Source organism: Xenopus laevis, chromosome 1S (genome assembly GCF_017654675.1).
Source record: "Xenopus laevis strain J_2021 chromosome 1S, Xenopus_laevis_v10.1, whole genome shotgun sequence".
Lineage (NCBI taxonomy): Eukaryota > Metazoa > Chordata > Amphibia > Anura > Pipidae > Xenopus > Xenopus laevis.
The window spans coordinates 101,297,972-101,358,684 of record NC_054372.1 but is presented as its reverse complement, the minus strand read 5'-3'; the positions used below and the strand labels follow the sequence as shown (position 1 = coordinate 101,358,684).

General features: G+C 40.0%; 2 protein-coding genes across 2 annotated transcripts; one reads left to right on the top strand and one right to left on the bottom strand.

Moving 5' to 3' along the window:
- The first annotated feature begins 19,844 nt into the window (after positions 1-19,844).
- Positions 19,845-22,656, top strand: LOC108703688 (acetylgalactosaminyl-O-glycosyl-glycoprotein beta-1,3-N-acetylglucosaminyltransferase). The gene is made up of 2 exons (XM_041580008.1): positions 19,845-19,967; positions 21,449-22,656. Coding segments are annotated over exons 1-2 (1,155 nt in total). The 5' UTR covers positions 19,845-19,965; the 3' UTR covers positions 22,602-22,656.
- A 7,177-nt stretch (positions 22,657-29,833) lies between these two features.
- LOC108703717 (microtubule-associated protein 1S) lies at positions 29,834-53,441 on the bottom strand. The gene is made up of 7 exons (XM_018239910.2): positions 53,284-53,441; positions 43,594-43,695; positions 41,312-41,394; positions 39,897-40,040; positions 36,700-39,811; positions 35,629-35,861; positions 29,834-32,659 (listed from the first exon to the last, which is right to left on the bottom strand). The coding sequence occupies exons 1-7, from the start codon at positions 53,396-53,398 to the stop codon at positions 32,504-32,506; spliced, it is 3,945 nt and encodes a 1,314-aa protein (XP_018095399.1). The 5' UTR covers positions 53,399-53,441; the 3' UTR covers positions 29,834-32,503.
- Between the last annotated feature and the right edge of the window lie 7,272 nt (positions 53,442-60,713).

The following is a 60,713-nucleotide window of genomic DNA, read 5'->3' as shown; positions in this document are numbered from 1 at the left end:
TTAATTGACACATTTTAAAAAAAATATTTTATACTAAAGTGTTGTTTATTTTAGAGATAGTTTGGTTCATATTTAGGCTACTACTGTGAGGTGACATCTAAAGAAGGAATTACCTTTCCCACGAAGGTTTAGTTCAACAAACATCCTGCAGATTTTGTCACTTGAGGATGTTACTTTGGAATCCAGTCTATTTTATATAAATGTAAACTTTGATGGTCTGACATTACAGTAATTTTATATATAGTAAATATTATCAGTGGACTGAATCATTAAATTATGTATCTAGTATTTGCTAATGTTTTTTCTGTAACTGACTCTTTAATATGTCATAATGCACACAAGAGTGAAAGTGTTTTGATATTGTGTTACAGAGATAAAATACAAAAGAGTCTCCCACAGTCCATTAGAAATAAGTCTACTTTATAGCAATTGTGGCAAATGTGAAGTGGCATGCAATAGTGTCCAATATAAAGCTGCTCACTCGAGCTTAGTAAATCTGCCCCTTGAAGTTTAATGTTCATGTGTCTGATGTTTCAATATGACAGCTCAGTAATTCAGGAGCTGAATCTAAACTGTTACAATTTGTGCTGTCCCAGTAGTTAAAAACTGTTATGTTAAAATGTATATGTCAATGATTAGATGCTTACCCATTAGTGATGTGCGGGTCGGGTAAAATCAGACCCCCACCCGACCCTAACCCACCCTCCCTGAGCCCGCGCCTTACTTCCAGGTTCATTTTATAGACCCGCCCCGCCAATGATGACACAAAAGGGACGGGCGAGCAGGCGCACATCTATAAAAAAGGAAGCCAGAAGTCGGAAGCCAGCTATGCAATGTGGCAGCGGGGAGAGCAGAAAGAAGAGCTCAACCCAGTCCGGTCTGCCACCTGCAAATGGGGGTGCGAGGTTGGCCTGAACTTGCCCGACCTGCAGGTATTGTGCCAGCCCACACATCACTATTTCCCATTATTATGCTGCCACCTAGTGACCAAAGCTATGTAGCATTCTCGTTTAGGGTTGCCACCCGGCCGGTATTTTACCGGCCTAGCCGGTAAAACACCGGCCAAGGCCGGGGCCGGTATTACAAATTTACCGGCAATGCAGTTGCCGATAATTTGTAATATCCTGGCCTCGGCCTGCCCCCATTTGCGCAGAACTTACCTTTTTTTGTAATGTTCTTGACATCGCCGCAATGTTGCTCCGCCCCCTTTTGTGTCACACTGTGTAGCCCCACCCCTTTTTGCATCATGGACCACCCGCCCCCCCACCGGACAGTTATTTTTCTCACTAAAGGTAGTAACCCTATGTGTGATGTCAGTTCCTCCTATCATCCTCTTGTGTTCCTGCCTTTCCATGAGTGAGGAGCTACAGCTCAGAGGTTAGGAAATAAATATTCTTTTTGACCTGCAGCACTTATACATCCACTGCTACATTTGTCCATCCAGCTCAAATAAACCATCTTTGTAAGACATAAGGCCTCAAGCACATGGCCAGATTCGGGGAGATTTAGTCGCCTGGCGACTAATCGCCTCTTCTGCGGAGCGACAATCTCCCCAAACTGCCTTTGCCGTGCCTGCTGCCTGCTATAATGACAAAACGCTAGCGCTAATGCACTAGTGGCGATTCAATTTCCGAAGTCGCCCGAAGTTTCCTCGTGAGGCGGTAAAAAATGTTTTATTTTTATATATGTAATTAGTAAAAAAAAAAAAGTATAAATTGGTTGATAACAACAGGGAGCAAGCAGAGATTCTAAACTGTTATATTTAATTTGCTTTCACAATGAATGAACCAACAACTTATAGCTTCCTTTGTAATAGACCTAGTTATAATTTAACCATTGATGAATGGTCAGGAAGAGGTTTAACCCTTTAAGTGCCACCTCACGTAGAATCTACGTTTTGTGGGAATTGCACTTGAAATGCCACAGAACGTAGATTCTACATTCTGCAGCATTTCAGGGTTAGGGAATGGAGAAGCAGCTTTTCAAGGTGATTGCTCCGTTCCTTTTCATTCCCCAGCCCACAGGCAACGAGCAGGGGCCGGGAACGAGTGGCACCTGAGGCGCGATCACCCAGGGGCCCCAAATGCAGCAGCAGGCACATTCAAACTGCGTGTCCTACTGCTGCTTCCACTTCCTGGACCGAAGCTCCGCTCCCTCACAACGGATCTTCATGGGAGACGCTGCATTTTCTTCCTCCGGCCCTCCTGAACAATCACTTGATTTTAGTGATTTTATACCATTTCACTCGTTTTCTTGTTACTAATCGCCGCTTTTTTCGGGCGACTAATCTCCCTGAATGGCTTTCCCATGTCTCACGCCCGCTAAAATGAAAAGTCGCCAGTGCCTATTCACATGCGGCGCTGCGTTTTTCTAAGTCGCTTGAAAACACCTCACGAGGCAATTTCGAGCGACTTAGAAAAACGCAGTGTCGCATGTGAATAGGCGTCGGCGACTTTTCATTTTAGCGGGGGCGAGACATGGGAAAGCCATTCAGGAAGATTAGTCGCCCAAAAAAAGTCGCCTGGCAACTAATCTCCCTGAATCTTCCCATCTGTCCTTGCCCTTAGATTCGGTAGAATGTGCACTTTCCAAAAATATATGGTTTTGGGGGGTAAACGTCTATTTCTGTGTTTTTACCCCAAAAAAATTCAGTCAATGTGTTGATTTTTCATTAGCTGAAGTTACCCACAGGATTATTTGTATGTGCATACTTCATTTTGGGGCCAGATACTTTGGTAAAACTATAAACAATGGCCACCAAACTGTTTGGAGGACCCCTGGCAATCATATTTAGGGTGCATTTTCTTGGTACGTAATGATGGGTGATATGGTGCTGGGAAGTTGAAGCTTTGCACCTGCCTTTTAAAGGAACGGAAGTGCCTCAGTCCACTCTCCTTACATCCCAGGGGAATTTTTGACATGTTTGACTTTAACTCCCCAAGGGTTTGCAGGTGGGGGTACAATAAGTGGTCTTGCTGGAAGGGGGGCACATTAGATAAAACCACCCTTGTGCCCAATCCTTCTAGGGGTTCTACAGGGACATAACTCCCTCCCACTGTGATACCCACTGTGGGGCCCATCACTTCAGCTGCAGCCTTTATATAAGCCTCTATGCCATGAGTGCTTGACATTAGGCATCTGACCCCATGCTTCCTTGTAAGCTTCTCTACCCCAGCAGTGACTTGGGATTGGTGTTTCCTTGCAGAGCTACAGCTGGGTTTTTCAGGTCCTTTTGTTTTAGAACCAGGAGGTGCTTTTTTTTATAACTTTCCTTTTTATTCCCTCCCATTATTTTACAAAACAACACACAAAAAGAAAGCTTTATACTATTGATCAACAAAAAAGTAAATTTCAAGTTGAGAAGCTGTGGCAGGGAGAGGGTTAATGTGAGCAGGTGCCTGGGAGCAGTGTCGGACTGGGATGCCAGGGGCCCACCAGAAAACCTTAGACCATGGGCCCACTTTCCAAACTATTATTCCTCCTCTACTCACTTAACCTCTTTATTCTCCAAGTCTTTTATATCTACTTATATATTCTATTGTTCCATTATTAAGCCTCTTTTTTCCTAAAAAGAAATAGGGAATAACCATGATATATGCCAAATGATTAGAAGCAAAAGGGCCCACTGACACTTGGGCCCACCGGGAACTTTCCAGGTATCCTGGTGGGCCAGTCCGACACTGCCTGGGAGCTGCACTGCTGCTGCTGGAAACGATTTTATATTTAGACTTATATTAAATCCTTCTCCCTTTAGCTTTCTCTCCTCACAAAACTGAATGCAAAATCAAAATACCCACTCAATCTGTACAAAAAGTAAAAACTTTTTGGTGAAACAAGAGAAAAATGCAAATTAACTGACACCCGGGTGCGGGGGAGGGGTAGGGGATCTAAACAGTGAGTTTGTAGCCCAGAGCAAGTGAAGGGAACTGGGCTAGCAATCACTCACCATCAGGGTCAAAAGAAAAATCGATTTTTAGTAAAGAAAATCAACTCATAACTTCCAAAATTTCACACACCAAGTGGACAACACATTCACACACCAAGTGAAAACAAAAAATCCTGTCTCAAACAGGGATTTGTATGCTTAATTCAGCACAAAACAGAGAGCTTTCTCCTATGTGTTGATTTTTCATTAGCTGAAGTTACCCACAGGACTATTTGTATGCGCTAACTTCATTTTGGGGCCTCTAAATGCCAGATACTTTGGTAAACCTATGAACAATAGGGATGTAGCGAACGTTGGAAAAAAAGTTCGCGAACATATTCGCGAACTTGCGTCAAAAATGCGAACGGTTCGTCGCGAACCCCATAGACTTCAATGGGAAGGCGAATTTTAAAAGCTAAAAAAGACATTTCTGGCCAGAAAAATGATTTTAAAGTTGTTTAAAGGGTGCAACGACCTGGACAGTGGCATGCCAGAGGGGGATCAAGGGCAAAAATGTATCTGAAAAATACATTGTTGACACAGCGCTGCGTTTTGTGCTGTAAAGGGCAGAAATCACACTACATTTCTAAACCTGTGTAATAAACTGCTTTAAAACGTCCGGCGTCTACATGCCAATCAAGTCGCGTAAAGGTTACAGCCTGTTCACACGCAAAGACGAAACGCGTCGCTTACTGCAACGCAAAAAAACGCAAAGAGCTTTAATGAATGATACCGTCAAGTGAGCAAATAATAGTTGTTAATTACTAGTTGAGCTTGTCACCTCCAGGATGTTCGTCCTGTTGGTGGCAATATTTCTGTAGTGGTGTGTTTAGAAGTCACCGTGCTTGTGCGCACGTGCACGGTCAGGCAGAGGTAATTCAATGTACAGTGAAGTGAACCAAAAAACACAGATTCTGCAGTGTGGGCCCAGTTTTGGTCTACTTTATTGATCACCTGCGGTGACCATAAAAGATGCGATTTTGCCACTGTTGCAAAACCCTGAAAAATTAGGCATGTGTACTTTCCTGAAAAATTATGTTTTTTTTGTCGCAGCCACTGAAGCACAGAGGCCAGAAAAAATATGCCATATAAATGCTAACAATATAAATTTTTTTTGTCGCAGCCACTGAAGCACAGAGGCCAGAAAAAATATGCCATATAAATGCTGAAAATATTCATTTTTTTTGTCGCAGCCACTGCAGCACAGTGGCCAGAAAAAATATGCCATATAAATGCTGAAAATATAAAAAAATTTTGTCGCAGCCACTGAAGCACAGAGGCCAGAAAAAATATGCCATATAAATTCTGAAAATATTCTTTTTTTTTTGTCGCAGCCACTGCAGCACAGAGGCCAGAAAAAATATGCCATATAAATGCTGAAAATATAAAAAATTTTTGTCGCAGCCACTGAAGCACAGAGGCCAGAAAAAATATGCCATATAAATGCTGAAAATATTCATTTTTTTTTGTCGCAGCCACTAAAGCACAGAGGCCAGAAAAAATATGCCATATAAATGCTGAAAATATATGTTTTTTTGGTTGCAGCCACTGAAGCACAGAGGCCAGAAAAACTCAGGATTTACCTGGATTCAAATGAAACCAGTAGGGTTTGCACCCTAGTTTGTAACGGTGGCGGAGGGAGGAGGACGCTAAAGGACAGCTGTGTGTGGAGTCATAAGGCGTGCAGAGAAGGACAGCTGCATGGGGAGTCAGAACAAGTCTTCCGGCGTGCAGTAACCCTCCGAGATCCACGCCTCGTTCATTTTAATAAAGGTCAGGTAATCCACACTTTTGTGACCTAGGTGAGTTCTCTTCTTAGTTACAATCCCTCCTGCTGCACTGAAGGTTCTTTCTGAGAGGACACTTGAGGCGGGCAAGACAAGAGGTTCATGGCAAATTGTGACAGCTCTGGCCACAGATCAAGCCTGCGCACCCAGTAGTCCAGGGGTTCATCGCTCCTCAGAGTGTTGATATCTGCAGTTAATGCCAGGTAGTCCGCTACCTGCCGGTCGAGGCGTTCTTTGAGGGTGGATCCAGAAGGGTTCTGGCGCTGCCTTGGACTGAAAAACATTTGCATGTCTGACGTTACAGAGTGGCCAAAGTGCTTTGTCCTTGCAGGTGCGCTCGTGGCAGGATTACTGGCACCTCTGCCCCTGGAATGTTGATGAGTTCCTGAAGTGACATCACCCTTAAAAGCATTGTACAACATGTTTTGCAGGCTGGTTTGTAAATGCAGCATCCTTTCGGACTTGTGGTACGTTGGTAACATTTCTGCCACTTTATGCTTGTACCAAGGGTCTAGTAGTGTTGCGACCCAGTACAGGTCCTTCTCCTTAAGCCTCTTGATACGGGGGTCCTTCAACAGGCATGACAGCATGAAAGACCCCATTCTCACAAGGTTGGATGCAGAGGTATCCATCACCGCTTCCTCGTTATCAAGGACTACATCATCCACGGTCTCCTCCCCCCAGCCACGTACAAGACCAGGGGTCCCCAAAAGGTCACCACAAGCCCCCTGGGAAGCCTGCTCCTGTTGGTCCTCCTCCTCCACAAAGCCACCTTCCTCCTCTGACTCCACTTCTGACACCTCTCCCTGCGTTGCAGCAGGTGCCTGGGCTCGTTCTGGTGATTCTGACCAGAAATCGTGCGCTTCCTGCTCCTCGTCACGCTGGTCTACAGCCTCATCTGTCACTCGTCGCACGGCACGCTCCAGGAAGAAAGCAAAGGGTATTAGGTCGCTGATGGTGCCTTCGGTGCCTTCGGTGCGACTGACCATGTTTGTAACCTCTTCAAAAGGGCGCATGAGCCTGCAGGCATCGCGCATAAGCACCCAGTAACGTGGGAAAAAAATCCCCAGCTCTGCAGATCCAGTCCTACCACCCAGTTCAAACAGGTATTCATTGACGGCTCTTTGTTGTTGCAGCAGACGTTCCAACATGAGGAGTGTTGAATTCCAGCGAGTCTGGCTGTCGCAAATTAAACGCCTGACTGGCATGTTGTACCGCTGCTGAATGTCAGCAAGGCGTGCCATGGCTGTGTAGGAACGTCTGAAATGGGCCGACACCTTCCTGGACTGCCTGAGAATGTCCTGGAATCCTGGGTACTTCGAGACAAAACGTTGGACTATTAAATTCAGAACATGTGCCATGCAGGGCACATGTGTTAAATTGCCCAGTCTCAGTGCTGCCAACAGATTGCTTCCGTTGTCACACACCACTTTTCCGATCTTCAGTTGGTGTGGGGTCAGCCACCGATCGGCCTGTGACTGCAGAGATGACAGGAGTACAGATCCGGTATGGTTTCTGCTTTCCAGGCACGTCATCCCCAAGACAGCATGACAACGGCGTACCTGGCACGTCGAATAGCCTAGGGGGAGCTGGGGGTGCACAGGTGTGGAGGAGGAGGACCCAGCAGCAGAGGAGGAAGAAGAGGAAGAAGACGAGGTAGAGAGCGAAGGAGGAGTAGAGGTGGTGGCAGAACCGCGTGCAATCCGTGGCGGTGACACCAACTCCACTGTTGTTGTTGAGCCACACATTCCCTGCTTCCCAGCCATTACCAAGTTCACCCAGTGGGCAGTGTAGGTGACATACCTGCCCTGACCATGCTTGGAGGACCATGCGTCAGTAGTCATATGGACCTTTGGCCCAACACTAAGTGACAGAGATGCGGTGACTTGGCTCTGCACATGGTGGTACAGGTGTGGTATTCCCTTTTTGAAAAAAAATTGCGGCTGGGTACCTTCCACTGCGGTGTCCCAATTGCTACAAATTTGCGGAAGGCCTCAGAGTCCACCAGCTGGTATGGTAAAAGCTGGCGGGCTAAGAGTGCAGACAAGCCAGCTGTCAGACGCCGGGCAAGGGGGTGACTCGCAGACATTGGCTTCTTACGCTCAAACATGGCCCTCACAGAAACTTGGCTGGGGGCAGATGACTGGGAATGGGAACTGGTGGTCAAGGTGGAAGGCGGAGTGGAGGGTGGTTCAGACGGGTCAAGGACAGCAGAGGTAGAGCAGTAAGATGCTGGACCAGAAGGAGGGTGGCTTTTAGTTTGTCTGTTGCCTTTGAGGTGTTGCTCCCAAAGTGCTTTGTGCTTGCCGTTCATGTGCCTTCGCATAGAAGTTGTACCTATGTGGCTGTTGGGCTTCCCAAGACTCAGTTTCTGACTGCACTCATTGCAAATTACAACGCTTTTGTCAGAGGCACACACATTAAAAAAATCCCACACTGCTGACCTTTTTGAAGCTGGCAATCTGGCGGTAACAGTAGAAGTTGGCGGCGTTGGCGGCAATGGCGGGTGCGTTGGCCGGCTAACCACAGGTGCCGATACATGTTGTTGCCCTACTGTTCCCTGCGAGCTGTCCTCCCTGCTTCTTCTAAGTCTTATTCTCCTCCTGCCTCTCTGACTCTCCGTCTCTCCATCTGAACTATCCTCCTCTTGCTCTCTTCTACTGGGCACCCACAAAACATCAATCTCCTCATCATCATTCTCCTCAGATGCATCAATTTCTTCTAACAGCTCACAGAAGGAAGCAGCAGCGGGGACCTCCTCATCACTCATTATGTCCATCTCTGTTGTGTTCTCTGCCAGAATTAAATCTGGTGTAACGTCCTCATCTCCTTCATCTTCTTCTGCCAATAATGGTTGCGCATCACTCAGTTCAAGAAACTCATGTGAAAATAACTCCTCTGACTCCAGTGAAGAAGGGGCGCCGGTGGTGGAGGAAGTGTTACGTGGGGTGCCCATAGCAGTGGAGGATGAGGATGTTGTGGTAAAGTTAGAAACGGTAGAGGATGGGGTGTGCTGTGTAAGCCAGTCAACTACCTCTTCAGCATTTTGGGAGTTCAGGGTCATTGCCTTTTTAAAACTGGGCAATTTCCTAGGGCCACAGGATAGCATAGCAGCACGGCCCCTAGTGCCTCTGCGTGGCGGCCTGCCTTTGCCTGGCATTATTTTTAAAACAACAACAACAACTCAGGTGGTGTTTCTGGAGACGGTATTATTATTGATATTTAGACAGATTGTGAAAAAGCTCACACAGCTAGATGGCAGTTGTTTGAAAATGAAGAACACACTGGGCAAACAAATTGAAACAATGCCTGCAAGGTCAACGTATACACTACTACAGCAGTGGATACGGAATATATTATTGCTGCTTGAAAAACGTCACTCAGGTGGTGGTTCTGGAGACGGTATTATTATTGATATTTAGACAGAATGTGAACAAGCTCACACAGCTAGGTGGCAGTTGTTTGAAAATGAAGAACACACTGGGCAAACAAATTGAAACAATGCCTGCAAGGTCAACGTATACACTACTACAGCAGTGGATACGGAATATATTATTGCTGCTTGAAAAACGTCACTCAGGTGGTGGTTCTGGAGACGGTATTATTATTGATATTTAGACAGAATGTGAACAAGCTCACACAGCTCGGTGGCAGTTGTTTGAAAATGAAGAACACACTGGGCAAACAAATTGAAACAATGCCTGCAAGGTCAACGTATACACTACAGCAGTGGATACGGAATATATTATTGCTGCTTGAAAAACGTCACTCAGGTGGTGTTTCTGGAGACGGTATTATTATTGATATTTAGACAGAATGTGAAAAAGCTCACACAGCTAGATGGCAGTTGTTTGAAGAACACACTGGGCAAACAATGCCTACAAGGTCAACGTATACACTACTACAGAAGTGGATACGGAATATATTATTGCTGCTTGAAAAACGTCACTCGGGTGGTGGTTCTGGAGACGGTATTATTATTGATATTTAGACAGAATGTGAAAAAGCTCACACAGCTAGATGGCAGTTGTTTGAAGAACACACTGGGCAAACAATGCCTACAAAGTCAACGTATACACTACTACAGCAGTGGATACGGAATATATTATTGCTGCTTGAAAAACGTCACTCAGGTGGTGTTTCTGGAGACGGTATTATTATTGATATTTAGACAGAATGTGAAAAAGCTCACACAGCTAGATGGCAGTTGTTTGAAGAACACACTGGGCAAACAATGCCTACAAGGTCAACGTATACACTACTACAGCAGTGGATACGGAATATATTATTGCTGCTTGAAAAACGTCACTCAGGTGGTGTTTCTGGAGACGGTATTATTATTGATATTTAGACAGAATGTGAAAAAGCTCACACAGCTAGATGGCAGTTGTTTGAAGAACACACTGGGCAAACAATGCCTACAAGGTCAACGTATACACTACTACAGCAGTGGATACGGAATATATTATTGCTGCTTGAAAAACGTCACTCGGGTGGTGTTTCTGGAGACGGTATTATTATTGATATTTAGACAGAATGTGAAAAAGCTCACACAGCTAGATGGCAGTTGTTTGAAGAACACACTGGGCAAACAATGCCTACAAGGTCAACGTATACACTACTACAGCAGTGGATACGGAATATATTATTGCTGCTTGAAAAACGTCACTCGGGTGGTGGTTCTGGAGAAGGTATTATTATTGATATTTAGACAGAATGTGAAAAAGCTCACACAGCTAGATGGCAGTTGTTTGAAGAACACACTTGGCAAATAATGCCTGCAAGTGCACTACTATTGGTGCACTACTATGAAGAACAGCAAACAGCACTGGACACGTTAAAGAACAGTAAGATAATGTAATGGAATCTACTTCTGGTCTTCAAGATGGCGTCCAAGATGGCGTCCAAGATGGCGACCGTCTGCCTCACCACATGGCTCCTGCTGGGCACAGGTCTATGACCTCACCTTGTTCCCACTCCAGGATTGGTCGTCGGCGACGGAACGGACGCCGGCGTCAGAATCGGGCGCCGGCGTCGAGACGTCAACGTGAGGACGCTGGCGTCTGCGTCTGACGCAAGCGCGTCAAAATTTGGCGCCAACTCAGAGACTATTTAAACGTACTTCCCCTGCCAATCCTTGCCCAACTATAGGTTCCTGCTACTGAGTTCCTGGGTGTTATTATCTATTTGATTCCTGTGTACCGATTCCTGCCTGTTCTTCGATTTTGCTTGTCTTCTGCCTGGTCTGACCTTTTGCCTGTATTTTTGACGATTCTTTGGATAAACCCTTTTGTACCTCGAACCTGGTCTGGTCTCCTCTTTGGTCTACACTATTACTGTGCCTTCGAGCCCGTTACAGATAAGTAAAATAAAAAAATATATATATGTATATTAAAAAAAAAAAATTACTCGGGTTGGTGCTGCTGAACTACTAGGAGCAGCACAGTAGCACACCAGTCCCACTCCCCAACACAGCTAGACTAATAGCACTGGGCTCTTATAGTAGCAAAGTAAAAAAACAAAAAAGAAAATAAAAGCAGTCCTTATAAGGACTATTGGGTTATTACAGCAGTCAGCAGATGAGATCAGAAGAGATCAGTGCCCACAGCAGCTACATACAGAGCACTGCAGTAGAAGGTAGATTACTAGCCAGCAAAGCTACCTAACCTAAAATGTCCCTCAAATCCCTGCAGAGTTCTGTCCCTCCAATACAGAGCAGTATCAAGTAGATTACTAGCCAGCAAATTTACTATCAACTGTCCCTCAAATCACTAACAGCTCTCTCCCTACACTAGCTCTTCCAAGCACACACAGGCAGAATGAAAAAACGCTGCAGGGCTTCAGTTTATATATGGAAGGGGAGTGGTCCAGGGGGTGTGGGGGTGGTCCAGGAGGGAGAGCTTCCTGATTGGCTGCCATGTATCTGCTGGTCTGGGGTGAGAGGTCAAAAAAAAGCGCCAGCTAAGGCGAACCCAAAATGGCGAATGTTGCGCGACGTTTGCGAACATTCGGCGAGCGCGAACAGTCGATGTTCGCGCGAACAAGTTCGCCGGCGAACAGTCCGCGACATCCCTAATGAACAATGGGCACCAAACTGTTTGGAGGAACCCTGGCAATCATATTCAGGGTGCTTTTTCATGGTATCTAATATAGTGCGTGATATGCGGAGCAGCAAAATAAAACCTTTGAAGTGATTTTTCACAATTTTGATAAATATTTATAAAAACCATTACGTTCAGACAAGCTTTGATGTTTGGTAGTTAGGAGTAGAGAGACATAGTTACCCATTTTGGAATCAGCAGAATGTGTACTTTCCAAAAATATATGGTTTTCTGGGGTAAACCTAATGTTTCAGGATTTTGTGGCCTTGGAATCTAAAGTATGCCGTTTTCTGCCTTCTGCTTTCAAAATTCGGTAATCTACTGCAGGGAGTTTTTGCTGTACAGATCTCTAAATCTGCCTAAAACTATACATATCTGGTATTGGCACGTTCAAGAGACATGAGGCTTTCCAAATCAGTGGATTTTCATGCGTAAAATAAAATATTTTTTCTGGTATAAGTTCATATATTGTGAAAAATAGGATTTTTTCTTTTTTTTTTGTATTTAGCACTATAAATCTTTTTGCAGAGGTGGAAATACATGAAAACTCAGGCAGATTTAGAAAGCTCAGTTTCTCCCGAAAAAAAAATGTATAGTTTTCCTAGGTAAATAGGGATGTAGCGAACGTCGGAAAAAAAGTTCGTGAACATATTCGCGAACTTGCGTCAAAAATGCGAACGGTTCGCGAACGTCGCAAACCCCATAGACTTCAATGGGAAGGCGAATTTTAAAAGCTAGAAAAGACATTTCTGGCCAGAAAAATGATTTTAAAGTTGTTTAAAGGGTGCAACGACCTGGACAGTGGCATGCCAGAGGGGGATCAAGGGCAAAAATTTATCTGAAAAATACATTGTTGACACAGCGCTGCGTTTTGTGCTGTAAAGGGCAGAAATCACACTACGTCACTCAGGTGATGTTTCTGGACACGGAATGTGAAAAAGCTCACACAGCTAGGTGGCACTTGGTTAAAGACTGGGCAAACAATGCCTGCAAGGGCAACGTATACAGTAGTGGATACGGAATATATTATTGCTGCTGTAAAAACATCACTCAGGTGATGTTTACGGACACGGAATTATTATTGTTATTTAGACAGAATGTGAAAAAGCTCACACAGCTAGGTGGCACTTGCATACCTCCCAACTGTCCCTCTTTTGACCACTCAACCCCCTGTCCCTCTTTTGTACTGGAAAGTCCCTCTTTTCTCTGCACTGAACAGCCAGAAAAAAACCAGTTTCTAACTTAATTGGCTTTTGGCAGAGAGCTCAGAACAGCTAACAGGTGCAAATAAGATACTTTGTAACAATTTTTACTCTGGTTGGTGCTGGTGGTGGTGAACTACTAGGAGGAGCAGCACACCAGTCCCTCTTTTCTCTGCACTGAACAGCCAGAAAAAAAAACAGTTTCTAACTTAATTAGCTTTTGGCAGAGAGCTCAGAACAGCTAACAGGTGCAAATAAGATACTTTGTAACAATTTTGACTCTGGTTGGTGCTGGTAGTGGTGAACTACTAGGAGGAGCAGCACACCAGTCCCACTCCCCAACACAGCTAGACTAATAGCACTGGGCTCTTACAGTAGCAAAGTAAAAAAAACAAAAAAGAAAATAAAAGCAGTTCTTACAAGGACTATTGGGTTACAGGCAGCAGTCAGCAGATGAGAGATCAGCAGCAGGACAGCTGCCCACAGCAGCTACATACAGAGCACTGCAGTAGAAGGTAGATTACTAGTCAGCAAAGCTACCTAACCTAAAATGTCCCTCAAATCCCTGCAGAGTTCTGTCCCTACAATACAGAGCAGTATCAAGTAGATTACTAGCCAGCAAAGTTACTATCAACTGTCCCTCAAATCACTAACAGCTCTCTCCCTACACTAGCTCTTCCAAGCACACACAGGCAGAATGAAAAAACGCTGCAGGGCTTCAGTTTATATATGGAAGGGGAGTGGTCCAGGGGGTGTGGGGGTGGTCCAGGAGGGAGAGCTTCCTGATTGGCTGCCATGTATCTGCTGGTCTGGGGGAGAAATGGCAAAAAAAAACGCCAGCTAAGGCGAACCCAAATTGGCGAACGTCGCGCGACGTTCGCGAACATTCGGCGAACGCGAACAGTCGATGTTCGCGCGAACAAGTTCGCAGGCGAACAGTCCGCGACATCCCTATAGGTAAACTATAGGTTTCCCCTCAGAAAATGCCCCTAAAGTGAGAAAGCACAAAATGTTTCAAAAACGACTGGCATTTCGCCTAACCAAAATGTGAAATTCTGCTGGCACTTATAGGGTTAAAAGAGACTAGATCATATCAGAGTAAACCAGTAAGCTAAGAGAGCTCAGCTCTGTGATTGTCAAACCACTTAAATTAATTTTCACAAAGAGATCCCACTCTCAACAATAGACCTGTTAGTTTGACATGAGTGATATGAAAGCTTTTGCAGGTTGTGGTTGCAGATATGATATTTGAATATGTTGCAAATCACTATGAATTTGTGTCAGCATGCTTTAATGTGAATACATCTTGCCAGACAAATGTATTTGCCTTCTTTGAGGAGATGAGCAGAAATCTGAATACTGAAGAGGCAGTGGATGTGATCAATTTAGATTTTGTTGATACAGCATAGTTGGATACTGGTCTATCCTCAGCATAGTCTGGATCAGAACCGGGTTCCATTTTATTTCAGCAATTTTTGTTCCATCCCTCTTCCAGGTGGTTGCTTGATTATTGAGGTTTGAGTGGTTGCAGCTTAAGACTGGTGTTAAGCTGTATTTCTGCTTGTGCATGACAAGATATTTCCTGGACTTGTTGAGTTGGCAGTGCTCCTGCATATCAGTAAGATTTGACTATGAAGATTTGTTATTACTGTTATCAGCTTGAGCCTTGGAACATACAGCGTATCATTTTTTTCTTTTTAAGTTCCGGAATGCTACACTTTTAAAAATAAGCTTTTAATACTGATTTAGTTTTCATTTCAGTATGCTGTTATCTACATGTTTTCCTCAAGTAGTATTCAAGCACACCTGGGCCTCTATTAGCACTTGTGCTCGGTACAAAAACTCCTGGAGAGAAAGCACTCCCCCAGCAATGTAGCAGGAAACAGGTATCGGCACTCAAGGCAAAAGAAACAGGGAACAAGCCCATTACTGACATGTTTTGAGACAAGATTTTAACTGGTCTCTTTGTGTAACCTACATAGGCCATGCCACATGGGCATTTAATACAATGGATCAGATTCAATTCAGTGAGAAAAAGTTCTCTCTACCTTGTCCCAAATCTTTTTATGTTCATCGTGTTTGTAGCCTGTTTGTAGCCTTTTTGTTATCTTTACCTTCTCCAGGATCTTTTTATGCCCATCCTGTTTGTAGCCTTTTTCCCAGAATTTTTCCATACTTTTTGGAAGATTTCTGCTCAAATAATTCATCAGTAGAGGTAATTTTTCTTGAAGAAATTTCTACAGCTTAAAAAGTTCAAATGAGACACGAGCAACTAAAAAACAGAAGTATAGACATGTAAGGAGGTTAGAAAGACGTGTATTCATTTTACTCTTTTTTTTTTTTGCTATAGAGCAGCAGTATGGATACACAATTGTTTAATTCCACATTTTTTATTTGTGGTCCCACCAATTTATAATGCATTTCAATGGGTGTGTTTCCCTGATTTTAAGTAATGTTTCCTTTATTTTACATAAAAATTTTGTCCTGATGTTCCCGAAAACTGATTTTTTTTTTCTTCTATGAATGTTATTATTTGTAAAATAAAGAGGTTTAATATACTAACCAGATGTATACTTTGCCATAGTTCTGCCTGTAAATAATTCCAATTAGTCTGCACCTCATACAGTTCTGCATCAATTACGTTTTGCTTTAAATTGTGTATGTGACCGACAGAGACCCCCCCATAGTGTAACATTAATGCTGCCATGCTTAACCCTTATTAATACAGTAAACATTGTATCTCAAAGTAAAACTGACTCCTGTGCTTAAATCCTTTCAGTCCTTGATGAAAAAGTTACTTTAACCCATTTCTTTGATTTTTCCCGGTTTTTATATAGTTTTTTTCTGGTCCCCTGAAAAATGTAAAATGGGGTTCTACTGTATATTACTATACATTTGCTATAAAATAAGTGATAAAAAAATATTGCAATACAGTTGAAGAACCATGTTTAAAAAGTATGTTACGGCTTATCAAACTTTAAATCAATGCCAGATTCTTTCAATATTTCTGTCTCTTGCTGTGTAGCTTCTCACACATATTTTAGCTCAAACATTTGCAAACCAAAGCAAACAATAAAATTGATTAAGCCACTGATAACATTGTGTATGTCGGAAGGAATTTAGCAAATTAAACATGTAATTTGATATAAAAAGGATTTTGTAGTAATACAATACCTGTCAATATTTGCTCAATCAATACATTTTTTAAAACACACTCATACTCTCCCACGCACAGAATGACAGAAGAACATGACAGAAGAGTCTGCCACCTTTCTCCAATCTGTTACACTTATACATAGACTGGATGTTCTAATTAGTCACCTAAGAAAAAGATCTATGTACAATCGTAAAGGTTGAGTGCCAATGCACAATGTCACGTAAACTGCTTTCCGTCCAAGTGTGCCAGCTCCATGCCCAGTGCACTTGGTGATAAGTGAGCAATGGCAGTGCAGAAACACACAAATACTCCCTCAGTAACTCTAATCAGTGGCTGGTTCCAAATTTGGTGGAGGGGAAATGTCACTATAAACGTAAAGAAGAATGAAAGTTATTTTAAATATACACTGCCTAATTATAGAGCTAAAGTTCCTCTCCTGAAATGCTGTAGTAATTTCCCCCAAACAGTCTAGCCACCTGAAGTTCTTATGTCTCTGCCATCGTTATGTGCACAACTTAATCTCTAACCCTGTTCCTGACAACTAACAGCATAAATGGACATTTTACTGGAAAGAAACATGCATGGAGATTAATCCTCTGTGTAGTCTTTTTCCCTGCCCTGAGAGATTTTGCCAACCCAATGGAAATGTGCTAATGTTCGATGCCTTAGGGAATCTGGAAGACTACATATTTATAGCATCCATGATATTGAGCTAATATTTATTTATACCTTTCCTTGTCCTTTAAATTAGTTATGGTATTACAGATTTTAAGTGATGTCATGTTCTACAAAGCAGATTGTTAGAGCCAAGGGCACAGGACAAATCCTCAAGAACAATTTTAATAAAGGTATAGGATCTTATTTCTAGAATGCTTGGGAACTGGGGTTTTCTGAATAATGGGTCTTTCTATAATTTGGAAATTTGTTTGCATAACAATGGTGGTATACAAATGTTACATTTATTGGGTAACTAAGATGATATCACATCCCCAGTGCTTATTTATTACAGAGAAAAAGGATATCATTTTAAAAATGAGAATTATTTGCTTATAGTGGGCTGTATGGGAGCCTACCCATAATTCAGAGTTTTCTGATAATGGGTCTCTGGATAAGGGAGGAATCCCATACCTGTATATGTTAAAAGAGGGAAAGAATTGCATGTGTTTCCTGATAGGCACTGGGTCAAGCTCTACCCTAAACACCAGATGTAACAATGCTCTTGAGTATGGTGAGAGGACATAAAGGAAGCAATTGTGAAAGCAGATGATCATGGCAGGCAGTGGTCAACAAAGTATTGCTTGGAGTAATTGCAAATTTTTTAGGCCCTACTGACTAACCTAGATAGTCCCCCCCCCTGCTTCCCCCCACACTAGGGTTGCCACCTTTCTGTATGGCTGAGACCGGGCAGGGGGTGGGGCTGTGACATCAGTGGACGAGGCCATGATGAAGATGGAAGTTGCTGTGACGTCAAGGGGAGGGGCTATTACACGGCAATCAGCGATTGCCCGATCACTGTGTCAATCAAGGGAACCCTGCCCAGTTTTCCTTATTTGGAAAACCGGGGAGGAAGTTTTGACCCAGGCAGCCCTTCAAAATACAGGGCTGTCCGGCTCAAAACCTTACCCCACATACTTCAATAGCAATGAAAATGTCCTTAAAATATTTCTCACCTATCAGTGCAGAGTAAGCGCAGCAGAACTTGTGGGCGCCATCTTTCGGATCGCTGGTCTTCATCTGTGCATTGGAGCAGTCCTCTGGTTCGTACAGACTGCGCATGCACCAAAAGTGCCAGAAATTGCAAAAGAGAAATTGGAAAGTGGCGCCCATGAGCTCTGCTGCGTTTACTCTGCACTGATAGGTGAGAAATATTTTAGGGACATTTTCAGGGCTATTGAAGTATGCAGGGGAGGGGAAGCAGGGAGGGGAGACTATCTAAGTTAGTAGGTAGAGGCTTTTTTTAATTGGGGGGTTTAGTTCTCCTTTAAACTAGCTTTTCTGAAAAAGAAGGCATTTGTTCTATTTTTCAATGTCATAAAGCAAATCAAAGTTCTAAAGCAGGGTTATGAACGTAAAACCTATAATAAAAGATTATGTACATTTAAGTAACTTTCCACTAATTTAAAACATTTAAAAAGTTATTTGTAATTGTATGTCTGACATTATAATCTCTGTTGCAAAAACAGCTGGATAAAGTAGGTAGATCAGACTCCTGTTACATTGTCTTAAGTGTCAGACCCAGGAAATAGAAAGGGATCAACTCTCATTTTCAGTAGTAATTACATTAACAAATAGTTGTAATACCACTCACTTTGTTAATTAGTATGTATCGGAAAATAGCTTAGAAATCATTAACTCGGAGAAATGAGTTGATTAGGGGCAGATTTACAAAGGGTTCAAAGTGAATTCTTGAATTAAAAAACTTTGAATTTTGAAGTATTTTTTGGGTACTTCGACCATCGAATAGACCAAATTTGACTTCGATTTCGATTCGAATAGAAAATACTTCGAATATTCGACCATTCGAAAATCAAAGTACAGTCTCTTTAAAAAACATTGATTTCGACTTAAACCTGCCGAATTGCTATGTTAGCCTATGGGGACCTCCTAGAACCTATGTTTTACAAAGTCGAAGGATTTTTTTGAAAATCGATTGATTAAATCGTTCGAACCGTTCGATTTGAAGGATTTCACCGAATGGTCGAACAATTTTACTACGACCGAAAATGGCCAAAAAAATTCGATGGTCGAATTTCGAAGCTTTTTAACTTCGAAATTCGACCCTTGATAAATCTGCCCCTTAATATATAGTTACTGACATTTACACTGTTTTAAAAAAATCTCCCTATCTCATTTGTGCCATGTAAAAACTTTAAACAAAATCAGTTGGTTGGTTGAGTGGCCACAGCCTGGCAGACATCACCTGCAGATTCATGCCCCTTCAGTGGTCAGTACGGTTTTAAGATGCCCATGAATGACCCCCTGAAGTTGTTTCATGTTACCCTTTATTCCTGCACCACCTGTATAAGAGGGGTTTAGTTACTATGTACTCCTAGTATCTTTATTTTACATACCCTCTCTACACCCACATGTACCTCCTTTAACTCCCAGTACATAACTTTGTTGCAACATTCCCATGTCAAAGGGTATAAAAAGCATATTTCCCATTCTTGCGAGTGCAGAACACATTAATAAACCTTGTTTATCTTTTCACCTTAAGTGGTCTCCAGCTCCTCAATATCCCCAACATTACTGATGGCAAACACACTTAAAACAAACCATCCCAAAATAAACCTACTGTAGATAGGAGCAAAGTAATCTAAACTACTTATAAACAAACAATTGAGATTTGGTTGGTTCCACCATTATGGGTTGTCCAAGGCAATCTCCATTAAAGAGACCCTACTGGATTTAAAACCTCAATCTATAAGCAAATCTATGAGCATTTGAAGAGAACTGTGAAATCACATATTTTAACCTATATGCAACTAGCAAAGAGACAAGATAAGTTCTACCTCCAATCTCTATATTGTCTTGACATTATAAAACTGCTACAAAACATCGCTCACATCCAGCACCTTAAACAGAACCACTGCCACTACTTAGACAAACAGAAAGTGTATTTATGGTGTACAGTACCTATTAATATATTTCCACTTTATTTCCTTTGTGTCTCCTAGATTCAGAACACGACTTTTCCGAGAAAGGATTATAACATTTTTAGTTCACAACATTTGCACACATTTTCATTCAGATTCAGTTTGCTGGCTAATGCTGCCTGAAAGAGAAAATAAAAATGTAAGTATTATTTCTAAGAAGAATGATTATCATTTGTCTAAAAAACATTTTAATGTATTTATCCCCTGCAACTGAAAATTCGGCATAGTGGCCTGCTCTGTTGTCTAAAGACAGAGGTGGTACAATTGAAATGTCAAAAGTATAAATGTCAACAGGGCATAGGCATTTTGGATTTCTAGCTAGCATAAAGTAAATGTATTTTGTTACTCTAGTTTTTTTTATAACCACGGTGTTAAACATGATTCTATGTTATGGAGGCACATGCACAATGCTATGCTACAGCAAACGACAAACCATTGTTGTTGTACCATTTAAATTTTTCAGAGTCCGATTTTGACTCATTCATATACAGTATCATCAGGCCTGACAGTCTATCCCATCTGCTGAGCACTGCTACAGCTCTGCATTTAATCTGATTGTTGGCTCAAGGGCAAAACAAATTATCAATTTAATCTGGAGCCAACAGTGAAAGGGTTGGTTCACCATTAAGTTACTATTTAGTACGTTATTGAATAGCTAATTCTAAGGAACTTTTCAATTGATCTTTTCTGTTTTATAGATTTTGAAATATTTGCCTTTTTCTTCTGACTACAACTACCAACTTTCAAATGAGGGGTCACTGACCCTGTCTGAAAAACGAATGCTCTGTAAGGCTACAAATGTTTTTCAGGCCCTCTCGCTTATTCATATTTCAGTCTCTTATTTAAATAAATGCCTGTTTGCTAGTGTAATTTGGACTCTGGCAACCAGATGGTAAACTGGAGAGCTGCTGAATAAAAAGTAAATTAACTTGAAAAATCACAAATAATAAAAAATTAAAACCAATTATAAATGATTTCAAAAATATCACTGTCTTTATCATACTAAATGTTAATTCAAAGGTGAACAACTCCTTTAAAGAACATCTAAACCAAAAAAATGAATTCATATGGACTTACTCAGGGTGCATCTCTAAGCTCACCTAAAAGTCGCCAAAGCTTTTCTTTGTTCCAAAGGTTAAGGTAAAATGATGGGTTTGAACCCCATTGTGAATTAGGAAACTCATGTGAGGTTTTATTGAAGAAAGCTTGTGTTAAAAATGCACAGGCAATCGTAAATAGGCCCTCCATGTCAATTTTATAATTTACACACAAATTGGGAGAATGTAATAAAAATTGGTAGGAAAAACTATTTCCAGTGTGAAAAATGTATGCCTTTGTGCAAATGTAATATTGCAAACTCAGAAACTTTTAGCAAACACTCCAACAATGGAAGAAAGATTGTGAATGTTATAGTTTGCACCAGTGCACAGTGTATGTAATAAAACTTCTTACTGAAAAAGTTATGTTTCCTCCAAAAGATTATGACAACGTATAAAACTATCATTTGGGACAAATAACGCACATTATGTTATAGTATTATATAGATTATAACATAACAAGTTCGCATTAACACATGTCACCACCATTCATATTTTTACCCTAAAGTTTTTTTCTCTGTAGGAGAATTCTGAAAAAACATTTCTGTAAATTTCTACTTGGATCAATAGCATCTGTCATCACTCTTCATGTTGCTTTGCACTTAAATAGTTTCTATGACCCCAATATAGTTACTGATAAAAAAGAAGAGTTGTTTTTTGCTCATGCTCCTTTGGCAAACCAACCTATCGAGTTACCCCACTCTGAATGCAAGGAAAACAGTTCTGCCCATAGCTTCACCAATTTTGATAAAGAACCTCAGAACATGAAGGATTTTTTGACCTACCAACATTGCAGGAACTTCCCACTACTCCATGACTCCCCCATGAAGTGTGGTGGAGCAGCTAACTCAAAGGAAGTCTTCCTCTTGCTCGCCATCAAATCCTCTCCTGCGAACTATGAGCGCCGGGAAGCTGTGCGAAAGACATGGGGAGTGGAGAAAACCTACAATGGAGTTCAAGTAAAGAGAATTTTCCTCATTGGAATCCCAACACCACAAATAGAGAAGAAGAGGATGATGCAATTGATAAGTACCGAGAGTCAGGTGTATAATGATGTATTACAGTGGGAGTTTTATGACACCTTCTATAATTTAACTCTGAAACAGGTTATATTCCTGAGCTGGTTGGAAGCCAGGTGCCCTGGAGCTCAATATATTTTTAATGGGGATGATGATGTTTTTGTAAACACTATTAATGTGGTATCTTACCTACAGAGCCTAGGCAAAGGCGGAAATAAGCGCCACCTATTTGTAGGGGCTTTGAATGAAGGTATGCCTCCAGTTCGAGAGTCAAACAGCAAGTACTATGTTCCAGAGACACTGTTTAATCGAACTGAATTTGATCCTTACTGCGGAGGTGGAGGTATCCTTATATCGAGTTTCACAGCCAATTGTATACTTAGGGAATCACAGCATATCCCTCTCATCCCCATTGATGATGCCTATCTAGGGATGTGCTTGAAAAGGGCTGGTCTTAAACCCAATAACCATGAGGGAATCAAAACTTTTGGAATCCAATTGGCACGTGTGGATTCATTTGACCCCTGCTATTACAGAAACATTCTGATGGTGCACCGATTTGTGCCTTACGAGATGCTGATTATGTGGAAGGCCCTGCAGATTACAGAGTTGAATTGTTCATGGACATTAACTTTAACCAAAGGACTCAATGTCTAAAAACGTTCAATTTAAGGTGAGACAGCAGAGCATTATTGCAATTATTATACCTAAAGCTATGGTTACTATGTGCATTCATGATTAAAAAAAAATCTACTACTAATGGTTAAGGTATAACTAACGAAAGTTAATTAGGTACACTGAATATCAATGCAAGTGATAATTGCAGAGAGCAGATATTGTATGGTATCAGTTAGAGCTGTAACTGATAAGCCATGTTGATATACCCAAATACAATGAGATAATAACCCAGGGCAGTATTTCTATACTATAAACCATTCAATAAATCACATCCTTTCCACACTGACATGAACACAGGAAACTATATAAATAAATATAGACTAGAAATCTTGAAAACCAAGCTTGGAAACTGAATATCTGTGTGACTGAAAGGAAAAAAAATGTCAGATCAACACGAAAAATTGTGAAATATGACTGTAAGGGTTTGAAAAGGCTGCATAATATGGGGAGGCCCATTTATTAAAGGTCGAATTTTAGAGCTATCTGATTTTTCTCTAATAAATACAACTTTATTCACAATTCGAATGGTATATTATTTATGAAAAAGTTAGAACGTCTAAAATTCGATAAAATAATACCGACCTGAAAAAAACCTTGTTAGATTTTTTTGACTTTGACATTTTTTTTCTCCCATTGGAGTGTATGAGTGTCATTTTCACGGTGAAACCTGGTGAAAAATTTCACTCATCACTAATATCTAACTAACATCTGTGGCTGCGGCGTTCTGCGGCTGCACGCATAAAACCTGAACGCAGGAGAGCGCAGCTTCAAATGCCCGTGAGTAAGGGCCCTTAGTATAGCGAGCATAATTGCAATCTTTGATAAGCAAAAAGCACTAGTATTCAAGGTTAAAATAATGCAACCTTTGGGATGGACTTATGGTGACAGGAGACATGGGGGAGGGGGTCCAAACTGTATGTATCACTTAAGACAAGGTAAAAGGACCCCTGGCTTTAGTATATAAATATTCTGGTATAAATTAAGGTTGTAAAAAAAGCTTTTTAATCGGTCTGAAAGGAGATTAATACCCCCAGAAAACTGATGTAAACTTACTGAAAGTAAACTTACATTCATTATCTATATTTACCATTTTCTAAAATATTAGTACAGGTATAGGATCCCTTATCCGGTAACCCGATATCCAGAAACCCCCGAATAGCTTCCATTTTATCAAAATAATCCAAATTTTTAAAAATGATTTCCTTTTTCTCTGTAATAATAAAACAGTAGCTTGTACTTGATCCCAAATAAGTTATAATTAATCCTTATTGGAGGCAAAACCAGGTTATTGGGGTTATTTAATGTTTAAATTAATTTCTAGTAGACTTAAGGCATGAAGACCCAAATTACGGAAAGATCCGTTATCCGGAAAACCCCAGGTCCCGAGCATTCTGGAAACAGGACCCATACCTGTAATATTAGACTGATAATGCAAGGCTTTTGGCTAAATAGATCTCTTCAAGTCAGATTCATCAATTCTAGGTTTAATTAAATACAAAATGTACATAGAAAATACAGTATATAAACAGTGAGGGTCGCTAACACATGTGTAACACCTATTTGGCTTTATTATTATTATTATTATTAGTCAAATACCCACTAGCAGAGTAGAGCATTGGCTACATGCGACTTACACAACAGGGTCAGAGCCTTCGCCAAGTGGAAGCTATCCCTTTAAGGTGTAGTATAACTACAACACACAGGCAGGTTAAGTGCTATAAAAGATAGAATGGACGCCAGGAGTTTCTTGGTGAAACAAAAGGTGGATGTTTATTATGCCTAAAGCAAATGACCACAGGTTTTACTCACGTATGAGTGGAGGTGATAGTAGTCGATAACACAGCAGGATGGTAATGTACAAGCAGATCACACAGGAACAACAAGATGGTTATCACTCACAGAGAAATCAATAGTCAAGTGTACATCAATTCCCATTTGACCGACATTGCCAGTGAGGGGATCGGGATCAATCAGGTAGGGTACAGGGTCCTCTGCTAACCTAGATACCTATCAACTGAGTTCCCTGCTCTAAAGGCAAACAGGCCTTGTGGGACGCTACTCCCTGCTATCAATCCTCGACGGAGCAACAACTGCTCTTGCTGAGTAATGCTATCGGTCTTACTCTCTCTAGAGAGTCTATAACAAGAACTAGTCTGTGCTGACTTATCCCTCATTCACGGGTTGCCTGGTCCCGACTTAGATCTCCACAGGTCCCTTTGGAGTAAATGACTTTACTGGGGCCTTGGTGATCCCAGACTCAATGGGAACCACCTAGCAGCATAGCACCAGGAGCCAAAGAGGAAGAGGCCACTCCCTGCACAACACTATATAGCAGTGTGGCAGGGGAGTGTCATTGCACTCTTTGACCAATAGATATAGCTGTTACATTTATATGTCATAAGGGCTTGTGCTCAATAACAAAGGCTATAGCTTGATAAAAGGCCACATCGGCCTGAAATGTTGCTGACCAGGTTTGCCATGAAATTGTGAATTAAGGCATTTTTAAACTACAAAGTGCTGTACGAAGAATTTTTATTATGAAACACAAGCACACACAGGGCACTTGATATATATTTTTTTAATTTACCTGTCCAAAATCCAAGGGCAGAATGCTCGGGACCTGGGGCTTTTCAGATAATAGATCCTTCCATAATTTGGATCTTCATACCTTACGTCTGCTAGAAATTCATTTAAACATGAAATAAACCCAATAGGCAGACTTTACTTCCAATAAGGATTAATTATATCTTAGTTCAGATCCAGTACAAGCTACTGTTTTATTACTACAAACAAAAAGGAAATAATTTTTAAAAATTCGATTTTTTTTTGTATAAAATAGAGTATATAGGAGACACGCTTCCTGGATAACGGGTTTCAGGATAAAGGACTGGTTAACTGGCAGACATTGACCCACATCTCTTTTTGAGCTTATTAAAACCTAAATTCTAGCATGGATATTTCCACACATCTGAAGAGCAAGTGAATGAAATATAATTTGCAGAAATCTGATTAAAGGAAAACTATACCCCCCAAACAATGTAGGTCTCTATTAAAAGATACTGAGTAAAACAGCTCATGTGTAAAACCCTGCTTCATGTAAATGAACCATTATCATAATAATATACTTTTTTAGTAGTATGTGCCATTGGGTAATCATAAATAGAAAATTGCCATTTTAAAAAATAAGGGCCGCCCCCTGAGATCGTAAGATTCACTGTGCACACATACAAACCACATGTAAGGTCACATGAGCCAATTAACAGACAGAGTTCTGCCTTTTGCTTCCTCACTTCTTCCTGTTACAGTTAGTGTTGTAGTATTTCTGGTCAGGTGATCTCTGAGGCAGCACAGAGATGTAAAAGGGCAACATTTATGTAAATATATATTCCAGTTTGGTAAGATTCTTTAATATGTCATTCAATTTGATATAAACTATCTGTTGCTTAAGTATTCATTTTGGGGGTATAGTTTTCCTTTAACGGACAGAATAGGGATAGACAATAGGAACAGAATGAGGACAACAAAACAGAAAATTCCGTATTTGCCATTATTTTATTCTATGCATTTTAAAACAATAAGCAAATATACTGTGTGAAAGAAACAGAATAAAATGTTTTGTGTGACTTTATATTTAATCTTTGTATCAAAATTGATAACAGCATAACACTGATCAGGCTGCACTGATCAGATTGGATCTCTTTAAATCAATTCTGACTTCAGATTCTTTTTTTTCCACTAGAAATTGTTTGAAAAAGTAACATTTTTATAGGTTTTCGAGGTATTCATATTTTTTAGAGCATCTTTCAGCATTTTTTTCCATTCATACTTTTTATATTCGGATCTTTTAATAAATTCAATGACAATCGTAGCTTTAGGGCTCTTACATTCCGTTTTTTGGCGTTCAGCCGCAGGGGAGCGCAGGAATAGACGCAAGTCATTATTTGAAATGGGGCTGTACTCACTCAGGCGCCGAACGCAGGTTCAGACGCAACATGCTGCGTTTTTCCTGCGTTCGGCGCCTACACGCGCCTGAGTGAGTACAGCCCCATTTCAAATAATGACTTGCGTCTATTCCTGCGCTCCCCTGCGGCTGAACGCCAAAAAACGGAACGCAGGTCAGAACGCTCATGTGTAAGAGCCCTTAGAGTTGGTGAGTTTAGTCGTGGTTTCAGCAACCTCTAAAATCCGACATTTAGGAGGTTACTTATTAAAGTACAAATCATAAAAACGCAAACGTTTTTTTTACTATAAAATCTGAATTTAGTGGAAAAAAAAAAATCAAATTTTTCGAGATTTAATTCACCCCGAGGATGCAAAAAGTCAGAATCCAAAAATATGCCATCTTCAACCTGTAGAAGTCAATGGCAGAGGTCCTATTTGCAATTTTACTATATTATGGTCTGCGCTGGGTTTTGTACGATAATCCGAACATTTCGGGCTTTTCCGACTTTTTTACTAAAAAAATCTGTCTTTTTGGCCATCAAATCCGAAAAATTCTGATTTTTCATGTGACACTCCGAAAAAGTTGAGTTTTTTCCCGATCCAATTTTTTTTGTGTTTTTTTTTAATGCTAAATAAGGGTAAACTGTGGATTCTAGTTTGGTCTGACTTTTTGATTTTGATAAATAACCCCCTTAATAAATAAGCCTCCACATGTCCATGAGCAATTGGTCACACAGTGGTGAATACAGAGGAAGAAGAATAAGCGTACAAAATGGTTTGAGAGAAAGTTTTTCATGGAAATCATATGTAGTCCACCTGTGGGTGTGCTATAGCAATGTTAAAGTGTGCCCTGCTTCCAATGTGCCTTTGCAAGCCATTAGGTTAGGGCAACTCCCCATAACTCCAAGCAAAATAATATATTACCTTGAGCTGTTCACTCAGGTAAATTCCTATTGTACCACTGAACCAAAGATTCAATCTGTGTATATTGACCAACCAGCAGATGCAGTAAATAACTTTTGACCAACCAGCAGATGCTGTAAATAACTAAAGCAAAAGGAGTTTCTAGCAGCTTTGAAATAATTAACTACATGTGGAACTTTCAGGCCTGCTTATAAAAGTAATGAAGTGTAATTATGTTAATTATAAATGTATTATTTCAAATAAAATTCCAGATTTTGCTTTTCAGTAGGGAAAGCTCTGTTGCATTCCTTTGATTTGGAAGAATGTTATAATGTTAATTAACTTTGGGTTGTATCCATAATCTGTCTGCTGAGAACAAGTTTGATTGGTCCAGATGGATCAGTTGGGGCCAGGACCGTTTTAAGCCCTTGGTGGGCCCTGGTCAAAGAGCCAAATCATGGGCCCCACGAGCCTGCCAGTGGACTGTTGTGCTTCCTATGCCTTCTAGAACAGGGGGCCCCAACCTTTATAACCCGTGATCCACATTCAAATGTAAGAATAGTTGTGAAAAACACAAGCAATAATATAGTCCCTGGGGGTGCCAAATAAGGGCTATGACTGGCTATTGCTAGCCTCAATATGGACTGATGCTCTGTTTAGCAGTATACCTGTTTTTATACATCAAAAACTTGCCTTCAAACCAGAAATTCAAAAATAAACACCTGCTTTAAGGCCACTGGGTGCAACATCCAAGGGGTTGGGGGGACAACATGGTGCTCAAGAGCCACTGGTTGGGGTTCACTGTTCTAGAACCAATGCTTTTAGTTTACAGGGGAACACACAATCCAAAATCATAGGGCTTGGGTAGTAAAGTGATGTAGAATAGGCTAAAAAAAGTACTGGGTAAAGTGGAAGAGTAGAGAGAGGCTTTATTTCAGCAAAAGCAGCGATCCATGGAGAGTGAAGTGTGCAGGGCTGTTTGGAGTCTGTTTGTTCTGACTAGACTTGGTCTATTGGCTGTGCACACATAATCCTCTTCAGCACACTTGGTCAAATAAACTGAGAAGCAATTTCACTGGCACCGATTGCCAAACAGAAAACTGGGTAACTGAATTCTTGATGTAAATGTATTGTTTGGTATTATTTACCTCTTTGGAGATATAAAAGCTACATTTTTTTTGTAGCAAAATATGCAAACAGCCCCAGGTAGTTAAATTTGACCACTCAACTGTGATCACAAGAGAGAACCGAGACATAAAGAAACAACCTGGCTGTATTCATTAAAGGTATACGGACACCAGAAATTAAACTTTTTTTTATACATCTATCACAATATTGTCTGAGCATGCTATTTATCATTTTGCCATAAAATTATTGTCCCGATGCTTTTTTATTACCTATCTGATCCTCCATATTCCTCTATGAGGGACTGCCATATTTGTGCAACAGGAGTCCGTTAGCATTAGAAACTTTAACTGATAGACTGAAATGGGACAGTGAGGTTGGCAAAACAGTCAGGTTTAGGAATTTCAACTAACAATTACTTACAAAAGCAGATTTATCAGTGAAAAACAATCAACATGACCTATAGGTAACTAAATGTACAATATTATAAGAGTAGTTTTTTTGTGTCAGTATCACTATCTGGCAAAATCTACAAGGCTGTTTATGTGAACAAAGTTAAGGCGAAAACATGTATTTGCTGTAGTTTACTTCATATATAAATGGTTAGTAAAATATGGGGAGTAGATAGGGTCAAAAGAGGGGCAGGTGGAAACGCAGAGTTGGAAGTAGGGACAGGGGCTATAATAGGTAAGTACTCATTTGATATCTTTGAAACTCTTGTTGCTATGTAGTGGCACAGGCAACGTAGTCCCAAGTTATTCATGTAGATTGTTTGAAGGTTTTGCCACATCTGACCAATCAGCATGAAGGTAAACTGGACAACCCACAGGTCAAATTGCAACAAAATCTAAATCTTCTAAGGACAACATAATTAATATAATCATATTGGTTTTTGATATAACTTAATTCACTGTTGTAGCTCATATACCCAGACAACACCCACTTGTCAATAGATTCCCAGAAATTCTCCTGCTGTACACATTTACTTAAAGCACGATTTGTTACATGCTTACTCTACATTTCTGTTATATGCTGCCACCTACTGTTGCGTCAGTATATAACAGCAATGTATTTCTTTTTTTTTTTGCTACCAATTAATGTAAAACGAAGGAATGCTTCTTACGCATATATCGTATTGTTTCACTTTAGCTATGCATTGGTACTATTTATTACTACTATTTATTAACAATAAGCTACATTTTTGTCATGAAACACAAGCACACACAGGGCACTTGATTGGGTAATATATTTTTTTAATTTACTTGTCCAAAATCCAAGTGAATTCACAGTAAGGATCCCATATAACATTTTTGCAAAAAGATGTCCGATCTATATGGGAAAAAACATTTCACCACCCAGAGGGCTTCCCTGGCAGGTGGGGCTCAATCTTATCTAGTGTGACACACAGAACAACCAGCCAAACAATATTATGGGCACTGTTGTAAAATGCATTGGGAGGCCTGTTGCAAATAACCTCCCCTCCCAGTCTCCACATATTTCTACAGATGGATAAATGGATAGGAAGTAGAAAAGCATTCACATTACCTGCAAAGCTGTTTAATGTTTAGACATGATAGATACATTGCTGATCATAATAAAGGTATGGGACCTATTATCCAGAATGCCCGGGACCTGGATAATGGATCTTTCCTTAATTTGGATCTTTATACCTAAAGTTTGCTAGAAATTCATGGAAACATTTAATAAACCCAATAGTCTGGTTTTGCTTCCAACAAGGATGAATTCTATCTAAGTACAGATCAAATACAGGATACTATTTTATTACTACAGACAAAAAGGAAATAATTCAGAGCTTTCTGGATAACAAGTTTCTGGATAAAGGATCCCATACATGTACTGGTTAACTGGCAGACAATGCAAGTCTAAACCAAACGACATTGAACCACATCTCATTTTGAGCTTACAAAAACCTGAATTCTTGCATGGATATTCAACCCGTGGGAAGAGCAAGTGAATGAAATATAATTTGGACAAATCTGGTTAAGGGACAGAATAGGGATAGACAATTGGAACAGAATGAAGATAATTCTGCAAAAAAACTGTTTTTGGCCCTTAATTTCATTGATTTTAAAACAATAAGACCTATTGTTTGAAGGACAATTGTTAACTGCTTACAGCAATTGGATGTAGACCCTGTAATGACAAACCCATACCCAATATACACAGTTAATCTGATAGGGATTCGGCTGAATCCGAATCCTGCCTACAAAGGCTGAATCCTGGATTCGGTGCATCCCTAGAATACCAAAAATATGTAAACATTGGTCCCCATCTTTCTTTATAATAATGGTCAAGGCACACACATCCATGAACAAGTGCCTTTTAAAGTTGATATGGAGTGTTATTTAGCTGCTCTAACTTGGACTTATTTACATAAATTTGACCTGGCTGGCTCTAATTTGGCAAATCCTAGACTTCAATACAACCAGAGAAAATCCATTATCATTCAATACTACTTAATTGAAAAAAAAAATTATACCCTTAAATTATGGGGAGCTCTGGAAACAAAATATTATTGTTTACGTGAGAAACATTTCTCAATATGTATATTTTATTCTGCACCATGAAAAGAATATATATATTAAATACAGGGGTAGTACTGGACAGATATGAAGTTTCAAGAATACATGTATAAAAATAAATAACAAACAAAAACCAGGGCTATGGAAACAATGGACCGTTTTTTTCCTTCAAGTGAATTGTGTAGCACAGTACATAATAAATGTAAAAGATGGCCTGCTAATATTAAACCGTAAAAATACTTTGGGTCTATGGGTAGTTAATCTTTTTATCATCAAAGATAAAGGAGAGCTTTAATTAAATTTTTAATCTGAGCCAATATGGTTCATGATCGATATGAATTTGGTCAAGGATGCCAGCCATAAACTGAAGAACATGCAGTGCTGGGAAAGCAAAAGCAGACAAGAAAAAGATTTCATGCTGTATTCACATTGTGCATGTGCTTTCAAACCCCATAGCAAATCGATAACGTTGTCCATTTTAAATTGTAAAAAAAACCTGGCTGGATTTATCAAATAAATGTCCATCCTTTTTTATTACCACTAATGTTTTCTTCCAAACTATAGTATTTTGTTTTTGGAAATGAATTTCCTACCAAAAAAACACACACTTCCCCAAGAAGCCGAGGACAGCTTTGAGTTGTGAATGTAAGAAAAAAAATAATATCTGACAACCCTACGATGCACATTTTTTGTACTTGGAATGCATATAGCTTCCAAACATTGAATCTTTAGTCCACTAGGTTATTCAGAGCAGAGTTCTGAGTAAGTTCCAAGAAAACAGATGAGTTTGTGGTCACTGAAACAATAGGTAATCTTTGTCCTTGTGTTTCTACAACCTCTCTCATAAATGTGGAACAGGACAAGGAGTTACCTCTGTGAGCACAATTAAGTCTTTGCTGCTAAAATAAACTGCAGCTCTTGCAGTAAACATGGTTAAGCAAATAATTCCATCACAACAATAACCTGTAAACATCAAAAAGTGAAATGGAACGTTTGCTGTGAAACGTTTGTTGTGACGTGGCTGTTAATAAAAAAATGACGGTCATTCACATGCCACCAATTTCCATCCTTGGTGATGAAGCTCAATTTGCGATTGAGTAAATTTTCATCAAAGACATTTACCATCATCACAGTGGCAGCCCAGAAAGGAAGAGAAAATAACAGTCTTATGTGAGGTTGTACAGTAGCAGAGTGGAGGCTTCTACAACTAGTGATTGATGCAGTGTGCCAGCTACTGTTTATAAAGCATGTGCAACAACAGCCAGTGAAGTGTGTGCCACTCAACACACAGCCCAAAAAAAACTTGAAATGGCCTGTAGCAAACACAAGGTGCACTGTCCAGTTATGGACTGGGAATGCTGGAGGAATTCAGAATTCCACTTTGCAGGCACGAAAGGTTTCACCCTGCATAGACACACCGCTGGTGCTGCCCAAAACAGTTACTCCCAATGACTGCTGGAGAGCATGAGTATCATTATACCATTCATGGACTACTGCAGACTCATATGTTGGTATCAAGGTCACCTATGAACGAAGCACAAACAGCAATGTCAGGAAAATGGGGAAAAATACATTGATACAAAAAACAATATTGCAGACTAATGGTTGTTCATACATGATGGATATTGTACTGCCTATGAAAAGACTACCAGACAGTTTTCATCTGACTTATACAGAGCCATTACCTTATCTATAAAAAAAAAAATATATAAATAAAATCACATCCCCAATGAGTGAAGTAGATGCATGCAGCAGACTAAATTAGCTTCCATGCAATTTCTGCGAAATTAAATGTTGAGGTAACCCAGTACCTCTCCTAAATATATATATATATATATATATATATATATATATATATATATATATATATATATATATATATATATATATATATATATATATATATATATATATATATATATATATATATATATATATATATATATATATATGTTGGCCCGGGACTACTCGTAAGAAAAGTGTTTGGTGCCTGGGTGCTATCAGCAAAGTGAGTAAGATATCCTGGAAAAAGGCGAGCACTCACAGGTCTGTAAAATTTATAGTTATTTATAAATATAGTGACATTTCAACTAATCCTATAGCCTTTCTCAAAGTGATATATATATATATATATCTCTACATACATCATTAGTGATATGAATTTACAGAGCTTGCACGGCAGGGGCTTGAGCATTTACTCCTCTCTCCCTCCTCCATCATGCAGGAAGTTCTGTCGCATATGGCTACTGCCAGGGCCGCCATCAGGGGGGGACAGGGGGGACAAGCGTACCGGGCCCGGGCATGAAGGGGGGCCCGGCAGCGCTGCATTTTTTTGAAGATCCGGGCCCCCCTTACGAGCGCCCGAGCCGTACGTCTTGCCTCTTCAGTGCCGAATGCGGAAGTGCCGAAAAGCCGAAGCCGATGCGACGAAAAGACCCGAAGTCACGGAAACAGCCGAAGCCGAAGTCCTGAAGCAGCGCAAAGACCCGAAGTCACGAAAACAGCCGAAGCCGAAGTCCCGAAGTCACGAAGCGCCGAAAAGACCCGAAGTCACGAAAACAGCCGAAGCCGAAGTCCTGAAGCAGCGCAAAGACCCGAAGTCACGAAAACAGCCGAAGCCGAAGTCCTGAAGCGGTGAAAAGACCCGAAGTCACGAAAGGAGGCGAAGTTGAAGTACTGAAGCCATGAGTTCAATTCTACTGAACACCAGTTTGTGTTTTGTTTTTTTTTTAATCCCCTGGCCACCAATGTATTATTTTAATATTCTATAGGCCCCTGCCACCAATCTTTTTTTTAAAACTTTTGTTTTTGGGGCCCCAAATTGTTTTTTAACTCGTAAGGGGCCCCTTGCCACCATTGTTTTTTTTTGGGTTTTTTTTTTTTAAAAAAAATTAATTTTCTTTTTGGTGGCCCCAAATTTTTTTAACTTGTAAGGGGGCCCCTGCCACCAGTTTTTTTTTTTTTCAAAAAAAAATTATTTTTTTTTTAAATTTTTTTTGGGGCCCCAATTTGTTTTTAACTTGTAAGGGGGCCCCTGCCACCATTTTTTTTTTTCTCCAAATTTTTTTTTTGGGGCCCCAATTTGTTTTTAACTTATAAGGGGGCCCCTGCCGCCAATGTTTTTTTTTTTTTTTCAAAAAAAAATTAATTTTTTTTCAAATTTTTTTTTGGGGCCCCAATTTGTTTTTAACTTAGAAGGGGGCCCCTGCCACCAATGTTTGTTTATTTTTTAGTTTTTTTACATTTTTTTTGTTGGGGCCCCAAGTTTTTTTTAACAGGGGGCCCCCTGCCACCAATGTTTTTTTTTTTTTTCAAAAAAAAATTAATTTTTTTTCAAATTTTTTTTGGGGCCCCAATTTGTTTTTAACTTAGAAGGGGGCCCCTGCCACCAATGTTTGTTTATTTTTTAGTTTTTTTACATTTTTTTTTTTGGGGCCCCAATTTTTTTTTTATAAGGGGGCCCTGACCATCAATAGCTTTTTACAACTTGTGTGGGGGGGGGTTACTTTTTTAGCGCTGATGTCTGTGTGGTCTTTTAACTGCGATGTGGGCGGGATATGGGGCGGAGCTTGGTCGTCAGTGTGGGAGGGGGCCCAGGGGGCCCCAAAAATTTTGTTGTACGGGGCCCCGTGATTTCTAATGGCGGCCCTGGCTACTGCTATCCTAAACAAACAGTGAGAGCTTCTAGAGTGCTTTAACAAGGTATGGTAAAGCATTCTACAGAATAAATATAGCATTCTAGCTTGCACTATTGTGGCTAATCTATTGGAAATAAACTGTCTTTCTTTCTCCTTTAACACAAACATATTAGTTTAACTGCATGAGGATTATGTGTTGTTATTCCATGTACTTGTACAGTTGGAGTATAAGCACACTTAATACACACAAACATTTCCTACTTTACAGTGTGTTAATTTTGTCACAAAGCATATCCAGAATGTCCCAAAGCAAAACGCTTAAAGGGCTTTAAAATGTAATACAGTTTCAGAAGCTGTCTGCACCCTTTCTTTAGTGTTACTCCCTCTGGTATGAAAATATCTATAAAATGCCATTAAATCATCCAATTGGGCTTAACAAATGTAACCAGAGCATTATAAGCATAGGGATTTACATGTATACCTGTGAATGTACTGGGGGTAATGTGGTAAATACTGGTCAAAGATTGTTCCATCACAACCCAAGTTCTTAAATTGTAAAAGATAATGCATTTTTCAAAGTCTGTAGTAATTCTGAAGGTTGTCATGATGACAACCTAATATACATAGAAAGGAATGGTGGTTTTTCTTCTTCCATGTAGAAGTGAAGCTGAGATTGCATCATATCTTTACAGTAACCAGTGATGTCGCTTCCAGTTCTCACTTGGGCTAGATGACAATGGCATTTTTAAGATATTTCCATACTTAAGAGGGTAATGTTTGAGAAAGCACACGGGCAATATCTGACGTTCTGAATATCTGAAGAAGTTTTGTTCTGATATTCCAAAATATACAGACCTTTATTTCTTGAGACCAGTGACTTATACCGGTTAGCAGTGAATCGAGGATTCTGCGGGTAACCTCTTCCTTGCCTGGATCATCTCCACTGATAACATAGCAAGAGGAGCGAACCTGCTTAAAAAAGTCCTCCTGCACGGTGTGGGCTCCGGGACCTCCAGGCAGATATGCAAGGTCAACATACACTGGAGGAGATGGTGGAGAGGAGCCAGAGTGATGTGGTAAGCCATGAGCTAAAAAAATAATATAATAATAAAATAATAATATTTTTAAAAAGTCTTAGATTCTGTACTAAAACACAAAAAAGGCTGAAGAAGACAGATCTAGTGTGTGTGTTCAAAGTGGAGGCTATTTTCATAGACCAACTTTTATAAAATGAATGAAAGAAATAAACACATCTGTATACAGAAAGACAGCACACAGAAGGGTTCTGGAGTAGAAAAGTAGCAGCAGAAGCTAAGGTCCGAGCATGAGCAAAGCAGAACCCCAAAATTGAGAAAGAGGAAAAGTGCAAGTTAGCAGTATATTTAAAGGAAAGAATTTACAACAAATTTAAAACACAATCATATAATAAATGTATTTTCGCATTTAAATAATATTTGCAATTTATTTTTACAGTATGGGATCTAGCATCCAGAATGCTTGGGACCTGGGGATTTCCAGATAAGGGGTCTTTCCGTAATTTGGATCTCCATACCTTAGGTCTGCTAAAAGATAATTTAAACAATTAAACCCAGTATGATTATTTTGCTTCCTATAAAGATTAATTATATCTTAGCTGGGATCAAGTACATGGTACTGTTTTATTATTACAGGAATACAAAAAAAATTAGAAAAAAATAATTACTTGATTAAAAAGGAGTCTATGGGAGATGACTTTCCCATATTTCAGAGCTTTCTGGATAACCGTAATCCCATACCCGTTTTAACAAAAAATAATAATTTTAAGACATTTACTCATAGATATTTAGATCCCCTATATTATTTAAATAGCAAAATAAGATACGTTAATGAAAGTGTTTTAAAAGGCGAATAATCCCTTTAACTATATGGTTCATTTATATTACCTACCTGCTGAAAATGTGCGACTTGCTACAGGTGTAGGTTTTAAAGCATTAGCAGAACTTCTGCTCAGAGAGGATTTTGATCGAGTCCCAGAGTGTGGTGCCCTGTCTGATGTTTCACTCTTGCCCACAGCTCCCTTACTTGTTCCAGTAGTTCGAGGCTTGCCAGGTGTCCCTCTCACTTTACTACTATCATTTTTAAGGTTAGTGGATGAGGGCCGTGTTTGAGGCTTTTTTTCCTTGGGGTTTACAGGGATAGTTTCTGGGTCAACCATGCATGTGCCTGGGTGAGGTGGAACAGGGTAGGGGTCATGCAGAGGTGTTGGGATGGGGTCCAGACTTTTTGGCGTGTTCTCTGCATCTGACTCTCCATCCAGAGCTATAGAAGGGCATTCATCTGGTCCTGAGTCAGAGATGGTTGGCAAAGACTCACTGACTGAAGTTGGTGGTGTCTCAGACCCATTTTGGGTGTCTTTAGTCAAGCATGTAGGTTTGGCAAGTTCCTGCGAAGGATCACTGTCACTGTCACGTGGGCTGAGTGCAGCTTCTGATTTAGGGTGTTCAAACTCACACGGAGATACCAAGCATAAGTCAACATCATGGGGGGATGCAGACCTTTCAGACTGCCCATCGAATTCAGCAGAGTGTGTAGGATGTACAGGAAGTGTCAACCCTCCTCTATTTGGAGCAGGAGCAACAGGCGAGACATTTCTAGGAGATTCCCTAACTGGGGGTAGGGTCTGTTCAAAAGATGAGATGGACAAAGATTCATCTACTTCAGTAGAGTGTGGTGAGCCCACCTCAGCAGGCAAAGAGGTAGTTGTTATAGTTGGAGATACATCAGGAACATCGTCTCGAAAGGGGCTCAAGGATAAGCAACTGGTCTGCCTACCCTGAGAGGAGTTTGAATTCTCTTGTGAAGATTTGGGGGGTACCTTCCAGGATGACATGTTTAAACCTTTGCTTTCTCCAGATGGCATGGAGTGATCTTCATTGTGATCAACAATTGCTGGGGAGTGATTGCCTGAGCTTGCTGGAGATGCCATCTCCAGTGTTCTCTCTTCAGAGCTACCATAGGCATCCTCCAACCCATCTGCTCCATGCTGTGCAACTTTGCCCTTTTCTTGTATTTCTAAGCCTGTGGGTGTCAAGTCAAAATTGACACTCTGTTCATTTTTAGGAGTTTTTGCAAGAGGGGATATTGTGGCTAAACTTTTAAAAGGACTTGTCTCCAAATAGCGAAATCCATTGGGGCTCTCTGGCTCTACTGAGCATAGTCCATTCACAACACACACAGCTTCAGGATCATTGTTTTTGAGATTTCCATTTAATTTGGGGTCACAAACTCCGTTCTCATAATTCTTTTCTATCTCTTGATTCCTATCCAAGGTACTACAAGGGTTGATATCTTCAGCATAAACCAGTAATGGTTTTGCAGATTCTGCTCCAGTCTCTTTCTTCTGAGGTTTAACTTTGCCCTTTTCTGTAATCTTAGCATTGGTGCTATTTTCCTTCTTGGTTACTATAGTTTCCTTTCTTAAGGAGCCAGCTCTGGACATGGGTCTTTTGAAGTCTGCAGGTGTGATTGCAGGTTTCTTAAGATCTTTGCCACTTGCCCTGACTGTCTTCCCATCATCACTTCTGCTCTCTTTCTTGGCATCATCCTTCTTTGGAGTTTCAAACTTTCCCACATTCAGTGAGTGTCTTACGCCTTTCCTGGCTTCCAGTTTTGTGGGCTCCTTTTTACTGTCAGCTATGGTCTCCTCTTTCTTAACCGGAGGCTTCTTTTCCTCTTTTGGTTGATCTTTCTTAATGGTTACCTTATCTTTGCTCGCCTTGAACTTTGAATCAGGCTTTGATTTCTCAGTTATACCTTCTGCTTTACTCTTGGCTTCCTTTGTTTTATCGCCTGCATCTTTAATGGAGTCTGTGAGAGTCTTACTTTTTTCCTTCACTTCTAGTTTGGTCTCCTTTCTCTCATGTTTCACCTTAAGTTCGGCACTATGCCTACCAGATCCAGATCTCAAGCTCTCCTTACTCTCTGTTCGTTTGGGTTTGGTGCTATTTCGCTCTGAAAGGTTATATTCAGCAACTATCTCCAGATCTTTACGAGTTATCACTGGTGCTTTTAAAAATTCCAAGTGCTTTAATTTCTCAAGCCCCTCCAGAATTTTGCCCTGTGGAGTACATCCTGGGAACAGAACACGTACAATCTTCTCAGAGAAAGAGACTGGATGCCAAACTAGAAGGACACAGGCAGATGCTAGACAAGTGAGGGGTAAATCTGTGCCCGACAGTGACTCAGATCCAGTCCACTGCTTGGTCAGAATTTCCAGTTCTTTGCTGCCTTTGACAGGATTCAGTATATACATTTCCAGCCGTCCCACTCCCATCTTTTGGAATAGGATTGTCGGTTCCACCAATGGCACATTAACTCGGTGTAGTGGCTCTGGCTGAATTCCCAGTTTTTCCAAACAACAAAGAGCGAGTATGGCTTCTTCTTTACACCTTACTACACTGGGATCATCCTCCTGGTTGATTAACTTCTCTGCAGTGTTGAAAAACACAACACCTAGCTCTGGAGAAACCAAGTTCTTCAACCACTCCTCATTAGCTTGTGGACCTTGAGAAGGATCCTCTTCAACCTCAGCTATCTTTCTCAGTAACAAACTGTTGACCCCAGGCAGACTGTCTGTGCCCATATGAGTTAGAAGGATAGAGTCTATTCTGTCCAAATGGCGTACCAGTTTCCAAAAAGGAGATAAAGTGTCTGAACCCCCATTAATAAGCATATTGAACCCATTTACAGCAAAAAAGGCAGAGTCTCCTCTGCCTCCAGGGAATACATAGCAGCATGGTTTAAAAAGTTTCAGAAAGCCCACAGTAGAGGGAGGCTCAAGCAGCTCAAATGGAGAGGAAGGTTCCAAGGACTCTGAAAGGTATTCTGCCAGCTCTTGCAAACCCTCTGTCTCTGGCAACAGCTGTGCTGGGTTAAATCTCATCTCTATGAAATCCTGAAGGCTCCCTTTATCGAGCTGAGACACATCCCAGTTTTGGGGGCAGGTTACAGTTAGGTTGGCATGTGTAGAGGGGTCAGACAGGCTCAGAATCTCTCCAATCTAAGAAGAGATAGCAGGAGTTGAAATTTCAGGGCATCACATGGTGACTGTAGGATTGCAATGGTGACAAGACAAGGAGACTTACCTCCTTGTCAGCAAATATCTGGATAAAGTCTTTCACTGAGAAGTTTTCACCACCTTGGAGGAGTAACTCCCAATTTCCTTCCAGGAATGGGCCAATGAAAATCAGTAACTTGTGTTGAGACTCACAGCAAATCAATTTATGAATCTAAGGAAACAAATATAGATTGAAGTTGTGCGTATTCAGAAACATTCTAAATAAATTTCATTAAAACAGTTATTGTAGCGTTACAAGCCAACACCACTGCCAATAATTCCAATAATATTTAACAAATAACAAGCATAATTGTTTTTCTTGTGTACTTTATTAAGAAAAACAGATGCCTGCATTGGAATAGTTGAATCTAAGCAAGTTCTGGGTTATGTATTATACCTATTTGGAAATACAGTACACACTGTATACTTCATCAATCAAATAAACCCACAGTTAAGAAGGAACATTAACCCTTTCACCCATTGTCAAAACCATGCTTTAAGTACACCCATGACTAGCAGGATTACTATGCTGTTACGTTCCATATATTATACATTTTAACAGTAATCAAAACAGCCAAACCTACACAATACACTGGAGGGAAACCAATGAATGACCTGTCAAAGGTAGTTCGCAAATAGCTTTCTCTGAATACTAATTAGGGCAGACACACAGGGTCAGATTCGGGCAGATTAGTCGTCCGACGACAAATCTCCTCTTCATTGGGGCGACTAATCTCCCCGAACTGACCGCGTGTCTCTGCCCTAAGACTGGGCCAGGACTTTCTTGCAGAGTGTATAGGTGGATCTAAAAGAGCTGGAAAGGACCACTACGGCGGTCATGGGGGAGCAAAAACACAAATGTCACCATATAAAACTAGCAGACACTCCAGGCTGAATATCACTTGCTTGACAGTGGTGGAACGCTAAATATGCTAAAGTATGCCTCACAAGGCAACCTAAGGAAAAACGAAGTGCCATATATGTTTTCCAAACCAACGATTTACATTATAGCCAGTGGAAAAGGAGACTAGTTTGCCCGCGATAGCAAACATTTATTACAGGTGACTAATCTCTTTTGCCAGTTCCCTAAAAACTAAATGGTTTTCTTGTGATGCTCTTATTTCTTACACTTACACTCTTTCTTTCAAAGCAAATATAGACAAAAGCCTCCCTGGGAACAATGGTAGTTGTTAAACTTTGAAATAAGTGCTCTGATCAGTATATACTGAATCCTTGCCATAATGCAAGAGAGAAAAGCACAAAAAAGTGACAATTTTCACAATTAAAGTCCTTTAGTCAACATTTTCAGTTCAAATGAACGTTTTCAGTTCAAATGTACCCAAGCAGTATCTCCTCAAAGTCTGTAATCTCTCAGGAGTAGGTTTGGGTTTTGAAATGTAAAAGGTGTTTGACAGAAGGCCAAGGAAAGAAAAGAAAAAATACCTCTTCACACAGAGACTTCTTAGAAGGGTTAATCAGAACATTTGTCTCTAAAACATCCCCTGCATGATGAAGACTTCTCTGCCCTAAAAAGATAAAAGTTTATAAGTATGAAATACATGCACCCAATGAAAAATAGTGGAAAAAAATAGTATTCATACACAGGGACAGCTGGGATATTATTTATGGGATTGCTTCCACTGATGCTAGATGACCATGCCTGGCTTGCAGGCAGCATTCAGATTAATTGTGAATCTGTCTAGGACAGAGTTATGTGCAGGTCAGAAAATAAGTTAGTCAAGTTCTTCCATGCCCATCTCAGATGACAAATTCTGTACTATCCTCACTTTGTAGTAACAGTTTGCAAAAAGGCATTTTTGTTTAAGCAGAATAATGTAGGAAGCAAAGAATTTAAGAATTCCATTGTACAATGTAGCACTGTTTTCAATGGAATCAGGAACCCAATTCCCAATTATTCACAACTGCCATTACTCATTCAGCCAGCTGTTGTTCTGGCACCCACCAAACCCAAACTCATTCATCAGGCTGCCAGACAGTGAAAAGCAATTCTTCAATCCAGAAAATCATTTCCACTGTGCCACAATCCAAAATCTGCGACTTTTACACCGCATCAGCAAATGCTTGGTATTGCTTATGGTGCTGATGTCCAGTTGCTTACCCACGGAATACTATCTTGTTAAAGTGTGTGGTTGTTGCTTTCACAGACTGTTTGGGACTACATTTTCAACAAAGGACACTATACGCGTTTTGTTAACCCCTTTGTGACTGATCTGTCCTCCTAACACATCTCCACCAATCCTATTGGCAAAGACAGTACTAATAGTGCAGAAAACGGAAAAAAAAAAACTTGTCGGAGAGGTGGAATATGTAGATACCTTGCTGAAAACCACTGATTAGTCCAGCCAATGACCATTTTTCTACTGCCAACATTGTTGCTGGATATTAACTAGGTGTGTGCTTATTTGAAAACTTTTTGCTACAATGGGTGTGGTTAACATAGCCTATTCTACAAATTAAATGTGTGGCTAGATACTTTTGCCCATAAAATATATTTGCACCAATTAAGCAAAATATTCACACTAAAAATTAGGGGATCAGCTCAATGAAAAGGATTTCCTAGATGTTTATCTCCTCTCAAAGTGAAGATCATTCAAACAGATGTAAGCCAGCAAAAACATTGTGACTATTGCAAGATAAAAATACTTTTTTTACCTGTCTGTTTTGCATTTGCCAAGACACTTCCTGTCTGATATATAGAAATGCAACTAAGTGTGATATGCAGTTTGACTAATATTAGCCATGCAGCATGAATGCATGCATTCTAAAAGGATAATTTGATCTTGCTGTATATACCCAATTCTCCTCTAAGGACACATACAATAGCAACTAATGGATGTTTTTCTGTAAAGGAACACTCAGACCAAATTTTCAGCTTTGTGCAAATATGATCAGACTTTGGGTGTCTCACAGAGCAGGACAATGTTAGAATCCTCCCATCTGACATCTGTGTAAAAATGCTAACTGCATAAGGCTTTGATGATAATTAGGGAAGCACCGAATCCACTACTTTGGATTCGGCCGAACCCCCGAATCCTTCGCAAAAGATTCGGCCGAATACCGAACCCGAATTTACATATTAGGGATGGGAAGGGGAAAATTTTTTTTACTTCCTTGTTTTGTGACAAAAAGTCACGCAATTTTCCTCCCCACCCCTAATTTGCATATGCAAACTAGATTTCGGATTCAGTTCGGCCAGGCAGAAGGATTCGGCCGAATCCTGCTGAAAAAGGCCGAATCCCGAACCGAATCCTGGATTTGGTGCATCCCTAATGATAATGTTTAAACTCCTGGCATGAGGCTTCTGAGAGTTTAGCTAGGAATTTTTGGAATCAGCCAAATGCAAAGAAAGAAGCAAAAAAGTAAAGCTGAACAAAACCACCAAATGGGTTTCTATTGCTTTGTGATAACATTTGACATTGTTTACTGTGTAAATGTGGCATTTTGACATCTGCACTGTTGCATATTCTATTGCTCTTTTAATTAATTTTCATCTATACTTTCCAAAATCTCACCTGCAAGGTTACATTTCTAATCACATTTCTAATTTCTAATTTCTAATCTACTAGTAATTACTATAAGAGAAGGGGAAGTGGAATACAGCCATGGGTGTACTTTTTTTTATTAAGATACTGGAGACACAGTTGCAGGGGCGAATGCAATGCTGATTGTGAACTTAAATACCAATAAATGACATATACTCATACCTTTCACATCTGAGGAGAAACTGGCAGAGTGACGGGATACAAACAACTTTAGTTGCTCATCTAGATTACAGAAGGATGGATCGATATCCCATGAACAGAAGCCTTGTGAAGGAAATAAATAAAAATATCGCTATTAAAATATAACTTCAGAAATCGACCTCACAAATAAATAACTTGATAACATTCCAGGAAAAGAATTCCAGTAACCCTTACAGTAAACCTTCTGCCATCCAAAGTTGTTAATGTAGATATCTGCAATATTTTTATTAACACAAAGCACATATCTGGAACTTGGGCTTTTTTAATGAGCTACTACAAACTTACATTTTACTGCAGAATTGGTCCTTAATTAGGGGCACAAATCTCTTTGTACAAGCATCATCATTGAAATGAATTGTCCCTGTTGCTGCTGTTAAACTTTAAGGTATTTCTGACTGACCACACCAACATGGCATTGTAGATACTCACACCTGTGAGTCCTACTTAGAAATAGATGATATTTCTTTATTTGGACTTCAAGTTCAGATCACAGGATTACCCCATGTCAAGCAGCTGGTCAGTGTAAAAATTCAAGGAAATGCAATTGTTGTATGATCTGTATATGAAACCTGCTTCTCACACCAACCTTCGTGTGTAGCCAGACACAGTAGTTGGGGGAAGAAAGGCAAAGAGAGCAGAGTTTGGGCAATACAGAGATGATGTATGCTGTGTAGAGGAGAATTGGCATGGATAATGCCAAACAGGGATTGAGTTAAAATATAGACAAAGAGAAAGGGAAGAAAGATGCTACGTATGTGAAAAGAAACAAGTAATGCTAGGCATTACGTCACAGTAGAGATCAGGTAGAGAGAGATGCTAGTAAAGGATCACCAATTTTTTAAAGCATGGATAATAAGGAAAAGTAAAAAAGTATGCAGACATTGCAACAGACTTCCCTAAACGTGCTGTCTACGTAAGAGCTAATGGTTTTAAAAATTAGTGGTGAGCACAATTTTTCCTTGTTTGTTATAGTTATACAGGAGCAGTGACCAGCTCCCAGCTATAATCAGATTATCCCACTGGTGTCTAATAAAAGGGCAGCCAAGTTTTACTCTGAAAGCAGCAAGTAAGTTGCATGTAAAACTTAGTCCCTTTGTAAAATGTATAATGAAGCAATAGAATTCTTAATGAATCAGATGAAAATTGAGTGTAGGACTGGCCAGATATGGGATGACTTTGACGTAGTTGGTCAACTTAAATATATGTATGTATATAAATATATTAGGGATGCACCGAATCCAGGATTCGGTTCGGGATTTGGCCAGGATTCGGCCTTTTTCAGCAGGATTCGGCCGAATCCTTCTGCCCAGCCGAACCGAATCCGAACCCTAATTTGCATATGCAAATTAGGGGCGGGGAGGGAAATCGTGTGACTTTTTGTCAGAAAACAAGGAAGTAAAAAACGTTTTCCCCTTCCCACCCCTAATTTGCATATGCAAATTAGGGTTCGGATTCGGTTCGGTATTCGGCCGAATCTTTAGCTAAGGATTCGGGGGTTCGGCCGAATCCAAAAAAGTGGATTCGGTGCATCCCTAAAATATATGTATTTGTCTATATGTATTTTGTGGTCACAGCCTCATTGCACCCCCACCTAATGGTTTTAAAAATTAGTGGTGAGCACAACTTTCCCTTGTTAGTGACCAGCTCCATGTTGTAGCCCCCGCCCTTCCAACTATAGTCAGGTAATCCCAGGGTAAGGCATTTTTCAGTAGCAGTATGCACAAAACATCTGTCTTAATATATTGATAATGGGTTGAGTGCAGAGGACCTCTTGTATTTGTCTATATGCAAGAGCTGTACCTGCTAAGCATCTCAACTACCAGGAGCCCCCTACACTGGTCTAAGCAACCAGCTAAGTTGAAAGGAGCTGCACAAGGATTGCAAGCAACTTCCTTCAATGGACACAGCAGCTGTGCAGCTGAGAAATGATACAACAATCTTACTCACTGAACCCTTAAGTGCTGTCAAAAGCTCCATCAGTATTGGTCTCTCGTTGCATCTAAACTATTCAATGAGAGAAAGAATTACTTATATGACATAAAATTGGCTAAACTGCACTAAGTAAACCTTTAATACAAGTGAATGTAAAATTGATGAGAGTGCTATTGTAAGCACTTTGCATTCAATTTTTATTTTCTTTTTATTCCAAGATATTAAGGGAAACATGTACTGTTAACACGAATGAATTTTGTTACAACAGCTCCACCTGCTGGTCATTTTCTGACCACGAAGCAGTCAAGGTAGTATTCAGAAGAAAGAAAGAGGCTGCTCTGATATTCTTCTGCTTAGAAATTATATTTTTTTCCTAACAAAAATAACATCAGAGTAGCCTCTTTCTTTTTCCTGACAACTTCTTTGACTATTTGGTGGTCCGAATGGTGAGAAAATGGCCAGCAGGTGGTGCTGTTGTATTAAAATTCATTCACATGTATCCTTTAATATCTTGGAATAAAAATAAATAAATAATGAATGTAAATTCTTAAGTGCTTAGAATGGCACTCATCAAATTTACATTCACTTATTTTAAAATTTAACTTATCCTTTAAAAGGAATCTAGTATATTACGTCTTCATTGTTCTCATACTTGCAGTTCAATACAACTCCCAACACTTGTTGAAGTTTAAGACTATTTAAGGAACAGTTCAGTGTGAAAATAAAAACTGTGTAAATAGGTAGGCTGTGCAAAATAAAAAATGTTTCTAATATAGTTAGTTAGGCAATAATGTAATGTATAAAGGCTGGAGTGACTGGATGTCTAACATAATAGCCAGAACACTACTTCCTGCTTTTCAGCTCAATAACTCTGAGCTAGTCATCGACTTGAAGGGGGGCCACATGGTATATATCTGTTCAGCGAGTTTGCAATTGATCCTCAGCATTCAGCTCAGATTCAAACACAACAGATATGACCCATGTGGCCTCCCCTCAAGTCACTGATTGGTTACTGCCTGGTAACAAGGGTAACCAGTCAGTGTAAACCAAGAGAGCTGAAAAGTAGGAAGTAGTGTTTTGGCTATTATGTTAGACATCCAGTCACTCCAGCCTTAATACGTTACATTTTTGCCTAACTAACTATATTAGAAACATTTTTTTATTTTGCACAGCCTATTTACCCAGTTTTTATTTTTACACTGAACAATTCCTTTAATGGGTAACTTCAGGACACAACAAGAGCATAAGGAGTGGGAGTTCAAACTGATGAGGAATTTCAACACTCTAGAATGTGGCCTCAACAGGGACAGCAGTTTTATGTCCAGATATTTTATGTTCAGATATTTTGATAGATCTGTCAGCTAAAAAAACATAAGCACAATTTATATCTCAAGAGACACTTTCCTAAGGTTGACTTCACCTCTCAAAAAGGTGCTACTTGCACAAGTATTTTCATACTTGGCAGAGTGAATCTTAACTGTTTATCATGGGAGGCTTATAAATATCTGGGCCTTAATATTAACTAGTCTAACACTACAGCTCTGCACACACAGTGCAGGTTTGAAATGCACTCACTGAAAAATCGAATAAAGTCAGCTTCACTGTATAGGCACAGCATTTGGTTGATCAGCTTATCTTTGTCAGAGTGATGACCTTGGCATAATATACCAGCCGCCAATCTTTGCAGTCATGATCTCTCCCTCTCTCCTATAAAAGTGCATACTAAATAATTCTTAGTAGCAACATTCCTATTGTTTACAAAGGTATTATGCAGACAGCCCTAATGTACCATGGTCAAAATACAAAAAATAAGCATAAAGCGAGTGGCAGACGAGGGTGATTAGCTGCCTAGCGACAAATATCCTCTTCTGCTGGCGACTAATCTCCCTGTACTGCCTTCCCGATGGTTAACTTCAAGGCAACTTCCAAAATCCGAAGTGATCCTGCCAACGATTTGTATTTTAACCAATGGGATAGCAGATTAGCCGACCGTAGAAGAGGAGATTTGTCGTTGGGCGACTAACCTACCTGTCTGCCACCACCCTTACCAGAAGCTAGGAGTGAGCAGGGGCTTGCCCACATAATTGGTTTGAAGATATTGAAGATATTGGAGGCATTGCCATTCAAATGGGATATAATGAAGCACCCTAAAAAGACTGCTGACTGTTTGTATTCTAATAGTCTTTGCAAGGGAACTTTTGTTTTTAATCATAGGGGCAAATTTATCAATGGTGGAATTAAAAATTCAAATTTGAAATTTTAGATTTTTTTTTTATGGTCAAAACTGTCGAATTCGACTAGGGAGTTATTTGAGTTTTTAATTTGATTTTCGAGGTTTATCATACTCTGGCCCTTTAAGAACTCAAATGACTATTTGCCAGCTAAAACCTGCAAAATTGCTGTTTAATTCAATGGGAGAGGTCCAGGGATTCATTTTGAGTTGTTTGCAGCATTCCGGACATTCATGCTGCTCTTGCCTTTTGGGCTTTTTCCAGCTGTTCCACATTTGATGTCATTGCACTTGGCGAGAAATTTGTACATTTAAAAGGTTAGCGGACAATTGTGAACTGCCAAACGTAGGTCTATTTTCATAGTTCCTGTGTGCAGTTATTTAAGTCTGATTTTGTCCTTGACATTGCCTGTTAATCCTGACTACGCTTGTGGTTACTCAATTGGTACCGCTCAGCCTGTTTGGCTTTGACCTCGGCCTGTGACTTGGCTATGCCACTGGTCCTCACGAGGAAACTTCAGACAACTTCGGAAAAGGAAATGCTCCAAGTGCCATCCCACCGGCATCCAAGTAGCAGAGGGCTCCTCCAGAAGCGAAAGGCAGCTTTTATAGGCAGAAGTGTGAGCCGTGACCGGGACTTTTGCGTTAGTCCTGAGCTTTTGGATACCCTTTCTTACAAGATTTTTCAAATAACCATTTTAGACAAGTGGATATTGATAGTTAATTAAAACAACTATTAAAAGTGCTATAATGATGCTGGTTTTATGCAGGAGTGCCACACTGCCAGGCCAGTGGGACCCTGAAACACAATATTTATACAAGAGCATCTAGCTAGTTTAACTTTTGTTAATGTTATACAAGTGCCAGAAAATATCCATAATGATTGGGACCTGACGTTTTCCAGATCGGTACGGTGATCCAAATTACAAATAGATTTCTTAAGTTTGCTAAAAACCATTTAAACATTAAATAAACCCATTAGGTTTTGTTTTGCCACCAATTACAGATATATGCAATTTAGTTAACACAAAGTACAATTTACTGTTTTATTATTAGAGGGAAAAAAGAAAATTTTAAAAACTGGAATTATTTACTTAGAGCAGGTTTAAGTGTAGTAGGTAAATAAACAGTACAATGTAAGGAGATTTGGGAAGGGTTTTTTTAATTGTGTAATTGTAATTATGTCATTCAACCCTGCTAATAGCCATGTATGACTTTAAATTAACCAATCAGAAAACATGCCTGACATGCTTTTTTGCCAAAATGCAGGAAAAGTATTTGAGAATAAGATCAGCACAAGCTTGTTTCTTCCTGGATTGTGTTGTGACTATATTCTCATTTTTCATGCCAACAAATAAGTTATTTCTCTAGCTACATTTCCCTGATTTATCTGTGCTATTGGCTGTTTTGGGTTTGACTCTATGCTGTCTTCATCAGCCTTTTACAGCACAGGGAGGAAAATGCCTTGTCGCTTCCCTATGTATTTTTTCCCGTACTAAGGTATTATAAATATGCAAAATGAAAAGCAACTCTAAAACATAACCGTAATGTAATTTTGCTTAACAATAAAGATGGGTTAGAAACGCTAAAATTATTACTTAAAGAATCAGACACCCCCAACACTCTTTCAAAGCATTTTGCTGCATTTGCACTTTAATGCTTTGTTACAAAATTCATGAGGATGCCTGTTTGAGGACTGCTGATTTGACATTAGCTCTCATTACATGTCTCACATTCTGGTAGGAAGATATATATTGGTGCTTCAGGAATTAACCCAAGACAGTATTCCTGTTTTCGGAGTTATAAAAAGTCTCAAGTAGTGATTGAAACGTTGGTTTTTAAATAAGTTTTGTAATCATACTACATGTATCACGTAATGCATTTTGTCCTTGGGATTATATTTTGAACTGTGCAACTACATCGACTTGAAAGACGCATTCTTTAAAAAAAAGACAAGACAAGGCATAATTTTAAGCAAATGTGTTTTTAGGTGTATACTGTCCCTTTAAGGTTGACTCCTAGCAGGTGTGTTAAAGGCTGCTACCTTTTATAGAGTTGATCCTGCAAATCACTGTGGACAAAGGTGCTGCTTATGTAGAATAAAGGAGAATATCTGATCTCACAGTGCGTGGAGGAGAGAAGACAGTGTTTAAAGGAGGGCTCTAACCTGTGTTTGAGGAGAGACATAGCACATCCATACACGTGAGAAGCAGAGAAGTTGCTCGACAAGTGGCTGTAGCTGTGTGAAACTGTGGATTAGTTCTACTGAAGTCAGAAAAGGAGTACCTATGTATTCAACATGAGATGTAGACTATGTAGGTACTGTTAAAAGATAGGGGGTTGTCAGTAGTTTTTAGTGCTCTTACAAGGGAGTTTCAAGCTGTGTTCCACTGGCCCGGATCTCGCTTGAATGACAAAAGTTTTTGCGGAAGCCTATTTTAATATGTTGTATGTCCTTTATCGCTAGAGGAAAGAGTCTATTATTATTATGTATTTGCACCAACATATTCCACAGTGTTTAACAATAAATGGGTATAAATTTTTAAAATACAGATTTACATACAGCCAAAAACTCAATTCAAAAAGTAAAGAAGGCCCTGACAAAAAAGGTCTTACACTGTAAAAGTTAAAAATACAGCAACAGAATACTAGCCGTACAAAAAAATTAGTGAAAAAAAAAACGAGTCATTTAAAACTAGCCACAATAAAACATCATACTGTATGTCACACAATGACTTAAAGCAGGGGTCCCCAACCTTTTCTACCCGTGAGCAACATTCCTATGTAAAAGGAGCTGGGGAGCCACACAAGCATAACAAATGTCCCTGGAGGTACCAAATAAGTGCTGTGGTTGACATTTAGTAGCTTCCATGAAGACTGGCAGTCTACAGGGGTCTCTGTTTGGCAGTACACCTAGTTTTTAAGCAACCAAAACTTGACTCAAAGCCTGAAATTCAAAAATAAGCACTTGCTTTGAGGCCATGGGGAGCAACATTCAAGGGGTTGGAGAGCAACATGTTGCTCACGAGCTACTGGTTGGGGACCACTGACTTAAAGGGATTCTGTCATTATTTTTATGGTGTCGTTTTTATTTCTAAATTGCACTGTTTACACTGCAAACAATTCACTCTACCATGTAAAAATTGGTGTGTAGGCAGCCATCTCAGTTAATTGTGACTGGTCATGTGCTTTCAGAAGGAGCCAGTGCTGCACTATGGAACTGCTTTCTGACAGGCTATTGTTTCTCCTACTCAATATAACTGAAGAAGTCACAGTGGTGCATGGATTTTTACTATTGGGTCCTGTTCTGGTTACCTTGCTATTGTTCTGGTAATGGGCTGTGGGGAGGGGAGGGAGTGGGTATCACTCCAACTTGCAGTGCAGCAGTAAAGAGTGACTAGAGTTTATCAGAGTACAAGTAACATGACTGGGGGCACCTGAGAAACTGACAATATGTGTAGCCCCATGTCAGATTTCAAAATTAAATATAAAAAAAAACAAAAAAACCTTTTAACTTTTGAAAAACAGATTTCACTGCAGAAGTCTGCTGGAACAGCACTATTAACTGATGCATGTTGATGTTTTCCCATGACAGCATCCCTTTAAACTGCATAGTAATATTTAGGATGTATACAAGGGGCAAAGTTCCAACACAAAAGACAACATTAAAATACTAAAATATGTCTCGTTGAGTGGTTTGCCCTGGCAAAACAACAACTAGTCGGAAACAAAATGTATTTTTTACATATTTAGGTAGCCAAAATGTCTCCATACTTTAGGAATTAAAATAATCTAGGCATGGAGCCACATGTGGGTGGGTAACAGACATATGTTATGTCAAAAAAACTGCCTACGAATAGACATGAGAAGTCAGAGCTGTGAATGCACAAGATAACAATGAAGTAATCCGGAAACATATGTCAAGCATTTGTATATTTCCTGCTTGCGGCTTTTATCTTTCCAAGCTCCCAACACAAGTGAACACTTTTCAAAGTGTTAACTACAAACCCATACACTGTGTTTATAGATCAACGCTTGTTGCTCTGACAGGAATATCAACACATAGTAACTCACACAGCAATAAGAGGGAAGGAATAACTCAACAGTTTAAACACATTTAAACTCAATATTTAATCAAATGTCATTGCAGGTGCTCCAGGGCTGATTCCTGCAATTATTTCTTTATATATAGGCCTTATTGTTTGCACTTGGCATTAAATTGCATGCATATATTAGGCATGCAAACACTACACTGCATGCTGTACCTATTATGCAAAAGCTTCCATGTCCAGATGTTAAAGCATAAAGGGTAAGCGTACCTACAAAAGCTTATGCTAATGTAAACATACACATTTAGGGTAGGCGTTTGGGGAGATTGGTCGCGCAAAGATGAAGCGATTAGTCGCCATGCGACTAAATCTCCCTGAAACGCTCAATGTGACCTTACCCTTACAGATACCTTGCACCATATGGTTATTAAAATGTAATCAAAGGGAACGCAAACCCCCCCCCCCCAAAAAAAACTTTTTGGAGTAATGAAAGAAAATGTCATTCTAAGCAACTTTCCAATGTATACTACAAAGTTCAATAAATGTAAAGCTATGCGTGTCATTTCCAGGTAAAAGAAATAATGTTTTATCCTTTTGCTGTTCTCGGGGTCTGACTCTAAGGGCTAGTCCACACGGGGAGATAGCGACGCGTTTGCGGCGACAAAGCGCCGCGACAGTCGCCGCGACCGGCGCAGGCGACAGTTTTGTATGGGCGCCTATGTAAAAACGCCTGTGCTAACCACACGAGGCGATGCGCTTTTCAACAGTCGCCTGAAAAAGCCTGGCGAGGCATTTTCAGGCGACTGTTGAAAAGCGCATCGCCTCGTGTGGTTAGCACAGGCGTTTTTACATAGGCGCCCATACAAAACTGTCGCCTGCGCCGGTCGCGGCGACTGTCGCGGCGCTTTGTCGCCGCGACCGCAAACGCGTCGCTATCTCCCCGTGTGGAATAGCCCTTATAAGCAATGCGGCAGCAGTTCTCCTTCTCTAATAATCAACTGGCATGGGCTACATTGTGTGAAGAGAGGGAAACAGAAGTGCAGACTATAAACTGACAGTAATAACAATTACACATGAAAAAAAAGTATTTTAAAGGAACATATGTAATAAATTTGCATGGGAAAATCAACATTTGTTTCATTATCCAAAGATTCCATACTACTACTCCACTCACGAGTCCAGTGCCCATGAGACACCCAGACAGCTACCCACATGCACCAATAGAAAAGCGTATTGCCGTATACAGTCAGCTATATGCCACAAATATGCCTCCCAGCAATTAACATGCACAGCCAGCCAAACATATAGATGACGTGAATGAGCATCATCCCCTAGCAGTACGTGAAAAGCCAATGGCCAGCACATCACCCAGCAGACAGTGATGCAGGGAGGGACCCATTCTCCATACGCCTTATATCTATTCCGCCCTCTGGCACGTACCTCTCTTTAGCTCACTCACCGCCCTGCGCACAAGACCAGGCCCCCGGCGGATCTCCCCGTACAATATCAGAACGGAGCACCGCAGATGACCGGGACCCGCCTGAGTCGCCGCCATTTTGCAAGTGACATCACTCCGCAAAGCAGCACGCGAATGAAGTCAGCGCCGGCCAGTCAGGAACTGGTGGGAAGCTGATGAGACACGCCCACTTAGAGTAAGGGGAGACTAGAGGGGTTGAGCAGCAGTGTTTCCACATATTTTCAATTCATGTTGCTAGTAAAGCATGTGTTCAGTTATATAAAGCAAGCAGCGTTCTGTTACAATCTAGCTAGGGTTTGTCTTTCTGTCTTTCTTAATGGAGTTGTTTTTTTACCTGAGTTAACTCTTAGTATAATGTAGGGATATTCTGAGACAGTTTGCAATTGGTTTTCATTTTATTTTTTTATTTGTGTTTTTTTTAGTTATTTAGCTTTTTAGTCAGCCGCTCTCCAGTTTGCAATTTCAGCAATCTTGTTGCTAGGGTCCAAATTACCCTAACAACCATGCCATACCTCCCAACTTTCCCATTTTCAGAGGAACAGTCCCTCTATTCACAGCTCAACCCGCAGTCCCTGGTTTGTACTGGAAAGTCCAGATTTTTTCTGCACTGAACAGCCAGAAAAAGAAACAATGTTTCTTACTTAATATGGCTTTTGGCAGAGAGCCTAGAACAGCCGCAGCAGCAGATAAGATACTTTTGTAACAATTTTGAGAGAAGCAAATAAGTAATTGTAACAATATAAGAGAACAGGTCCCTTGGGAGAAGTTAGAATCACAGCTTAAAGGACAATTCACCTTCATTAGCAAAACTGTAATAACTGAAAAAAAACACAGAAATATGCTCAAACTATGCCCTAACCTGGCAAATTTTGTAAAATGAATATGGTAATTAGGGGGTGTGGTTACAAAAATGGGTGGGGTCAAAAAAATTGCAGAGCTACGCTGGGCAACTTTTTTGTCCCTCTTTTTATTTCCAAAATGTTGGTTGGTATGCCATGCATTGATTTGAATAACAGCCTGGGCTATGAATAGGACAGGGACTGAATAGAAAGATGAATAATAAAAAGTATCAATAACAATAAATTTGTAGCCTTAAAGAGAATTTGTTTTTAGGTGGGGTCAGTGACCCCCATTTGAAAGCTGGAAAGAGTCAGAACAAAAATACAAATAATTAAAATACTATAAAAAAATAAATAATGAAGAACAATTGAAAAGTTGCTTAGCATTGTCCATTCTTTAATATACTAAAAGTTAACTTGAAGGTAAACAACCCCATTAAGTTGTAGGTTCCAGCATCACAACTACAAGAGAAAAATTCCATGATACAGATGTTATACGTCCGTTTACATTACACTGTCATCCTGTGCTCCGGTTCCTTGATTCTTCTAATTGGATCACCAAAGTCTCCTTTATACATTATAACGTTTACTATTCTCATTATTCTTTGCCTGGGTTTTTGGAGTTGGTATTCCTGATTCACTACTAGTCAATATTTGGGCAAGTGATGCATTTAGTAATCCTTTAAGGGAAAATAAAGGCTTCCTACAAAGTTTAGGGATTCCAACACAAACAGTGCTTGAAACAATGAAGTGGTTCTTGAACCAAATAAGGGTTTATTAACACTTATTATTATTAATAGATTAATTGGTTTATACATTGAACATAATTACATTTAAAGCAACCAATAACCAGTAAAAGAGGTTAAGAGGGCCCTACCTCAAAGAGCTTACAATTTAAATAGCAGCAGATACCTATCCGTATATATAGATATATAGATATATATGGGTCTATTTATCATGCTGTGTAAAAAGTGGAGTGAAATATTACTGTTGCCTATAGCAACCAATCAGCAATTATATTTAAACTGTTAGAAATCAAAAGCTATGGGCAACATCACTGGTAATATTTCGCTCCACTTTTTAAACAGCATGATAAGCAGAACTCTTAAAGGTACAGTGGAATAAACACATCACATTCTCTTGGGGTTTACTCTCACACTACAGGTATTGTTTTCCGGTTGTCACACTGGTTCAAAAGTACTCCAAGCAATAACACACAGACAGAGTCCCTACCCACTAGAGTTCATACACTTGGTCAGAAGCAAGGTGCAACTGGTGAAACACAACGCATCTTCTTGGTGGAGCACAGACTGCTCTTTCCACCTACCTCCAGCATGCCTTTTATTCCTGGTGTTCAATTACAGGATCTGCTATCCATTACATTTATCTTATTCAGAGGGTTTTCTGGATGTCACTAAAGGCCCTCTTTCCTCAGGCACTAAGCTTCTCCTTACTGTTCCAGGTTCCCCAGCACATCCATTTACTTATAGTTGCAGTGATAACACCCTGTAATAATAATAGTATTTGACTGGATTGGTGCTAGCTGGGAAATGATCAATCAACCCCAGCCCATCCCCCCAGAACTAGGGACCATGTGCTTCCACCTCTTAAATAAACTATGGTCAGGAACTACCCACACTACCCTCAGCATGTGGGCACACATTCCTCCCAAAAGGTAGAGATTACAACTACCTGAACTAGTGGACAGAGTGGGCCGGCCAACCCTCCTTCAGGCTCCTCCTTTCCTCTACTCCTACTATTGCCACTCTCCCTTACCTCCCCATGATCATGGCTCCAACAGAAAAGAGCAAGACTCCTGAGGGGTGCCCCTGAGGCTCCTGAGGTGGCAGTCAGTCCCACAGTCCTAATATTAACTGTAATTTGTATACCTCCCAACATCTGAAAATTGTAAAGAAGGAAAAATATCTGCTGTGCATAGCTTGCAGAATTTTGTTGACTTACCTATTTTGTCTCCACACCCCCAAATGACACGCCCATTATACCCACTTTAATTTGGCAGGTTTGAACACATTTCTTATGGTCATGTTTATGTGTTATTACAGTTTTTACTAATGAAGGTGACATTTCTCTTTAAGTCACTAGTCTCAGTTCCCCAAGAGTCTTGTTAGTTACAATTTTATCTAAGTGCAGGTGTATTCTGGGCTCTCTGTCAAATGTCTCCTTATCACATTAGTTTGAAAAAACTTTGTGGTTCAGCTTGAAACATGTCAGTCAGGATCCAGGACAGTGGACTCTGTTGTCAATATCAGGAATGTCCCACAGAAATCAAAGCAGTTTCCATATCAAATTATATTAACACTAGCGATATTCAGTCAGCTTCTCTCTGTAAATAGCCTAAAACACACCTCAGGTAGGGTTGCCACATGGTCATTATTTTACATGTAATGTACTCACTATAAATATGTAATCCCTAGTTGTTTTGCTTCAGACCTCGGATCCACCCCAATTCTGTCCTGAGCTCCCCCTGCCTCCAGCCTATTACCTCTTTTACCCTGTTTCATCATCATTCATTTATATAGCTAGAAGTTACACAATGCTTTATAATAATATGAACTGGGGTCTTCCAATAATTTAACAAACAAAGGTCTCCTCACCAACATCACATCCCTGCCCTTGTTTATATCACAGTCCCATCTGCTTCATGTCATAGATCTGCTCCTTTTCGGTCTTGCCCCCATGTCATCACACAGTAAGGGGCAAACCAAAAGGTGGTAACCCTGAAACCAGGTTATTATATTATTTCTTTGTTTGAAACTCAACATGTTCATGTTTCTGGAATGGGACGTTTGCCTGGATCTTTCCTCAGAGAAATGGTTATTTTAACTGTTTTTAAACAAAATACTATTTAAACGAACTAGAATGAAAAATAGACAGAACTTTATTCTTAGGAAAATTGTTGTTGGTTTTATTTATTTTTTTAATTTTGAATGATTGCATTATTGTTCAATAGCTCACCAATTTGGACTTTATGGCTACTGATGTTTTTATAAATTGGAAATGACCCAAAGAGCAAAATGTAGAATTCAATTTTTAACAACTAAAGCCCAAATGCAAATGTGTTTAGATTTTGTCAGTCTACAACCAATTAAAATTAATGATTAGTTGGACTTCATCTTTGATTGATAACTGTTGACTCCTTTGTCACCTCCTCTCACCTGCTTTCCCCACATGTACCAAACATAAATTATAACCACTACTGGTAAATTTGATGTGCCTGAAATATTTTGTGAATGTTCCTGGGTACAGAAAATGCCTCGGCATAACTCCTGCTAACAAAACAGTTACAGCCATAGGTGGAGGGTGAGGCTAAAGTTGGCCATACACAGACTGACTTGGGTATTTGTATACAAAATTAACACCAACACAATTCTCACTGATTGCAGTGGGAAGCTGAAGCACAAGGCAGTACTTTATCCAAAAATACCCTCTCATTTACCAGTACTGGAATCACTGTGATTTTAATTCTGGCCAATCAGAAAATATTTTTGGGTGCTTTGTCTCCCAACTACATATAAGGACAGAACATGTACTGAGATGGCAGTACTCACTGATTGGCAGACAGTTAGGGGGTTATTAATTAAAGTCTGATTTTTTTCTGGTGATTTTTTAAACCCCGATGGTGTTAAAAGACCTGAGCAATTAATGTCACTATAACTACATTTTAAGTAAGTGTGTTCAATACTTATTCCCTATGTAATTCCTATTTATTACACATAACTTCATATATGTACTTATTTGTTTTGAGTTCTATGTATGTGTGGATTACTTAGGTTGTTACCGCCGAAATGTTCAATACTTATTTCCCCTGCTGTATGTAGCTTCAGTCTGTTTGCTCTGTTCTTGAGTGGGTTTTCTCCCACAAAAACATAGAGGCGGTTAAATAGGTTTCTATTAAAACCGGCCATAGTGAGTGCAATTGTAAACTCCACTGGATCAGGGACTGATGTGAATAATATATAATGTATTTGAATATATTGGTGCAGTATAAAAAATGAGAGCTAAGTAATTGCGCTGACATTGAGGCTGAGCCTTGTCATTGAAAGCGTGTCACGTTTTTTGTTCATAAAAATGTCCTGCTCCTAATTCTTTCCTTATGCAAACAGTCAAACAGTTAAATACCAACAGTAAAAATATATTGTTTGAAAACTAGTGAACCATTAAGTTGCGTGCTACTGCGAGTTTCCTTTGACATACACACCTTTGCGATGCTCAGTTTTCTTTCTCTTGGTTCTTCTAGAAGCAAACGCATTGCAAAGCTTTGAGATCCCTATAGACTTAGTTTAAACGGTTGATCACACATATGACTATACATAGCATTGGGGATGTTATTTTACTTTTAGGGGCACATTTACTAAGGGTCGAATTTCGAAGTTAAAAAACGTCGAAATTCGACCATCGCATTTGATCATTTTCGAGCGAAGTAAAAATCGTTTGATCGAACAATTTAATCCTTCGAATCGAGCGATACGAAGGATCGTACAAAAAAAACCTTTAACTTGTAAAAACTTAGCCAAAGACTCAGAGAGGTTCTAGGAGGTCCCCCATAGGCTAGACAGCAATTAGGCAGGTTTAAGGTGACGAAGTGTCGAAGTCAAAGTTTTTTAAAGAGACAGTACTTAGATTTTCGAATGGTCGAATTTGTGAAGTTTTTTCAATTGGAATCTAATTTTGGCCTATTCGATGGTCGAAGTAGCCAAAAATCACGTTGAAATTCGAAGTTTTTCACCCCTATATGTGCTTTCATTCATGAACAATGGGCAGCCATACAAGGGTACAGATGTACTGGAGTCTGGGATTCCTGGGGCTCTTAAATTCAGTGCTGCACAATCAGCATATTTTTGTTTTTAATTTATTGTTTAGTACAGACACCCCTAAAATAATACAAAATAATGAGAAATTCATTCAAGGGTTATTTTCCATATCAGAATAATGATATTAATTAAGTTCCATGTCAGTGTCATATTTCATTTTCATGAGATTAAATTATATTTAGCGAATAGTTAAGACCTGTCACTCTGACTTTCTTTGGTCTTTTATTGCAACAATAATTAAAGGTATTAGTAGGCCTTAGTTGGTAAGTGATATGATGAGAGTAATCTGTTTCTGACAGGGAGCTGCAGCATATATTTCCCTGGGGGATGGCAGAGCTGCAAATTGCTACCCTTATCATACTGTGATTCTGGGGAATATCTATTAGGATATCTATTGTAACACAGACCATAGAGGTGCTCAAAAAAAGATATAATCTTAAAGGGTAGCCATCAGGCGTCACAGATTTATTATATATTTGATGACTTTTGCTTTTAAAGGAGAACTAAACCTTAAAAATGAATATAGTTAAAAATGCCATGTTTTATATACCGAATTTATTGCAACAGTTTAAAGTTTCAGCATCTCAATAGCAGCAATGATCCAGGACTTCAAACTTGTCACAGGGGGTCACCATCTTGGAAAGTGTCTGTGACACTCACATGCTCAGTGGGCTCTGAGCAGCTTAGTTTAGGGGTTGTTGCAAATTATCAAGCAGAAATTGAGGTTTGTCTGTAATATAAGCTGATGCTACAAGGCTGATTACATTCTGATGCTAGTTGCACTGGTTTCTGAGCTGCCATGTAGTAATTATCTGTAGTTATTATTCATGAGTTTATATTGTGACATTTATATTCTATGCGTACTGTATATTTTGAGTTGGCCCCTAAGCTCAGTAAGTGACAGTAACACAAAGCACGTGCAGTGAATCTGTAGAAAAGGAGATGGGGAGCTACTGGGGCTTCTATGGAGACACAGATCTTCACTGCTAAAGGGTTGTAGTTGCCTTGGGTTGGCACAAAAGCCAAAAACATAATGTACAGCATTTCTAGCTACTTCTTTAGTTAGGCTTTTGTTCTCCTTTAAACAACAGAAAGAGTGCAATTTCCTTGGAAGTTGACCTGTCACCCAGACAGAAAAAGCTGCATAATAAAAGTCCTTTGCAAATGAAACATAAAACCCAAATTCTTTTTTTTAAATTAAATCATCCATTCCTATAAACTTGTTTTAATGTCTCAACTGTCAATCATATAATACTTGCTTCTCCTCTTTCACTTTCCATTCTGCGCTTCCTAGATGTCACTGCACTCCTCACATTCCGCCTTCCTCCTCGCCATCTAATTGTGTAGCCAGTGCTTGGGCGTGGGCATCAGGTGTAGTGATATGGGCTGGCGCGGAACCCGCAGGTTGGGCGGGTTCAGGTCGAGCTCTCCTTCCTGCTCTCCCCGCCCCACTTTACACTGCCAGCTTTCAACTTCTGCTTTTATAGCCACGCACCTGCTCGCCCCGCACCTTTTGTGACATCATCAGGGCGGTAGGCGTGGGTCTATATAAGAATTTCATAATTTATATTCAGCCCACTCCTCTGTAAAATCAAATGCTAACATTCCATCCACTGGGCAATAAATATGAATTGCTAATATTACACATTTGGGAAATCAAACACCACTAACACACTATTATATGTAAGCTTGGGGGGGGGGGGCAGAGACCTCCTTGCTCCT

Coding starts and splice junctions, on each gene's coding strand:
- LOC108703717 (XM_018239910.2), bottom strand. CDS start 53,398: ATGGCGGCGACTCAGGCGGGTCCCGGTCATCTGCGGTGCTCCGTTCTG. Junction 41,395..43,593: donor TTTCTCCTCAGATGTGAAAG/GTATGAGTATAT, acceptor TTATCTTTTTAG/GGCAGAGAAGTCTTCATCAT. Junction 40,041..41,311: donor AGAAGTCTCTGTGTGAAGAG/GTATTTTTTCTT, acceptor TTGTTTCCTTAG/ATTCATAAATTGATTTGCTG.